The following is a 72,089-nucleotide window of genomic DNA, read 5'->3' as shown; positions in this document are numbered from 1 at the left end:
TCAGTTATAATAAACAACATCTCTATGCAATTACGGACTCAATACTTAACATATTAAACAGACGACAGGTCATCCATTTCTTAAAAAAATATGTTTGTTACCTTTCTATTATTTGATTGTAAATTATTGAACGTCCATTTATATGTTTTAGAAAACCTTTTTGTATATAATTTCACTACATATTAGTGATTCTTTGGTAAGAAATTTCTGAGCGTACATGAAAAACAATTAATCTAAAATGGCAATCGTTTTTGAGACTAATTATTAACAGTAATAATATGCGTAATACGGTCAGTGACTACATTTATCGATCCGATACATAGATATATATATGCTCTGTTTTAAGTTTTTCATCAAACTGTTTTAAGTGAATATTCCTTTGTCGTTCTGACAGTAAATTATGTGATATACTACAGAAAAGATCATCTGCAATTTGATACAATTCATCACACGTATGGCTATCTGGGAAAACACTATTTGTTTACATTAAGGGGTATTATATCGTACCGAAATGTACCAGTTTACATTTCTTTAATACATAAGAAAGGATAATCATTAATATTAACAGTCATATAACAAAGTACATAATTTTCAGATACAGATATACTTTAATTCTGAAAGAGAAACTGGCTATTATATTGTAAATACAATCCTGCTTCAAGTTATTCTAGGCCGTGGTATCGTCTATAAATAATTTAATGTTTTCATTTAGTTCTATCAAAACAGCCAATTTTGTAAACATAGCCACAACTGACTCTTGCTTTTTAAACCAAATCATTAACGACAAAACAAAAGCCTGTCGCTAAGTAACTTAAAAAGTTTCTACCTATGCGATTCGTCTTTTTAATTAAGCGTTTAATAATCTTTATCTAAATCCAAGTTACCAAAGTGTGTTCCGGTAATTAAATATACAACCAACATATGAAGCATGTGGTATCCAGCCAACTATTATTCAATACAGCAAACATTAATCAAGAATAACAATCCGCAGCTATTGAAGTCACTGATATGCGGGTCATCTAGACTAACTCATTAATGGAAATCTCCTCTACATATCGGAGGTTCCTGGCCAATTTGATCTTCCATTTATTTCAATGTCATCATTTTAAATATTTTTTGAAAAACCTATTACAATACTTTCGGGCTAACAATGTACGCACGCAGTTTGATATTTAAAATGGTCTACTCCGAAAAAAACTGAATTTTAATTATCATTTAAGACATTTTATATGTATGATTTAAGCACAGACGTTGAGCCTTTAAAGTTTAAACTGAAAAGGACGTTGTGCAGTTATTATTAATGTTTTCAAAGGTTTAACTTAAGTAGCTATCTTGAAGAACAAAAAAATACGCAAAAGGGCTCCTGCGTATTGAAATGTCAGAAACATTAAGCAGACGTTAGAAATGAAAATTATTTGCATACGACTCCGTTTAGGGATCATGTTTTTCAGCATTAATATTTCCCTCAGTCTTCATCAATACAGGACACCGACGGATTGTTTACTTTCAATTGCATTTCGTAAATGTTTTTTTATTCAAACAAGCCTTACCCAGTTTACTCCACGCGTTGTTTACTTGTCTTGTGGTACTTTATTTCGACCAGTCAGTTATATTTGCTTCTGCATTATTCCATAACAATGTATTAAATTATCTATTTTAAAGCGACAACCATTTTTTTCAATTGATAAATATTCTATAAGCCAATTTTATCTGACTCTGGTGAAGCTTTGTCTTAGTTGAGATGAATACGAATACAATCATATTTGAATAAATTATTCAACAATGTTTATTACGCTAATAATCGTAGTTTATGGTTTGATGGCAACTTATTATTCAATTGATTTTAAACGATGATTAATATCACCAACACAGTATTATGGTTTAACGACTTTTAGCAATTACGTAAGTCTAGTGAAAAACATCCTGCATAACGTCAACATTAGCACTTTTAAAACCCCACAGCTTAGATGAACACATTTGTCGGATTATAATACTCAAATGATAAGTAGGACAACTGTACTTGAATGTTAAAGGGACAAACCTATATAATTTATGTTGCAATCATCTAACTATTGGACTTGACCTTGACACTGTGACCACCAACACTTTCCCCATGTGTCATTATGATTGGTTTATAAATAGGTTATTGTCCCCGAAACAATGAATAAACTATAATAATTAAGTAATTGTTAGCTCAAAATATGAACTTATGAATTGTTAATGTAAAAGGGAAAGGCACTATTGTTTTCTGAGTGTTTTACTTAATAATCGAACTTGACCTTGTCATTTTTATCTAGCATTCAATTCAAATTCCCTCGTGATAAGGTAATAATAACAAAGTAATACATAAAATGTCACAGCTATTTTGTCGATCTAAGCTCAAATTATGTAGGAATTACTGTGCTGATCATCCCACGATACAGTTTGTCCACAAACAATGTTTTTTATCATGTTTGGGTAACCATTGACGCCACCATTTATGCCTAGAGTATTCATACCTAGATTTAGGCGATACTTAACATAAATTCACTCGCAGTTGAAACGTAGGACCATTTATTAGTTTTACACATCAAACAGCATAAGGATAATAATATATTATCGTATTTTATAAAAGACACAAACATTAAATTTATAAGCAGTTGTAATTTGTTGCACAACAATAATAATTTAAATTAAACGTTGCGTAAACATAAAGAAGATAAATGTTTCCGAATCCAGGAAAGTGCGTATTATTTGAAAGCCTTTGAGATATTAACTTCAAACTTCATACACAGACAGACCTCATTGAGGAGAAGTGCAGTACACAGGACCCATTACTCTGGATGCACTATTTCTTGGGTTATTGCACTTTGATTATTTTCTTACTTATGTTTTGTCTCGTTGAAACCGTTTTAATACATCCAAAAATATGGCAGTCTGTGGCTGCCATATTAGCTTAGTTGAGTGTTAGCTTATTGGTTTGATCAGGCTTCTGATTGACCGAGGTGTTTGTCGTCATTAAGGGACTTCATTCACATGGGAAGATCTCATAATGCAGCTCAATTAAATGTATGGTAAGCGGTAATTGAAATTGTCTCGCTAAATTTTATAATTAATCCCTAGGGTGCCGTTCTTTTATATAAACACATCAATGTAATAACATAAGTCCATTTGAAAATTAAGTGGATTCACAGTTTGTGATACAGGGTTTCATTCATTAGATAACCTGTTTGAAAAAAGATCACTTCTAAACAAAAATACAACAAAAATTTAGTAGCCAAAAATATGGTTTTGTGCAAAAAGAATTCAAAGCCATAGGACTACATTGAAACGATAACTGAAGTTAAAAAAGACAGTAACATGACGTTTTTTAAACCTAAACATGTGGCTAACACGTACGTGTATGTGAACTAAAACATGTGGCTAACACGTACGTGTATGTGAACCTAAACATGTGGATAACACGTACGTGTTTGTGAACCTAAACATGTGGCTAACACGTACGTGTTTGTGAACCTAAACATGTGGATAACATGTACGTGTTTGTGAACCTTAACATGTGGCTAACACGTACGTGTTTGTGAACCTAAACATGTGGATAACATGCGGCTAAACGCACGAGAAGAGAAAAATCATTTGCAGTAGTTTACATATAAGCTCACTCATTCATCACTTTTCTCGTGTTACCGTAAATGTCAATCTACACTTGAACAATGTTCAATCATTTATGGCCGCCTAAAACTGTTTTGTTATCGGTTTCAAAGGTGTTTGAGTAATAAAAATGAAATCTGTCATAGAATTTATTTAATACTATTATTAAGTGGTATCCTAATATTAAACATTATGTCATTTTGATTTGGTTTTCAAACTAGTAAACAATACTACCCTTGTGTGCCAAGATTATTTTATTTGGTCACTAAGGTTTATGTACTTATAAGTTTTAGACTCTTTTTTATAACACGCATAAACAATCCAGCCTGAATTTTACAGTAGCTGTCAAACAATACAATACATTATTTTTAACCAATGATACACTTATATGATGTGTCTGTGTCTGCAATAATTTGTCCATGGACTCGTTCAAACCGTCTGGAGGTTTTTTTATCCGGTCTCCGCTTTTTTACATAGCTGTGGTAACGTTTAGAAGACCTATGTTTGCGCTGAATTGCTATATACACGAGACATACTAGAATTATGATACTCGCGATGTCAGCTATTATTCCAACTTTGATCTAATAAATGAGTTTTTTGTGGTCGTGCATAAGTCGGTAATACTTCTCAACTTATGATAACGATCCGGATGGTATTTCGTCATGGAAGCGAATATCTGATCCCGTGTGGCTTACATCAGCTTCGTTCAAATCCATTTTTGAAGTCGCTACTTTGCAATTAAAAGCAATGAGTGTTGTTTTCCCGGTACGAATCTGTGAAACAGAACTCTTTCACGTCTCGATAAGAGTTCATATTGTTCGGGTAAACAAAGCATTATAATTGTGTATCAAGTTCGGTAAAATCGTCTGTGTACGATTAACCATCATTCTTCCTAGGCATGTTTTTATTTCCAGACTCAGATACAAATCATTTCAGTGTTAAAACCATGGTTTAAGACCACTGTTGTTTTGCATGCATTAAGTATTTCAAGAACGAATGCGTTAATTGTTGATCAATTATTTAAAACGTTTCAAAATGTCATATCGTTACTTTTAACAATCAATGAAACGAACATTGCCTACGCCAACATTGAGTGTTGAAATGTTAAATCATTGACAATGCAAACAGAACTGTTCCGGCTGTCCCTTGACGGTTTCTTCTAATTTTTACGGCCTCTATTTCTATATACGTGTTGAAGAAGATACTTCGAATTCAAAATTGCCATGGCTTTGGTTCAGTTATTTTGTATTTCATTATAATCACGTATGAAACACTGTAATAATCATCCATATCTTCAATAAGCGCATAACTGAGACTGTTGAAGTAGTTCCATCAGGAACAATCATCACCAGTTGTCAGGGTATCCTGGCGTATTTCATCGACTGTGAGCTCAATTGACATTTTCTGCTTAACCGATAAAGATTGTCACCCGTTGCGCTAACCGAAGCTGACTTATTGTTGATACACGTTGTCATAGAACAGTCAAAACTATGTGTTGAAAAGAACGTCTTTAGATAGAAAATCTGTTTTCACTACATCACATACTTAGTGGAAAACACAAACTAGTCCTTCAATGAATGCTAAATGATGGCGAACTGAAACTTGATGTTCAGATTGTCACTTAATGCCACATTTACGAACTTAAATGTTTAGCTTGGAATTCTTTGGAAACAATAAGACACGATTCCAGTTGCTAAATGTTTGATATTTGCAGTACCTCGATACCTGACAAGTAAAGTAAACAAGATAATCTAATGAATCATTGGTATGCATCCGATGTACGAATAGTAGTAATAACTAGATGCGCCTCATTTCATTTCATTTAGTATGTTAGAATATTATTTTTATATTTTCGCAAACAGAGTTTGCGTAGGCAGCAAGCATTTTACGTTTTAGTTCTGAATATAGATCAATGTAAAAGCAACAACATTTATTCAATTTTCTAGAATTAAGACAATGCATCTGTCGGGGATATCAACAAGTTATGTTCCGGCATGCCTTTATCTGGTAAACAGAAGGTTAAGCAGGATCCATAGTCACACAACATCATAAATATGAGATACGACCTTTAATAATGGTATGAGCATTATCAAGATGATTGAAAATTGAAACTAAAGGATATAACCAAGTCATAGATTCAGTCTTAAGACTATGTAAAGAGATCATGTTCAACGAGTATTAGTAGCCATTCTGAAAGAAGACGGTAATGGATTGCATTATTTCAATTGCATTGCACTGCATTATAAAATAAATAAACAATTATTTGAACTTAGACTACAAATGTTTTACTAGATAACATATTTTGTTTCATTCTGTTTCCTTTTTTTGGACTATTCTATCGTCATATAATTGTACGTTCCTTCTTTCGATTTATATAACTGCAAAGTTATCATTACTGGGTCTTAGCATTTCGGAAAAATAACGTTAATATTGTGCTTTCTATCATTTTAAACTGAATATTAAGTGTTTTCTTGGCTTTATACTTATCCACCTTGGAGGGTGATATCAGTACAGTTTTTGTGATTATAACTAAAGTAGAAGTAGTACCCTTCAATATCTTTGTCACTCGGTGTCAAAGAAAACAATAACCAAAGAGAAACATCCTGATTGAACGTTTGAACCTTCAATCTCTTAAATCCCTTCTCAAATGTCTGCGACAGGTTCAACTGAAAAAAAGGCGTGATCTCCAAAATCAATTGGTGGAAAAGTGCTATCGCTGACAATGACAGGTTTAATTAAAAAAAAATTTTTGCTTAATATTTTGATACATACTTCAACGTTATTTGCAGTGATTAATTTTGTGCATGTTCCACAGTGGAGCAATCCATAACAAATGACTGCTCCCGGGTTGTCATGGCAAAATGGTGTTACGATAAACACGCATGTTCATAAACAGGCATAAAAGTAAAATAAGTAAGTAGATATCATGTTGTATGGTCAGTAGTAGCTGAAATATTACATTGTGTTTATATTTCTTCACAGTTTAACCTGTGTGTCACTTTAATCACGCAGCTTCTTTGTGAAATACATTTGTCTTTTTACAAATAATGTTATGTGATGCATGTGGTAATAAGTATGATTTACAAGTTAATAAATGTGTTTTGGCTACTGGGCTTGTTCTTGTTATAAGCATTTCGCTTCAATCTGAACATCATTTTCAATCTGACAAGAACTTCTGTTCCCTAGTTATGAGCCTACACAATATATCTTCATTTTTGTCAGTTAATGTCCTCATGCAAATGAACACCAAGAAGGTTAACACTATGTTTTCTTTCGGTAAAATAGGTCTTGACGTCCAATCAGACTGCTAATGAGAATGAATAGGGTTCGATCCGCAAAGTATCACATTAATATAAACGTCCTGTTCCGTGCTGAATATAATCTCCGTCTAAGATGTAATTGCAAAAACATGATTGATCATCCGAGTTTTATTGATCCTTACAGATTATTGAATGAATGGTTTCATTATTCGTTTATTTTTTTAAAACGCATTCAATATTATCGGTAACAAGTATAATTTCGGATAGTGATGTGTTGGCCTTCAGTGTTTTATCTAGATTAGTGTAACTTGACAAAAAACTAGAGATAAGAAAACTGTATTGCAAATTGTTCCATGGAGATATGATATTGCGTTGCATCTGTACCTATTGGGTAATAAACAGGCGTTATTTGATTGATTGTTTAACCAATTAATCGTAGAAAATCGACTCAAAAACGTGCTAACGTGTATTACCTAGAAAATAATTATTAAAAACACACTTAACCGGTGTTTTCTGATAATAAAATGCAGAACGTTAATAAAGTAAATTGATTTAATGTGACTGAAGCGAATACGCTAAAGTTGATTCTATTACGCTGTCTAACATGATACATGTTCATGTTAACTGATAAATGTATTACTAATGCTCGTGGATATATTCTAAGCCTAAAGAGAACTATCGGCCAAAACACGTTAACAAAATAGATATGACAAAACTAATATAAAATTTACAGCTTTTCGCGTTCCCATTATTTCCATTAAACAATTATCTGACATTATATTAATAAAAGCAATTTTGAACATTTATGTGTATTTAGTCGGCCAAGTTTGACATTGATATAGCTGTCTTATGCAACAATGAGCATAAATTACCATGGAATAATGTTATTGTAATTATCGCCATGTTACGAATACACTTAAAGGGCGTCGAGGGTATATGTCACGCAGCATCGTCTAATTAGTGCGTCAGTACCATAGGCACGAACTAAATTCTCTGATCAAAATTGCATTAAATACAAGTAGATTATTCACATTAGAGAAGAGACTAAATATAAGACGTGCAATCGATGGAATATAGATAAAAGTGTAAAAGGATATTCGTGTTTGCTTCAATTATAAAATCATCTTAAAATTTTAAGTCTTTAAAGCTTTTTCGTAATACATTTTATACCAATTTAATGCGACCTAGCACATTTTAATTTGAAATAGAAGAAAAAGAAATAAAAAATCTTTAAGAAGTGTGCCATCATTCCGTCTACCAACGTCACCACATTCAATTAACTAAACCTGCAATAACATTATGTACCATCCTCCCAAAGACAACTAGCTAAGACGGTAAACCAGTATGATTGCTCAAATCCAATGACAATCTTTCAATCTTTTTAATGTTTAGCTCCAGGAAAAGTGTGAAGGATTACAAATCGATACATTATATCTGATACCGCTGCTTCATTTATGCTTCCTGTAAGACCTATTAATGATTCATTTAAGTGTTACTTGAATATTTGTTAAAGATGTTATTTAACACCCAAGTAAGATTTACCACAATTAATATCATTGTTTTAGTATACTAAAAAGGATGAATAAATGTCGAAGACAATGGATGCTATTAAGGCTACCGAGTTTAATTGGAAGGAGGTTGCAGAAAACACGGTATTTCTCTCTAATGAGATGATAGTAGATCGCATAAAATCTGTTAGCACTCTTATCTGCATACTTGCTGTACCTAAATCAAGACATTGAAAACGAACAACAAATAACATTTAATAATGACAAATATGAGACCCACAAAAAATCATGGATATTACTGGAAAATATCCTAATTCTCATCACGAAAAACTATGTTTTATCTTGTCAAATAAGACTTTGGCTTAACACCATATGCTACCTAAGCGTGTTATTCTTCAAAGATTCAATTATGGGCCTGAAATGAAATGCTGCAAACCCGCACTTGCACCGGCATACGCGTATTATTGGTTCTAATAATTGCCAGCAGTTCATAGTTTACATATACAGACATAGGTCCTGTTCGTATTATATGTTTTGGGCATGAAACTGAAAACGCGGTACAAATAAAACATAAGTTTAAAAAAAGGTTTACCAGTTGTTGTTTCTTATACCTATCAATTATAAATAAGCTGCCTTCAAATATCACCATAAAATCTGTTGGACAAATTTCCTATATTTCTGACCTAGTTAAACAAGTCAGTAGGTTATGCCGCTTTATCTGGTTAATTATTGTGTGCTTATACTTCAGATCGAATTTATATTACCCAAGGGATGATGATTTGGACCGGCACATATTTCCCTCTGTATTTATTGTTTACTGGGTTTTATTAAGGAAAAAATGGAACGATTTAGAATAGCAGCGACGGAAGTATGTTTCAATGTTTGATATCATTTCCAATTTATGTATGTCATATACACCAATTATGACAGATAATAAAGAAGGTATATGTGTAGGTAAGACATGACCGATCTGCGATGAATATGTCAAAAAATCGAACAGGCGAGTAATTGTCCTAGTATTGAATTGAACAAAGTGTTAACATTACCGTGGTAGCAATACCAGCGTAAAAATAATTTCGTGTGGTATAGCCAATTGATACATCGTTTTAAAGGATACGTCATTACAAACTCAAATATGCATATTGTTTTTTTAAATATCCATAAATTTATGATAGAACTAAGGCCCTTTCAATTTTATGCTAATGGTTGAAAATCTAGGACATAAAATATATACTATTAGATAATGATATTTTCCATACAATCGCATTGTTGAGTATTTCTATAAAATATTGGAGACTACAGGAATAAGACCAGTAGCTTACATATTTGAATTTAAAATATAATGATGACAGCATTTGCTAATGTAAATGAGTATGCGCTAATTGTATGTTATGATTGTTCAGTCTATCGCTTAAATGCAAAAAATGAAGAAACAAATGTGGTACAAAGTAAAAAGTTTTATTATGTCTGAAATTTATAACATATAACTAAAGCGCCATACATAATGATATTGGGCTTTTCCCAGTAGATTCGTATTCATCATTCAATTGCAATGCAGTGTATTAACAGAACAAATATATGATAATTGCATTGTTATCAATTTAACTCAATAAATGCATGTCTTCCTAGAAAGCATTGTTGTTTTAACACAGCAGCTATATTAACATTCTGCCAGAGAGTGTGAAAACGTAACAAAACACCAGGACGACAATCGTTCTGTTGATTTCAGCGTAATATGTCTGGACATCCCGTCAAGAGAAAAAGTATTGAAGTGATAAATAATGTTTTTCCGTCCGTTAACTTAAAATTGACAAATCGCTTACATTTAGCGCTGAATATGACTCATTGCAAAAGACCGATATACCTTTTTATGAAACATCACAGATGCTAATAAATTGTCTTAATCATTCCCTGAAATAATTTAGTATGATACATATGGTAATAGCACAGGAATCTGTCTTCTGGGCTTGTTCTTGTTTAAGAATATACTGTTTGCTCTTTCCTTAGATATAATTTCCATATTCAGTTTATCCTTCAAAGTAAGTTTTTTCCTTTTCGTTCCCGTCAACCTGTCTAGTATATTGTATCATAGCGGTAAGCTATTGTCTCTGTAGTTGTTAAGTACTACACAGGCCTTAATTGATCGATTCGTTCGCAAATGTATTCCCGGTAAATTGACTCATAAACAATTTATGCACCACGACGTGCAGTACATCAACAAAAATAGTTTAATGAGCTAGGACATACAATGAAACAGGTTCTTGAATTATGATGAAATACAGCTCATTAAATAAAATTCTTTTAAGTCACCGAAACGACATAACATGAGTCCAGAGCATAATAAATTGGGCACTATGCAAAGTAATGGTTCCCTTTCAACAATGCCAAGGCGATGTTGTCATTTTAAACACCTTTGAACTAATTTAACGTTAGACCATCAACAGGTTGAAAACAAACGTGACTTAAATTAAAATATTCACAGAATAAAAGACGGATATAAAGCTTTTCTGCAGCGATTTATGTAGATTACGCACGAACATGTTCTTCTTATACAGTCATATTCATTGCCTCAACATTCATACATGGACTTCCCCTATATGTCCTATTATGTTAATACACAGGGATTTCAATCATAACTTGGAAATGGTTTATATGCATATCCTTCAGTTTGTGCTATTTTTGTGCAATGTCAAGTATTTCACTAGACACAGAACAGATATAGACGTTTTAAAAGTACGTTTTAGTGTTTACAAAGCCTCTTATGCCAGCGAAAGCCCTATAGGGTTAATACATAATACAAATAAAACTCCAGCTTAATGTTCGTTCATTTTTATGCAAGCATATGAGACGAGCATACGGTTTTTATGACCGCCAGACAGTGACAGCCATTGGAATCATTTTAATATCGTATGGAAAAACAGGATAACTATCAACAGTATACTATAAGGAGTTGTCAGCGTCTGAACTATATTGGCGATTATCCCCATGCCAAGCATGCAATTAAACTTGAGGAAATAAGGCTATCAATATTTAGCCCAACAGATTGTTGGGGAAGGCGGAGCACCGTGCTTGTAGGAAAGTTAAGTAGGCAGGTGATTCCAGACGGGCGGAATAATGACACGTCCAGTGGGAATAGCCGAATAGTTGACTTTTTCGCCATTTTTAAAGGCATTCTTCTGCACGGAACACCTTCAACACCGATGGATTCAAACAATTGCACCTGGTTAAGCGGTGTATTTAGACAATATTATGTGCAGTTTTCCTAAATTTCCATGGTGTGTCAGCCGTCCGGACACCCAATTACGATACACCAATCAAGTGTGGCAAAATATTAACAGGTACATAACACAGTAGCGAAGAACATACTGTCATATAGATTTTTGGCTAAAATGGCTAGCAAATAAGTCGTTTCAGCATAAGACTAACGTAAACTGGTAAGATTCATCAGAGCTTACAAGTAAGTAAAAGAAGCGATGGACACAATGCAGTCAAACTTCACATTTACTTGTAAGAAGTTACTTGAATGGCATGTCTAGAATATTCACATATCATTATTCGAGCAAGGGAAATACTAAAAGATGTGGTTTTATAAACCTACGGTAACTGTTCTGCTTCCTAAAATGAAGAGCAAAATTGCTTTTCCTGTCTACAAAATGTCATCAAGTTTTTTTGATAGTAAATGTCTTTGTGCCAGCTTCAAAGAGAACATAATATATCTTCTGCTACCCTGAACAGTATTGTCATCGGAACATGTCCTTAAAATAATCGTATTTATTTTAGTAGGTCTAATTATTGATTTGTTGCAATAATACCATTCATAAATTTCTGAAGATAAGCCATGATTTTTTTTTTTAATTCTATTTCATTTGTATTTAGTTTATGTTTGATGCTTTGATTTTCTAATTTCTGTTACGTTTACCTTATATTAGATGAATCTGAGTTGGTAATGTGCATATATCAGGTTCATTTGAAACACAGCACAGTGTTTGAATGGTGTGGACACTTATTTCGGATCTAGAGGTTCTTGAACGCATTTCAGTGCTATTTGTTATAACGAGCGTGTACTGCTATACAAATATATCTTATTCGTCTTCAAGAATGTGGTTGCTTGTATTAGCACATTCGTATGGTAGTCAAACCATGTATATTATTATAGCACTAATCGAGCGTGGTTCCAATGGTTCAGTTCCAGGAAACATATTACATGGTATTCATAAAAATAAGCTTGAGTGGTGAACTATGAATCATACTCAGTCTGCCAGTTTTGACATTTGCATCAATGTCTTCTGCACCACCAAACATCAATAACCGCGGCAACATTTAATTATAAGTATACATTTGGGATTTATTTAATTATCCGAACGATGTTATTAATGATTTTACGGTATTTAAAAAATAATTATACATCACGTACCATTGCACTCAATAAATATGTCAGAAATATAGACACGTATTTTACAACAACAAATATTTCTGATTATCGTACATCTCATAACAAAAGAGAGCCCGGATGAATAAATGGACTGGGTTTGAAAATAGTCGTCTGCGTACAGTCAAACGCTTCATTTAATATTTGTTAAAAGGCATTTGTTGATTTCAGTATAAGATCGTACGTTATTTTGCCATCCGTTTTTTCAGAGATCTATTCGTATTTTATTTTATTTTTTCTAAATATTCTCTTTTTGCGTACCGCTGTGCTATGCGGTTTGAAGTTGGAGTACCCAACGCCGTCTTGAGTAGAAATAGTTCTATAATAATGTTCCTAAATGCTTATTATTTACTCGTGTTTAATTGTATACACATTAATCTTTAAACAATGATTCAATTGATTTATGAACGTACAAAACAAATTATATTTAACATTGCATAATGATAAATGACCGAATTTCACTCGTCGAAAATTATTTGCTTAATGAAATTTTAGACAGGTCAAAATAGTAAATAAAACAATTGTGGATTAGCAGAGGTAAGTGTTAAAGTCAGTTTGTTTCGATTACTATGATGGCATTCAATCATTCCAACTGTCAGATATCAGCTTGTAGGCGGTCTTGTTCCAGCGAAAGAGAAGACAGTTGAAGACAGTTGATATATTTCAGATTTTTATTGTGGGATATATTAGTTGATTAAGTGTGACTATTACAGTTAGTTCGTTCCACAATGTCAGTCAGGTTAAATAAAAGATAACATGACATCGAGTTGTTCGGGCGTTGGTTTCATTTGCAATGTCTTTGCCCGAAAGCAAATGTGATCATTTAGCTTAAAAAGAACGTTTGAACCACAGGATTTCAATATCCCTAATAAAGGTAATGTTACGTCTTTTCCTCAAAAACTATTTTTGTAATATATCCAATAATTCGCTGTGTCAAAAGTGAGGTCCTGTTATATTTAAAGGGAAATAACTGCAATTGATTTTAGTTTTATTTTTATTTTCAAGTATAGGACGGAGGAAAACGGAATTTTTGAAACACAACGAGGAATTGCCCTCCGGTATAGTTCGAATGGGAGATATGATCACTTGAGCTCACAAAAGTACAAAAATAAGAATTAAATCACAACATTAAAATATAAATATTTAAACAGAAATATGAAACATTATATTCATATATATAAAACATGGTTAATATGGTAATAGAACAATAAAGCTATAACACAACTGCATTCGAGATATTGTCAATTCGATTGTTACTAGAGAAATTGAATGTGTATATTAACAGAAATCAATGGAGAAATACACGTCCTGTGGAATGAGACCGACGTATGTCAATAATGTGATCAATTTTAAGGTGTAAATAAGTTTCTAAACGTTTTATGCATATCAAGTATAGAAAAACCAATAAAATGCAACAAGACAAACCATTTTTGAAAAGCGAAATACTTTAATATCAATATTGCCCGATGATATACTAATATAATGAAACATTGCCTTTACAAATATGCCTTTGGAACCTTTCCGCTTTATGGGTGTTCACATTGTTGTGGTAAAGTTTAGACGACCACCGTTTGCAATGACGTTGATCTGATACATGTGTTTCATGTTTTCGTGAATAAGTCTGTGACAAATCTCAACTTGTAATAAAGATCCGGGTTCACAAGCGTCATAGAAATGGCTTTCTTAGCCCATTTGTCTTCATCATCTTTCAACTCAAATTCAAAGGTGTTACATTCTACAAGAAAGCTTGCATTGTTGATACTTCTGTGTACTGTTTCAAAATTTAACTATTTTCAAATCCATTATCAAAGGTTTTCCTTTTCAGATGTTCCATCTTATTTTGATAACCTTATTCAATCAATGAAACAAACCTGGTTTATACCAGCACTGAGTGTTTAATGGAAAATCATTAACAGTATAAACAGAGATTTTCCTGCAATCCCTTGACAGTTTTCTTCTTACGTTCTACGAGGTCTGTTGTCTCGCTAGGCATTTCATGAGTTATTGCTAATTTCAAATTCACATGTTGTAGACACAATTTATTTCAATTAGCATGTGATCGTTGGATTATTTTTATCAGCACGAAACCAGGAATTCAAGATCTTACGTAATTGACCGATCCATTTCGCTTAGGGTCTGTTGTCTCACTAGGCATTTGATGAGTTATCGATAATTTTTCAAATTGACATGTTGTAGATTCAATTTCTTTCAATAGCCTTATAAGCATGTGGTCGTCAGATTATTTTTATCCAATGAATCCGAACGAAATCAGGAAAACATGGTGTAAGGCAATCGGCCTATCCACTGTGCATATTATTTCCTCTGACCAAATGTAATTCGTCTTTCTATCAGGGCAACTTTCTTACCATCTTCATTAACCATGTATTTAGTTCCCCGTCTTTCAACAAAATATTCTTTTAAGCAAAACACGTTTTACCCGTTGTGTTAACCGATGCTGACTCAATTTTTGAGGTTTGTTTTCATAGGATACTTAAAAAAAAAAAGTTGAAACATTATTTGAAAACAAGTGTTATTAAAGGTATTCTGTTTTAGACTACAGCGCCAACTCATTGGCAAATTGTAACCAACTTTTTATACTAATTGTTGGGAATGGAAATGACTTAATTAGATTGACACCAAATGCCATGTTTAAAAACAATAACAACAACAACAACGTATTCAGCCCTGAAATGTTATTGTCAATTATTTACGGATTTTTTTCCATATTTATATCTTTTGCTAATCTAATCTAACCTGTCGGTTTTATTAAATAAGAAAATCACAACACTATAATCAAAGTGAATAATAACAGAAACATGTATAATGTATACCGATTGTATTTAGGGATGATGATGAAAGAAGATTAATTCAATGAATAACCATTTCTGTGATAGAAAATTGAGTGTGTGTCCTCAAATGCACTGCACTGAATGAACAGAACAAAATAACCATATTTGCAATTTTATAATATCCAATCAATGAACAAATGTTTCACTGGACATCAATCCGTCTTTGTCTTTTATTTTGTTTGCAAATTCCTTTAAGTTCTGCATTATATCGTTTCTTTCTTTGTCTTCGTGCTAGTTTGCCATCAAAGGATATATCAGCATAGAATTGGCTACAATCAATCAGTAAAATAATACGACCCTCAGGGAGAGGCCAAGTAGATTCAATTCAACCAAAATCGCGTTTAGTGGCACAAGGTACAAATGCGGACATCCATTACAGAGGAGACACGACGCTGATCGTTTTTCCACTACTAAATATCATAAATTGAGTTGATCGTTCCTTTAAAAAATTTGTTTCGGTGTTCTTTCTTACCTCTTTTATTTCTTGTATATAATCAGATACGTTTATCTTCACTGAAACTATATGTGCAACAGTTAGTGTCCATCATAGATCATGCTGTTGTATTCTTCCTGCATAAAAAACGTAGTAATCAGTAATAACTTGATTCATTATTTCATAATTGAATTGATGATAAATTGAAACATTGAATATTTGAAGCACCTTCGTGGATAACAAATGTTAGAGACCCCCCCCCCCCAGCTTTTTGAGTAAGTCAAACAAAAAGCAGGCAGTTTCTTTTTATAATGCAATACTGCGTGTTAACATAGCAACAACTGTGTTGTAATATTTTGACGGTCTAAACGAGTTCTAAAGGTCGCAAACGTTGAGAACGGGTAATACTTGCACTCGAACTGTTGAACTCATGTAAAACCATTAACAACCTAAATAACATAATAAATTTCAACTTACATTACACAAAAATAAATATTGTAACTCACTAGCGTGATATCATACCTTTGCAGCATTCGATGATGCCTTTCCTTCTAAGCCCCTGAAATTTTCGCCGAGTATTATAATAAGATGTGACAGTTATAAAATCAAAGAATAAAACGAACGTTTGTCAATGGAATAATTTATATCACTTTTTATTCAGAAGAAATATAATAATATATCAAAAATACATATAATTAATAACATAAAATAAACATGTTATTCAATTTATGTATCTTTACTGATTAATAATACATTTTATCCATGAATTATTATAAATGGCATAATCTATGTCGTAAGTTTTCATTATAACCTATCAACTCCAGGTAAATGTCTGTATGCGGTATATCCACTCAAGCATACCAGATGATAAGGCCTAATATGGTTTTACCTGAACGAGACAATAGAAGCCTTATATCATATAAACACCATGTCCAAAAGTTTTCAATCATATCGAATGGAAAATATTAACATATGAAATCTTAGGGCAATTAACATGTCCAAAATGGCATAGGTAGAACAGGAACAAACACAGTAGCCACGAACATTATACGTGCATTGACTGATATTGAGGTGTATATCGCGTGCTTTTTCTTGCAGTCAATAAAACGGGTGATACACTAAAATCATATGGCTGTAAGAATTTAAAACGCTTTTTGCATCATATTTATATTCATTACGTCCAAAAACGCTATTGTTAGAAAAGGACATCGCTAACATTAATTCTTCTTTCTTTCAAGTGTTGTCCGTAAACATCAATGTGTATGGTAAAGCACTTAACAGCCTACTAACCAGTCAAAACGCTCCAGTATTTAATGCACTGTGATATTTCTTTGTGTCACCAAGCTGACACAAAGAAATGTTTAAAATTATGTTATCTTTGTTCTGACGGTTATTGGTAAAAGCAAAAATAAACCAGTAAGCCTCGTCGCAGCCCACAATTACGTATAGCTACGCAACGCAAACATAGAGACATCCCTTGTAAATAATTGGTCATGTGGCGTGCCGTACAATTTCAATAATAAAAAGGAAACAAGATCCATTTTCCCGGGACATGTTTTAAGATATTCGATTTTCATAGCTATCATAATACTTTTGCTTGATAATTGATATTAGAAATAGCTACAATTACAGCCACTGTTCCGATTCCTGTGATAAGGAAGACATTTATTTCCCTGCCTACACAATGAATAAATGCATGCGTGTGAATGGCTGTCTTTGTGTAAGCTTTGAAAATGATATACATATGTCTTCGGCTACATTGGTTAACATTAATTAACACGGTTCTTGAACATAACGGATTGTTTTCACGTTAACGAATTTATGAAAATTACATATAATTTTACATTAACGATGTTTTCACATTGTACTCATATGTTCTGATTTGTTCAAATAAAGTGTTTGCATCTTAGTCTTGTTGAATCGCCCAGGGAATTCCTGTTCCACTGACCAGTCCGAGTCTGTATCGCAAACCTTATTGTAAGGATTATTTATTGATGCATTTGTGCAAATTGTGGTCTGTTTTGTGTTGAATGGTTGAGTTTCTTGTTAAATGTCCATAAGACACTAGCTTTGTGAATTTTAATAGGGTCTACGTTACAGTTGTGGTTACTGAGCCTGTCCATTAAGTTCACATGGTATTTTTAAACACAATAACTCGTGGGCGTACATTGCAAGTCAAAAACAAAAATCCCACTAGAGGGAAAACAAATATCATAGCCAGTAAAACCAATATAATTTTGAGTGTTTCCAATTTCACCGAATATTTTACATGCTGTAAATATAACAAATGTTCAGAGATGAACGATTGTTTATGTAAAGTCTGCCAATTTGAACATTGACATACTCGTCTTTGGCAGCACAGAACAAAAATTACTATGGAAACGTATGGTGCAAGTAATAACTTTATGTATTCGATCACCATGTCATAAATATACTTTACAGTTTGTTGAAAAGAGGCATGCATCATGATTTAATTTCTCTCGATTAGTGCGTCAACAACATATTTAAATCCTAATTAAAAAATATACAGTATGTGATCGTGAATGCATTTAACACTAGTAGATTGTCCACATGAGATAATTAGCCAAGTTTACATGTAACAGTTGATTAAATACCACCAAAAGCTTAGAAAGATATTCGTGTTTGCTTTAATTTTAAATCACCTACTTTACAAGACAGCAGTGGAATCTAACAAGATGGAGCTCATTACCATATCCAAATGAGTTGTTTACAAAATGGCAATAAAGGACTAGTCAGTTAAACAACAGTTTTGGTAATTTTTAAAGCGTTTTCTATACTATATAGCTCATATTTGAATTTGAAACAAATAGCACAAGTTGTGTTCGTATTGAGTCCTGCAATGCATCCCCTCACATACCTTAACATATCCGAGAACCTAAATCAGAATTATGAGGATGTACATCCTCATAATGACAACTAGTAAATGTGTCTGAGGCAGCACTTCTGGAACATACACGTGTTACTTACTGTAAGCTTGTTAATAGGTACAAGGGTCTAAGCCACACATGTCGGTTTTGATAAATATAACTGATATTTTGGAAACAAAAACGTAAGACAAAAACGGCGCTCTTTATTATCAATGTAATGACGTGTATCGTAAGACTAATCTACATGTATTAGGTTGCTGATAAGGTTCGCCTTGCATTAAGTGTATTCCAAATCAATATAAATTTATTTACATTTAAATGAAAGTGATGTCCAGCCAATACTCTATTTATTTCATGTATGACTCAAAGAGTAATTAAAACAAATACGACGGTTTCATATTAAACCGGAGTTATCAACATTTTATAAAAAAATTTACACCTTACATAAGAAATGGAATATTTAAATGAGAATATAGAGCTATCTCATGCATAGATATTATACGTAAATGTTTGTACTTATTATAAATACGCACACGAATATGTGATGTCGTTTATTCGTTAACACAATTTCACACCTCAATAGTTTTACAGACAACAGTGGTAATCAATAAAGCATGATAACGATGACTTATTCCTTATTAATTATATATCAGAGTGGTTCATAATACTACGGTTAGGTGTTGCTACCTTTTAACATTAAGCCTGCAATTAAGTTTAAAGTCGTTTCCGAAATTTCACTTAAGATTTTTACTTGTACACGCTCTGATTTTGTTATATTCAGACATATTAGAAATTCTGAATTTGTAAAATGACTTAGTCCATATACAGTAGCACATACGTACACGTTCCCGTAGAATATTAATAATAATCAATCAAAAAGTACAAAAAAGAGGACAGCTTTGAATAAACTCACACTTAAATGCCTTCTATTCAATGTCAGTATTGTGTTCATGCGTTGAGGTAACTGAATAACTTATTGTTTACAGAGTGCACATACTACTGATCATCAAATGACAATTACCGTTCTTGTCAAACAAAATGCTCATTATCATTATTGCTAGATGAGATACTGATATGATGGATCTTTGACAATAAGTTGTCCGTGGAACCGATCAAAACGTCTTGTGGTTTATTATCCGGTCTCTGGTCGTTCACATAGCTGTGGTAATGTTAAGACGACCTTCGTTTGCACTGAATCGCTATATACACAAGACACACTAGAATTATAATACTCCCGATGACTGCAATTATTTCAACTTTGATCTCATAAATGAGTTTCTTGTTGTCGTGCATTAGTCTATGATATATTTCAACCTGTGATAACGATCCGGGTGGTATTTCGTCATTGGAACAAATATCCGATCCCGTGTGGCTAACGTCCGCTATATTCAAATCCATTTTCAAAGATGATGATTTGCAGTTTAAAGCAAAAGGTGTTGTTATTCCAGTTCATAGTTCAAAACAAAACTCGACAAGAGTTCTTTTTCAATGAGAAATCAAAACATCGAGTTCACGAATATGGTTTGTGTACCATCCATTTACATTCATTTTTCTGATTTATAAATATTTCAAGACATAGATAAAAGTAATTTTCTGATTTAAGCGTGGATTAACACTGCTTCGAATTCCCGATATTCTTTAAAGGAGAATACAGTTATGCCTAAAGTAATTCTCGAACAAATGCATTTAGTGTTTATAAATAATTCACTTTTCTATAATGTCTAATCTGAACATTAAGCAGTCAATAAAATAAAACAAATATTGTCAATGCCAACACTCAGTGTTGGATGACAAATTATTAATAATGCAAGCAGAGCTATTCCTGCTGTCCCTAAAAGTGTTTTTGATAATGTTTCACGTCCTCTTGTTCCATTGACGGGTTTCGTCTATCATTTCATGTCCTCTGACTACTCAGTAAACGCGTTTAATGGAGTATTGCCAATTCCAAATTGACAAATTGCAGTTTTAAATAAGCGAAAAATATTTTACCAGTTGCCATAACCGATGCTGACTTCATCGTCGAGGTATGTTTACATAAAACACGAATTTTAAAGGGGCTGTACTCCGTATCATGATATAGCGGGAATAAAAAACGATTTTTTTTAAACTGACATAAATTTGTATACAATGCATTGAAACTTACTAACTGAAGTACCACATAGTTTTCAATTAATTTATTTTCGCAGTTTTATTCGTTTTTTTTCCATTAAAGAAAATTACTAGGTATGTCTACCTAGTAGAATTCATTCCTTTTGCTCGGCTAGTGATTGGCTAGTCGATGGTATCACGTGATATTACCAAGTTAGGTATATAGCTTAAATAGTCCAACCGTTCAGGTTAAGCCTTCGTAGCACAGTGAATACAACACTGGACTGCATTTTGGCGACACCGGTTACAACCCGGTCTCCGTCTCGATTTCTTTGTGCAAATCTCGTGTATAGTCCCTTTAATATTTGAATTGGAACGCTTTGAAAACACCACACTCGTTTCTTTGCTCAAAATACCATATATTGAGTATCTTCGTCCGCTGCAAAAATAGAAAACGCGAGTCTCTTATGACGTTTGGGGTTATTTATAAGGGTTAAGGTACCTGTTGGGCACGGTCAGTAAAAACTAAGAGAGTTTAGAGAGGATTTAAATTGTGCTGAAACACACATTTGACCTTTAAAAACATTTTAAAATAGTAAACCCGGTAAATTTGTTTATTCATGTCGTCTGTCTTTCTCGAATATTCACACCGAATTTGCAACCAAAACTAGTATAAGCAATATCAGGATGATTCTATTGGTCAGATAATTAACTTCGAACTTTAAAACCATATGCTTTGAAAACATTTCTGTTACTAAGTTTAAAAATACAATTTTAGTCAGATGTTATATGTATATAAGCAATAAAATCGTCAAAACGTGTTGATGCAAATATATATTGGCTTAATATAGACAATTCGGCATTACATTGATACATGGTCAATAAGTAATCAACAAAGGCGATTTTATTATTTTTACATTCAATTTCAATTGAAAACGATTGATATTTTTAAGCCATTGTGTACAACTGGAAGTCCAGTCAGTACCGCTGTTTACCAATAACACTCGTTATTATTTGATTGTTCTCCGTATCGTTTTGAACATTTAATGATGCCCAAAAAAATGGTTTATGCTACCTTTGTTGTATATGAATGTTGAAGCACAAACCAAAACGGGTTAAGTTAATAATATCAAGTGGGTTTTAAAAATTGATATCAAATGTTACACAAAGTAAACTTCATTCAGAATCATAGAAATGCTTAAATCCTTTCAAGCTGAATACTGTGAGAAAATATATTACATATAATATTATGCAAAATTATAAAATAGAAATTCATAGGGTTTTCTGATTGTCATGAACATCATGCTCGTATGCATTGACTTTATTTTTATTTCTCCCCCATTCATGGGGCGACATATTGTTTTTGCCCTGTATGTCAGTCCGTCAGTCTGTCAGTCAGTCAGTCCGTCAGACCGTCTGTCTGTACGTCACACTTCGTTTCCGCTCAAAAAATATAGAACGGTTAGACCAAGAAATTTCATACCTGCTTCGCTGGTTGGTCATGACTAGTAGATGCCGCCTATTGATTTTGTGATCAGTAGGTCAAAGGTCAAAGTCGCGGTAAACTTGAGGTGAAAAAACGGTTTCCGCTCAATAACTAAAGATCCTTTGGGTCCAGGAACTTCATACTTGGTATGCTAGTTGTTCATGACTAGTAGATGCCCGCTATTGATTTTAAGATCAAAAGGTCAAAGGTCAATGTCGCAGTTACCTTCAGGTAAAAAACGTTATGTTGGCGGTGATCTTTAGCTTAAAAATGGTTTCTTCTCAATAACTAAAGAACGCTTGTACCCAGGAAATTCATACTTTGTGTGCTAGTTGGTCATGACTAGTAGATGGCTCCTAGATTTTGAGATCAGTAGGTCAAATGTCAAGGTCATTGTGACCTTGAGGTGAAGAAGCGGTTTCCGCTCACTAACTAAAGAACGCTTACACCTAAGAACTTCATACTTGGTATGCTTGTTGGTCATGACTAGTAGATGAACTCAATTGATGTTTAGAAAAGTAGGTCAAAGGTCAAGGTCATCATGACCTTGAGGTTAAGAAACGGTTTCTGCTCAATATCTAAAGAACGCTTGCACTCAGGAACTTCATACTTGGTATGTTAGTTTGTCATGTCTAGTAGATGAACCCTATGGTTTTTGAGGTCAGAAGGTCAAAAATCAATGTCGCCGAGAACTTGAGGTGAGGAAACGGTTACTGCTCAATAAATAAAGAATGCTTGCACCCAATAACTTCATACTTGGTATGCAAGTTGGTCATGACTAGTAGATCACCCCTGTTGATTGTGTGATCAGTCCGTCAGTCAGTCAGTCAGTCCGTCAGTCTGTACGTCACTCTTCGTTTCCCCTCAATAACTAAAGAACGCTTGCACCCAGGAATTTCATACTTGTTATGCTACTTGGTCATGACTAGAAGATGACCCCTATTGATTTTGAGATAAGTATGAAAACACATTCGTTGCTACACCAACAGATGCCCCTGACAATATTCTACCAGCAACATACAAGAAAGCTGCAAATGACTGCTATATTGGATAGATCAATATTTGTCAGGAACTCTGTGCCAAACATCTTTGAAACTAATAATGTTACTCCACATCAGTATAAAGCTGCTCACTGTGCCGTAGCCAAGAAATATTATGTCATTTACAAGATGAACATTAATGAATGTTGGGTTAACTCATATAACAGTCACCTTCTAAGAGCATGGAATGGTAACATGGATATTCAACCTGTCCTGGATGCTTAAAGCTGCATAATGTACATTGTCAGTTATATTTCTAAGGATAAAAGAGAACTTGGATATTTGCTTTGAAATGCACAGAAAGAAGCAAAGCAAGGACATCTTGAGTCTGTGCAGCAGCTCAGAAAATTAGGTAATACTTACCTTCATTTCCCTTCATTTCCCTTCATTTCCGAGAAGTAAGTATCATGGAGGCACTGTACAGGGTAACTGGAATGCATCTCAAGCAATCTTCTCGCCAAGAAGTCTTCATTCCAGTAGACAGATGTTCAGCAAAAATCACAAAACCACTGAAAGCCCTCAGATGAAAGCATTTGGATGACTAGTTTTATTAATCGCTATCTTGCCAGGCCCACTTCTTCTTGTTTTGAACAGATGTGCCTTGCAGAGTTCGCTCATGATTATAGGATAAAGGACAGAAGTAACAATAACAGAGATCATGAATCTGATCAAACAACAGACACAACTCAATCAAAAGTCTTGACATTGCAAAACAACTTGGAAACAATTGTCAAAAGAAATAAACCAGCTGTAATAAGAAACATGAACGTGAACAAGGACAAAAATGCTGAGGATTACTATCATAACCTCTTGAGAGTTTACTACCCTCACGGTTCCGAATAACTAAAACCTATCAACTGCGAAACATATGAAGAAATGTTTCATCAGCAATCTTCTATTGTCCTGCCTTTGGTATCACAGTTTGAAAAACTTACACATGGTCTTGATGAGGCTTGGAATTCACTACAAGAGCATGGTTACCCAGATGATGCTTGGGCAGATATAGCTCCAAATAGAGCGCCATTCAGACGTGAAGACAATGGAGAACTACAAAATGCACTTAGGCTTTTCAGAGACAATGCTGAAGAATTACCAGAAGAAGACGTACCAGACTTCTCTCCTAACCAGACAACTGGTACCATCACTTACCACAAGGACGCCCAACAAGTCATACCTTCAAATTATCACATCGAGCAAATGAAAAGTCTGAAAAATGTGAACCCTCGACAGGCTCAAATGTTCCACTTCATTAAAGCCTATTACCGTTTTCTTAACTGGAGTAGCAGGCACTTGGAAATATATCACAATTAAATGTATCTATCATGAAGTTAACAGAATCCTCACCAGACCGAGTGGAAATCCTGACTTGCCTGTTGCTTTATTACTCTCATATACAGGCACAGCAGCCTTCAACATAAATGGTCAGACAATTCATTCCGCCTTCTCCATCAATAGGAGGATGACTAAAGTATTACCAGTGAATTCTGCAAATACATTGCGATCAAACCTACAAGTCATCCAGCTCTTAATCATTGATGAGGTTTCGATGGTTCCACCAGACCATTTGAATCTTATTCATTGCAGACCGCAGCAAATAAAACAGCCATTCTCCTCATCGGCTTACTTTGGTAATGTTTCAATATTTGCTTTTGGTGAATTCTATTAGATTTCACCTGTAGCAAAGAAATCATTCCTTTCAAACAATACGTCTCTTACTGACCTCTGGAGTATGTTTTATATCTGGGAGCTGACTCATGATGTACGACAAAAAGGTGACCAAGACTTTACTGCTTTGCTGAATAGGTTAATAGTGCGAAAAAAGAAGGAACTTATTACCACAGAAGATCGAACTACCCAGAAGATATTCTTCATATTGTCCCTCTGCATAGGCATCTTAAGGAGCTTTAAAACATGTCACAAACAGAAACCATTCATGACTTAGAAGCAGCAGATATGTGTCACGACAGTAAAACACAAAATACTTTTTAACGAAATGAGCCACTTCAATCCAAGAACACAAATGTACCTGCAAGCATTCTTGTAGGGTTAGAGTTATGCTTACGATGAATATTGATGTAGATGATGGACTTACTAATGGTGCAATGAGGACTATAACATCTGATATCACGCAAAACACACCTCTAGGACTACCTGATGCAATTCGTTTTTTGTTTCAAGAAGAGTTGGACTTAATTCACGGAATCGTCTCAAACCTCCACAACATGTACATATCTCATCAACTGTTATAGTGCCTCAAACTGAAGTAATTCAGAGGAATCCCTTCCAGATTACAAGACATCAGTTTCCTTCAATGCTTCCATGGGCAGTAACAACACATAAAATACAAGGTGCTACTACTGACACGGTTGTTGACAGCAGTTCAATATGAAAAGTAACCATTTCCGAAAGTCTGGATGAATGCAGAAAATCAAGTGTGTACATTCAATTTCATTGCTCAGCATTAACAGGACAAATAAACCACTATAAGTAAAATGTTATCTGAATCTTTAGGGATTAATATAATAATTAGAAATGAAACGTTTCAGGACAAGTACAGGAGTAAAAATATTTAATATAACTCTGTTTGGAAGAACAAGACAAAGGCTAAAACAACACTGGAACACGATGTTATTGCGAATAAATATATATATATATATATATATATATATATATATATATATATATATATATATATATATATATATATATATATATATATGAATGTGTTAAACACATTTGTATTTGCTGCCAAACATTATTGGATCATACATACTAGATTGGCAACTGCAGGACCAGCTCAGCAGCATATAGTTTAACCCTAGTCATCTGTAAAAGATCAAGGCCTGTTGTTGTGTGATATTGCGTATCTATCGGAGGGTGTCTGTTAGGAATTCATCTCTAAACATGTTTTTCGTTAATGTTTTAGCTACTGAGCTGGTTATTTTAGTTTTCCTTATACCAACAGACACTCAACGAATGGTATGTCGTGTAGAGTTACTCATGTTCGCGTTGATCATTATCTAAGTCGTGTTTTCACTACACAAGAATTCATTGCCTGTCCTTTTCGTAACTATTTAATCATTAGACAGAAATTGTTTCTTGATCCTATTGTCGGGGTTATATTTTCTTGTTGTAAGCGTATTGATTATATTTTAATTATGTCAGCTATAATATTTACATAACGAATCATTAATACGGCCAATGCCCTGTTTTCTCCCAGCAAAATAAGAATCGACGTCCAATCAAATTTATAACGAGAGAGAATGTATTTAGACGGCAAAGGTTTGACATTGACAAATTTGTCCTATTGGACCCTGAATGTAATCCACGTAAAATATGTAATTGTAATTGGGTGATTAATCTTCCGAATGTTGATTAAACTTCACAGATTGATAAAGGTTTGTATTCGTGGCGTATGCATCTTCTTGGAGTAATGCACCTGTTATGAAAAATAATCAATACCAGCTTTAACGAATACGTCTTTGTAGTATGATACTAATAAGTCTTCTTTCTTTCTTTTTTTTATTCTGCATACATTTTTTTTCATTTTTAATTATTAAGTTTTGTAATCAATAATCTTGTTTAATCTGTTTTTCTTTTTAACGTGTTTATTCCAGATCGAGGTCATATTGCCTGTACACTAAATGTATGAAACCATTTTTTTCTGTAAGTCGTTGCATTGTTCTGCGGATTTTAATAAACATGCGTCTTTCAAAAGTGAACTCATGGTTATTTTACACATACTTCACTATTGCCTATTTGACGGACATTCAGTAGAGCAAAGAACTTCTGATTAAAGACACGAATAAAATATATTAGGCCTTTTTGTATGATTAACTACTGAGCAACTTTTTACTTTTTAATCTTAAATAGCTTTAAACTTACAAAAAACATTATTTTTGACCAAAACAATCAGCAAGAGACAAACTTGAATAAGGTCAGGACGACTCAAACGGTCAAGGCAGAAATCAGTGTCGTGTTTATCTAGCATTTATATGAAGTACATGTATCTTGTTTGTTTGAACTCGTTTGAAACACGTTTAGTTTTAAACAAGATGCAACTGAACAATACATTAGACGAGTTTGATAGTAGGATAATAGCATTTTATTCAGACTGTGTTATATTTCTGCAACCCACAACAATTCACCAGACACGTTCCACGTACCATGCTAGCATACACGACGAGTATACCTAGCATACGATTGAGGTATATCCTGTTAAAAAATATTATTGATTAGCAATCATATCCATTGGGATCTTTCCACATACGAAATGTAAGGGTGAAAAGCAATGTGTGCCTAATGCAATTGAAAAAAATAGGTAAAATCACACTAATCTGGAACAATATACAGTTGGAACGGATAATAAGATGTTTAGTATCATATCATAACTCCTCATGCCTAAATTTGCTTAGGAAGTGATGACAATGCTTTTCCCGATACACAACTAGTGACCTTGAAATTAAAATTGTGTAACAAACAAACTGCTTTTTTCTGTTGACTGTTGGTCAAACTTTCACCACAACACTTTGTCGAGTCGGCATAGTTTGTTGTCATGTTACGTTTTAGTCAGTAAACCTTTAGTTGAGTTAAAACTTATTTACGACGATTGGGAAATAAGTCATTACAACATAATATTAATCACTCTCGTTGTCACGATATTTTAGGCGAGTTGAGCATATGTATAACCCTTACCCAAGCGGAGGTTGATGATGGTAGACGTTATCTAATAGGCCTCATCGGATAAATATATATTAATGATCCACAAACATACAAATTACCAAGTAGTGTGAATAATGAAATATATACCATATCCACTTATATAATTATATGTTGTTATTTGGTTTTCATGGGTAGATCTTTAATCATTATTCTAGCATGGATAATGATAGAAGAAAAGGTTAATCTTTCAACTATAATGTTATTTACTATATTATATATTGTATACATTATTGTTATACTGTTAAGAATACAACTTACATTTATAACCAATAAAATTGCGGATATGAACCCATTACGTACTAGGCGATAATCAATATGCACTCCCTACGTCAGATTTTGAGTTGACAATGTGTCAGCCAATGAGGATGTATTTCAGGTCAGTTAGATGACCTGAAGTAGTATTTTAATGTTTTAGAATTGGTCGTTCTACCCATTTTCAATCATAATGATTTAACGTAAAGTCATTTTATCATCGATAAAAGTGCTCAACGATGTGTGATGATAGGTCTACTTATTTTGTCAGTGAATACTTGTTTCCTGAAACACGGAATCACAATTACCATTGTCAAATATAAATATAATTACTCCATTAGTTCGTTTGCCAAGTTAAGCTTGTTGAAAGGATGCATACATCATGACAATCATATTCAATTCAATGTTTCAGAAATATGGACACATAATTAATGTCTCAAAATATGTCTCGTATCATGAATATACAATCGAACGCCTAAACTACACGCTTCATTTCTATCTTCATTCTTTCTTTTTCAAGAATATCTGTTCTTTAATAACAACATCAATGTGATTTTCACAACATGCCTGTTGATGTCCGCGCAGTAAAACAAATGCATACCCCTATTCATAATTTCTCATTGTTTAATTTCTAGTAAATGCCACCTCAACGGAACATCGGAAGATCTCGAAATTGGACGAAAGCCTTTCAATGATGCAATTATGCCCTTTACTTTTGACATAATTCCCAGAAACTAAACCTGCTCTATCATAAATATATACAATCCTCAAATGGATATATCATTTGTTTTATACCTTTTAATTTTCCGTCTAAAATAATGCTTTTATATAAACTCAAACTATGTACTCTGGACGTAATTTCGGAATTTGTATCCCACAGTACCTTACTGTTTAAACGCAAATCTTCTTCATCAGAACCACACACACGTGTGTCCGTCGAGTTCAAATACATTATTTTCTTGCTATTTCTTTCAAGAGTACCTAATATAAGTGACATGAAAGAAATACGAAGTCAGTCGGTGGTTATATAGGATTATATCACTTCTCATCGCTTGCGTACATATTTATCAAACTTGACCTACGTATGCAACCAGACAGATCGATCGACTTACATAATACTTCGTAGTTATCCAGTATAAGAGTTTATAGTCCATTGAAATATCGTAATCTTCCTTATTGCTGAACCAATATCTAGCCCCAGGAAAGGACTGCTAATGATAGCGATTAAGAATCGATACAATCGGTATTATGCTCGTCTGATTATGAGACAAACCTTCGTGATATGGCCTAAAGTTAATCATATCAATTGTTCATTACATATTAATGTTTCTTATCAGCCTTTGATTATTGGTAAGCTGATTGTCTATGACGTATATTTTTAGAAACAGTTGAATAATTGCCTGATTCACAAATATCTATTAGACGATATTATGATAAATTTATTGACTCTAGAAGTTTTAATATGCTACGTAGTAAAATACGCAAACCTGAAGTGTGGACGTTTTTGCCATAAAATTATTACGTTTTTCTAACAAGTTTGTAAAACGAATCATAACACTATATTGTTTTATATTCAATTATTTTTGAAATTGCTTTTGGCAACTTTCTTACCAGGTACACAAATGTATTCTGATTATGCAGAGTAATTATGCTGTAGTTATTAGGCATGGGCTTGGCCCAAAAACAACCAACGATTTTCTTGGTGGCCAATATTGACTAACTGTTTCATTCCAAACTTTATGTCTGTTAGATATTCGTTACGAGAAATTGATATGCCGAGGTGCTGATAAGTGTGTTAAGCAATAAAGTTATTTATCCAATCAATGCCAGTCTTCCACAATTATGTATACACATTATTGCCTTAATCCAATCGAAAGCGGTTTTAGGCTGGCATCTTAGAAATACGTAACGACGATATGAGTGATTTTCTGGCATATTGACACATTGTCATTCTACTTATAATAACAGAGAAACAGCTAAAAGGGGCCTGTTAAAATAGTTTAGTACTCAAAATTATATAATCAAAGCTTTTATACAGATAATTCTGCTCAGTACAATTTCAACTTTATAAAAGTTGGGAAACGTTTGAATCGTCGAAAAGAAAGATTTTCTGATTCGGTTTTTAATTCGAAATACTAACCTCAACAAATGTGGGTTTATGCATGAATATTATTATCGACTTATTGCCTGTGATACCTTTGCTAGTTTATGCGGGTTGGGGCTTAATGACATAAAATCAGTGTTTAAAAGGTCTTGGTGTCGATTGAAAACTATAATCCGAGGACACGTGCAAAAAGCGGAAACGAAGGTTGCCGAGTTTACTGCCTACGCAGCTTGCCTGGTGATCGCATTTTACAATCTCTTTTTGAAAACATCTCTTCCCCTAGAAGTGTGTGTGTCCTTTTATTGGCCTTCATTCATATAAAAGCAAAAGCTAAATGTCCAAAATATAAGGCGACATTAACGAAATGACCAAAGAAATGGTAAAACCATTTCTGTTCTACACCTTTTATTGTAGGATGTATGCTAAAATAATTCGTAGCCAAACTGTTACTTTTTGACTTTTGTACTTGTTTCTTTAGTTCTTCATATAAATAATCATACACAGAGATCCTCTTTTTAGTGATTTCTGCGGACGTAGCGTTGTAAGAACTCAGCGGGGAAAAAGCTCATGGTTTGTATGTGTCCTTTTATTCGCGCCAACTTATTTGTCTAAATTTAAGTTGACAATAAAGAAATTGACCATTGAAATGGTATATTTGCAATCGTGGAGAAAAGTCAAAATTATATGGCAAGACGAAATCTGACGAATAAGTATTATAGTGTGAGACACGTTGGATACCAACAGCTAACTATGTATTCTGCAATGAAATAATGTCGAAATGAAAATTGTAATATTTTGCATTATTTACTATTCACAGACTAAAGAAGTTTGCTTATTAATTGCACTTCCGATTCTAATACGTACTTTTTGATAATTCCTAGCAAATAGTCATTTATGTTCAATTAATAAAAAAAAATGCGATCGATGAAATGATCATCTCGGTTTATAGGTGGTTAGCTGAATTTCATTTTTAACCGAAACAAATTAACTTAATTACACTTAATGAGTTTCATTATGCATTTCTATAAATTACATAATCTACGTAGTAAGTTAATATAATACATAAACAATTGAAACCCAACCGACTATTCGTATGCGGTATATCCAAGCCAATACGGTTGAAACTATTTTAATATCGTTTTGATAAGTTGCGCTGACTTTCATTCATAAACATTGGAAAATTTAAACATAAGAAACTCAAGACCGATTTAAAATAGAATGGATGATATTCCATCCGCGAAGTGGTGAATATAATCTAATAATTGGAAGAACAAGACAAAGGCTAAAACAACACTGGAACACGATGTTATTGCGAATAAATATATATATATATATATATATATATATATATATATATATATATATATATATATATATATATATATATATATATATATATATATATATATATATATATATATATATATATATATGAATGTGTTAAACACATTTGTATTTGCTGCCAAACATTATTGGATCATACATACTAGATTGGCAACTGCAGGACCAGCTCAGCAGCATATAGTTTAACCCTAGTCATCTGTAAAAGATCAAGGCCTGTTGTTGTGTGATATTGCGTATCTATCGGAGGGTGTCTGTTAGGAATTCATCTCTAAACATGTTTTTCGTTAATGTTTTAGCTACTGAGCTGGTTATTTTAGTTTTCCTTATACCAACAGACACTCAACGAATGGTATGTCGTGTAGAGTTACTCATGTTCGCGTTGATCATTATCTAAGTCGTGTTTTCACTACACAAGAATTCATTGCCTGTCCTTTTCGTAACTATTTAATCATTAGACAGAAATTGTTTCTTGATCCTATTGTCGGGGTTATATTTTCTTGTTGTAAGCGTATTGATTATATTTTAATTATGTCAGCTATAATATTTACATAACGAATCATTAATACGGCCAATGCCCTGTTTTCTCCCAGCAAAATAAGAATCGACGTCCAATCAAATTTATAACGAGAGAGAATGTATTTAGACGGCAAAGGTTTGACATTGACAAATTTGTCCTATTGGACCCTGAATGTAATCCACGTAAAATATGTAATTGTAATTGGGTGATTAATCTTCCGAATGTTGATTAAACTTCACAGATTGATAAAGGTTTGTATTCGTGGCGTATGCATCTTCTTGGAGTAATGCACCTGTTATGAAAAATAATCAATACCAGCTTTAACGAATACGTCTTTGTAGTATGATACTAATAAGTCTTCTTTCTTTCTTTTTTTTATTCTGCATACATTTTTTTTCATTTTTAATTATTAAGTTTTGTAATCAATAATCTTGTTTAATCTGTTTTTCTTTTTAACGTGTTTATTCCAGATCGAGGTCATATTGCCTGTACACTAAATGTATGAAACCATTTTTTTCTGTAAGTCGTTGCATTGTTCTGCGGATTTTAATAAACATGCGTCTTTCAAAAGTGAACTCATGGTTATTTTACACATACTTCACTATTGCCTATTTGACGGACATTCAGTAGAGCAAAGAACTTCTGATTAAAGACACGAATAAAATATATTAGGCCTTTTTGTATGATTAACTACTGAGCAACTTTTTACTTTTTAATCTTAAATAGCTTTAAACTTACAAAAAACATTATTTTTGACCAAAACAATCAGCAAGAGACAAACTTGAATAAGGTCAGGACGACTCAAACGGTCAAGGCAGAAATCAGTGTCGTGTTTATCTAGCATTTATATGAAGTACATGTATCTTGTTTGTTTGAACTCGTTTGAAACACGTTTAGTTTTAAACAAGATGCAACTGAACAATACATTAGACGAGTTTGATAGTAGGATAATAGCATTTTATTCAGACTGTGTTATATTTCTGCAACCCACAACAATTCACCAGACACGTTCCACGTACCATGCTAGCATACACGACGAGTATACCTAGCATACGATTGAGGTATATCCTGTTAAAAAATATTATTGATTAGCAATCATATCCATTGGGATCTTTCCACATACGAAATGTAAGGGTGAAAAGCAATGTGTGCCTAATGCAATTGAAAAAAATAGGTAAAATCACACTAATCTGGAACAATATACAGTTGGAACGGATAATAAGATGTTTAGTATCATATCATAACTCCTCATGCCTAAATTTGCTTAGGAAGTGATGACAATGCTTTTCCCGATACACAACTAGTGACCTTGAAATTAAAATTGTGTAACAAACAAACTGCTTTTTTCTGTTGACTGTTGGTCAAACTTTCACCACAACACTTTGTCGAGTCGGCATAGTTTGTTGTCATGTTACGTTTTAGTCAGTAAACCTTTAGTTGAGTTAAAACTTATTTACGACGATTGGGAAATAAGTCATTACAACATAATATTAATCACTCTCGTTGTCACGATATTTTAGGCGAGTTGAGCATATGTATAACCCTTACCCAAGCGGAGGTTGATGATGGTAGACGTTATCTAATAGGCCTCATCGGATAAATATATATTAATGATCCACAAACATACAAATTACCAAGTAGTGTGAATAATGAAATATATACCATATCCACTTATATAATTATATGTTGTTATTTGGTTTTCATGGGTAGATCTTTAATCATTATTCTAGCATGGACAATGATAGAAGAAAAGGTTAATCTTTCAACTATAATGTTATTTACTATATTATATATTGTATACATTATTGTTATACTGTTAAGAATACAACTTACATTTATAACCAATAAAATTGCGGATATGAACCCATTACGTACTAGGCGATAATCAATATGCACTCCCTACGTCAGATTTTGAGTTGACAATGTGTCAGCCAATGAGGATGTATTTCAGGTCAGTTAGATGACCTGAAGTAGTATTTTAATGTTTTAGAATTGGTCGTTCTACCCATTTTCAATCATAATGATTTAACGTAAAGTCATTTTATCATCGATAAAAGTGCTCAACGATGTGTGATGATAGGTCTACTTATTTTGTCAGTGAATACTTGTTTCCTGAAACACGGAATCACAATTACCATTGTCAAATATAAATATAATTACTCCATTAGTTCGTTTGCCAAGTTAAGCTTGTTGAAAGGATGCATACATCATGACAATCATATTCAATTCAATGTTTCAGAAATATGGACACATAATTAATGTCTCAAAATATGTCTCGTATCATGAATATACAATCGAACGCCTAAACTACACGCTTCATTTCTATCTTCATTCTTTCTTTTTCAAGAATATCTGTTCTTTAATAACAACATCAATGTGATTTTCACAACATGCCTGTTGATGTCCGCGCAGTAAAACAAATGCATACCCCTATTCATAATTTCTCATTGTTTAATTTCTAGTAAATGCCACCTCAACGGAACATCGGAAGATCTCGAAATTGGACGAAAGCCTTTCAATGATGCAATTATGCCCTTTACTTTTGACATAATTCCCAGAAACTAAACCTGCTCTATCATAAATATATACAATCCTCAAATGGATATATCATTTGTTTTATACCTTTTAATTTTCCGTCTAAAATAATGCTTTTATATAAACTCAAACTATGTACTCTGGACGTAATTTCGGAATTTGTATCCCACAGTACCTTACTGTTTAAACGCAAATCTTCTTCATCAGAACCACACACACGTGTGTCCGTCGAGTTCAAATACATTATTTTCTTGCTATTTCTTTCAAGAGTACCTAATATAAGTGACATGAAAGAAATACGAAGTCAGTCGGTGGTTATATAGGATTATATCACTTCTCATCGCTTGCGTACATATTTATCAAACTTGACCTACGTATGCAACCAGACAGATCGATCGACTTACATAATACTTCGTAGTTATCCAGTATAAGAGTTTATAGTCCATTGAAATATCGTAATCTTCCTTATTGCTGAACCAATATCTAGCCCCAGGAAAGGACTGCTAATGATAGCGATTAAGAATCGATACAATCGGTATTATGCTCGTCTGATTATGAGACAAACCTTCGTGATATGGCCTAAAGTTAATCATATCAATTGTTCATTACATATTAATGTTTCTTATCAGCCTTTGATTATTGGTAAGCTGATTGTCTATGACGTATATTTTTAGAAACAGTTGAATAATTGCCTGATTCACAAATATCTATTAGACGATATTATGATAAATTTATTGACTCTAGAAGTTTTAATATGCTACGTAGTAAAATACGCAAACCTGAAGTGTGGACGTTTTTGCCATAAAATTATTACGTTTTTCTAACAAGTTTGTAAAACGAATCATAACACTATATTGTTTTATATTCAATTATTTTTGAAATTGCTTTTGGCAACTTTCTTACCAGGTACACAAATGTATTCTGATTATGCAGAGTAATTATGCTGTAGTTATTAGGCATGGGTTTGGCCCAAAAACAACCAACGATTTTCTTGGTGGCCAATATTGACTAACTGTTTCATTCCAAACTTTATGTCTGTTAGATATTCGTTACGAGAAATTGATATGCCGAGGTGCTGATAAGTGTGTTAAGCAATAAAGTTATTTATCCAATCAATGCCAGTCTTCCACAATTATGTATACACATTATTGCCTTAATCCAATCGAAAGCGGTTTTAGGCTGGCATCTTAGAAATACGTAACGACGATATGAGTGATTTTCTGGCATATTGACACATTGTCATTCTACTTATAATAACAGAGAAACAGCTAAAAGGGGCCTGTTAAAATAGTTTAGTACTCAAAATTATATAATCAAAGCTTTTATACAGATAATTCTGCTCAGTACAATTTCAACTTTATAAAAGTTGGGAAACGTTTGAATCGTCGAAAAGAAAGATTTTCTGATTCGGTTTTTAATTCGAAATACTAACCTCAACAAATGTGGGTTTATGCATGAATATTATTATCGACTTATTGCCTGTGATACCTTTGCTAGTTTATGCGGGTTGGGGCTTAATGACATAAAATCAGTGTTTAAAAGGTCTTGGTGTCGATTGAAAACTATAATCCGAGGACACGTGCAAAAAGCGGAAACGAAGGTTGCCGAGTTTACTGCCTACGCAGCTTGCCTGGTGATCGCATTTTACAATCTGTTTTTGAAAACACCTCTTCCCCTAGAAGTTAGCACAAGTTGTTTGCTGTGTGTGTGTACTTTTATTGGCGTTTATTCATATAAAAGCAAAAGCTAATTGGCCAAAATATAAGGCGACATTAACAAAATGACCAAAGAAATGGTAAAACCATTTCTGTTCTACACCTTTTATTGTAGGATGTATGCTAAAATAATTCGTAGCCAAACTGTTACTTTTTGACTTTTGTACTTGTTTCTTTAGTTCTTCATATAAATAATCATACACAGAGATCCTCTTTTTAGTGATTTCTGCGGACGTAGCGTTGTAAGAACTCAGCGGGGAAAAAGCTCATGGTTTGTATGTGTCCTTTTATTCGCGCCAACTTATTTGTCTAAATTTAAGTTGACAATAAAGAAATTGACCATTGAAATGGTATATTTGCAATCGTGGAGAAAAGTCAAAATTATATGGCAAGACGAAATCTGACGAATAAGTATTATAGTGTGAGACACGTTGGATACCAACAGCTAACTATGTATTCTGCAATGAAATAATGTCGAAATGAAAATTGTAATATTTTGCATTATTTACTATTCACAGACTAAAGAAGTTTGCTTATTAATTGCACTTCCGATTCTAATACGTACTTTTTGATAATTCCTAGCAAATAGTCATTTATGTTCAATTAATAAAAAAATTGCGATCGATAAAATGATCATCTCGGTTTATAGGTGGTTAGCTGTATTTTATTTTTAACCGAAACAAATTAACTTAATTACCCTGAATGAGTTTCATTAATGCATTACTTTAAATTACATAATCTACGTAGTAAATTAATATAATACATAAACAATTGAAACCCAACCGACTATTCGTATGCGGTATATCCAAGCCAATACGGTTGAAACTATTTTAATATCGTTTTGAAAAGTTGCGCTGACTTTCATTCATTAACATTGGAAAATTTAAACATAAGAAACTCAAAACCGATTTAAAATAGAATTGATGATATTCCATCCGCGAAGTGGTGAATATAATCTCCGTACAAGATGTAATTGCAAATTGATCTTCCGAGTTATATTGAACTTCACTTGTTGTTGGAAGATGGTTTGATTTAGCCGTAAAAACTTCAGTGTTCAAAAACAATCAATATTTTCGGTAACAGGTATTAAAAAAGTTTAGTAATGGCGAACTAAAATATCCCGTTTTGATAGCTCACAAATGCTAATAGCATCAATTTGAGCATTTGGTATGGAACTCTTCGGAGATAAAGCCAAACCCATCGTTTGCTCAAAATATGTCATTTTCAGTGCTTAATGTGTAATATATTTTATATGTACACACCAAGAATAGTGGAAGAAACAAGGCATCTCCTGATGTTTCTTATTTGCGAAGATAGATTTATATAATAACTTAATGTCTTTGTATTTTAACCAAGATTCTCACTGCACAAAACATTTTAATCAGATATTAGGTTAAAGACGCTCTTTTGAGATTTAAAACCATAAAAGTAACATGATTATAGTATAATATATCGTATATGAATAAACATCGAGTGTCTGAGCTCAGGCATTGGTTGAAAATCAAGGACAAAATGTAATATATACTTTTAGACAATGCTATTTTTAAAACAATAACATTGTTGAGTTAATCAAAAAAGTATTGGAGACTGCAGGAATGACAGCATTTGTTTATGTAAATGAGTACGCGCTTATTGTATGTTTTGTCTGTTCAGTCACCCGCTTACATACAATACAGGAGACATAAATGTGATACAAACTAAAGAGTTTTATTATGTCTGAAATATATAACAGATAACTAAAGCACCACATATATTGATTTTGGGATCTTTCCAGTTTTCTTATTCATTTTTCAATTGCAATGCACTTCATCAACAGAACAAAGATATAATATTTGCATTGTTATCAATAGAATAATAAGTTCCTTTCTTTGTGAGATAAGATTGCATTTTTTATCTTTTTAACCCGTTAGTTGTTGTTTTTTTTCTGCCAGTGAGTGTGAAAACGTAACAATATTTATGCGAAAACACTAAGACGACAATCGTTCTGTTGCTTTTCTCGACGACATCCCGTCAAGTGAAAAAGTATTGAAGTGAAAAAATAATGTTTTATGTCCGTTGACAAATCGTTTCTTCTTATGGCTGAATATGACTTATTACAATAAACCGATATACCGTTTGATGAATCATCACAGATGCTAATAAATGATCTTAATAATTCCCTGAACCATATGGTAATAACATAGGCTTCTGGGCTTGTTCTTGTTCAAGTATATACAGTTTGGTCTGTATTCATATCAAAATTCCATATTCACTTCTTCCTGAAAAGTCCCTTTTCCCTTTTCGTTCCGGCCAACCTGTCTAGTATATTTTATCATAGCGGTAAGCTATCGTCTCTGTAGTTGTTATGTAATAAACAGGTTTTTATTGATCGATTCGTTCGCAAATGTATTCCCGGAAAATTGCTTCATAAACAATTTTACGCACCACGACGTGCAGTACATCAACAAAAAACAGTTAATAGTGAAGACATCAAATTTAATGTTTCTTTTTTATGCTGAAGTACATTCTTATGGTATTGTTTTTAAGTCACCGAGACGACATAATATGAGATCCTGTTAATTTAGACACTATTCAAAGTAATTGGTCACTTTCAATAATGCCAAGGCGATGTTGGCATTTTAAACACCATTGAACTAATTAAACGTTAGATAAACCATATGCAGGATGGATGAAAACAAACATGACATAAATTAAAAGATTCACAGCATAAAAGACGGATATAAAGCTTCTGTAGCGACTTTTGTAGGTTACGCACAAACATGCTCTCCTTATACAGTCATATTCGTTGTTTCGATATTCGTACAAGAAATTCCCCTATATTTTCTGTCATGTTAATACAAAGGCATTTCAATCATAACTTGGAAGTAGTTTATATGCATTATCCTTCAGTTTGTGCTATTTGTGTGCGATATCAAGTATTTGACCAGACACAGACCAGATAGAGACTTTTTTCAGTACGTTTAACTGTTTACAAAGCCTCTTATGACAGCGAAAGCCCTATAGGGTTAATACAGATGAACAAATAATAAATCCAGTCAAATGTTCGTTCATTTGAATGCAAGCCTACGAGTCGACCATGCCAATATGGCCTACAGACAGTGACAACTATTGGAATCATTTAAATATCGTATGGAAAAAAAAACGATGACGATCAACCGTTTACTATTAGGATTTATCAGCGTCTAAATTATATTGGCGATTATCCCCATGCCAATCATGCAATAAAACGTAAGCAAATAAGGCTATCAATGTTTTGCCCAACGGGTGGTAGGGAGAGGAGGGGCAGCGTGATTTTAGGAAAGTTTAGTAGGCAGGGGGTTCCAGGCGGGCGGAAAATTGACACTTGCGGCGAGAATAGCCGACTTGTTGATTTTTTCGTCATTTTTAAAGGCATTCTTCTGCACGGAACACCTTCAACACCAATGGATTTAAACAATTGCTCCTGCTCACGCGTTGTATGTAGACAATATAATGTGCAGTTTGCCCAAATATCCATGCTGTGTCAGCCGTCTTGACCCTAAATTTCGATACACCCATGTATGGTAACATGTTAATAGGTGCATAATACAGTAGCGAAGAACATACAGTCATATAGATTTTCGGCCAAACAGGCTAGCTAATACGTCGTTTAAGCATACGACTAACGTTTACTGGTAAGATTCATAAGAGCTTACAAGTAAGTAAATGAAGCGATGGACTCAATGCAGTCAGACTTCACATATACTTGTTAGAAGACACTTGAATTGCATGTCTAGAATATTTCTTCATTATTCGAGCAAGGGGAAATACTATAAGAAGTGGTTTAAACCTACGGCAACTCTTCTGCTTCCTATAATGAAGAGCCAAATTGCTTTGTCTGTCTACAAAATGTCATCAAGTTCATTGATAGTGAATGTCTCTGTACCAGCTTTGAAGAGGACATTATGTATCTTCTGCTACCCTGAACATGTCCTTAAAATAATCTTATGTATTTAAGTAGTTCTAATTATTGATTTGTTGCAATAATACCATTCATGAATTTCTGGCGATAAGCCATTATTTGTTTTTAATTCCTATTTCATTTGTATTTATTTAATGTTTGGTTATTTGATTTTCTAATTAATGTTATATTTACCTTAGATTGGATAAGTTTGCAATAAAAAGATATTGTATTCGTCTTCAAGAAGGTGGTTGCTTATACTGGCACATACATATGGTAGTCAAACGATGTATATTTCTTTACCACTAATCTAGCGTGGTTCCAATGGTTCAGTTTCAGGAAATATAGTACATGGTATTCATAAAAATAAGCTTGAGTGGTGAACTATGAGTAATGCTCAGTCTGCAATTTTGACATTTGCATCAATATCGTCTGCGGCAAAAAACATCAATTGCAACGGCAATATATGTAAATATAATTATACGATTGCTTATATTGAATTATCCGAACGCTATTATTAATGAGTTTACAGTTTTTAAAAAGAATAATACATCACGAGTCATAGCCTTCAATAAGGTTGTCGGAAATATAGACACGTAATTTTACAACAACAAAAGTTTCTTTTCATCGTACATCTCGTAACAAAAGAGAGCCTGGATGAGTTAATGAACTGGTTTTCAAAATAGTCGCCTGCGTACAGTCAAATGATTCATATAATATTTGTTAAAAGGCGTTCGTTGTTTTCAGTATAAGATCGTATGCTGTTTTGCCATCTGTGTTTTCAGAGATCTTTGGGGCTATGTGCATACATATTGTGGAAAAATAGTTCTCTAAGAATTTCCTTTAAGGCTTATTATTTGTTCGTGTCTCATTTTATTAACTTAATCTTTAAATTTTTATTAAACTCACATATGAACCGGATAATAACATTTAATGTAAAAACAATATAAATTAAATTTTAGACAGGTCAAAATTGTAAAGAAAACAAGTCTGGATTAGCATAAGTTATTATTAAAGTCAGATTTGCAAGTTTGTATAAATTACTATCATGGTCTTAAATCACTCCCACTGTCAGATATCAGCCTGATTCGATAGTAGGCGGGTGTTCCACCAGAAGAATATTACAAGGCTTTGTTGTTGACAGTTAATGTATTTCAGATTTTTGTGGTGAAATATTTTAGTTGAAGTGTGACTAATGTTTTTTTTACACTAATAAAACTCAATAATGTACCGAAAAGCATGGAGGATAATCAGATTTATGAAACACAAGGAGGACTTTCACTCCGGTTTGATATCAAATGGGAGTAATGATCACTTGAGCCTATTGGGGGTACAAAAAGGAGTTAAAGCACAAAATAAAAAAATACATTTTAAAACAGAAATATGCAATATTATATTCATATATGTAAAACATGTTTATTAAGTTTTAATTGAAAAATGTAGCAATAATATAAACACAACTGTATGCAAGATTTTTTCATTTCGATTGATGTTTGATAAATTGAATGTGTATAAACAGTAAAACATAGCTGAATGTGTACAGGTAACATTAAAATATGTTGTGTATACAATGTGTACAACAAAATAAAAACAACAACAATAAAATACAACAAGACAAACTACCAATGAGAAGAGAAATACTATTTTATCTTTATTGCCCGATACTAATGAGACATTGTCTTCACAGATACGTCTGTTGAACCGTTCATAGCGTTCATAGCGTAATTTAATGATTATCCTGACTACTGTTGTTCATATAGCTGTGGTAAAGTTTAGCCGACCTTCGTTTTAACTAACGTTTATTTATTACATAAGTGTCTTGTTTCCGTGCATACGCCGGGGAAACATCACACATTGTACTAAAAATCCGGGTGCTATAGCGTCCTGGCCTCACCTTTATTCAAATCAAATTTCTAGGTGTTACATTCCACATAAAATCAAGAATTGTTGAGTCTTCTGTGTGATATTTCAAAATATGACTTTTTTCAAATGAATTATCAAAGTTGTAACTTTCCACCTGAAGGCCAGGATTGATGATACTCCTCTTTGATGTTCAAAATAGAACACTTTTATTTTGAGAAAGAGGTATTTTGTTAATGATTAAACCAGAAAAGATATTATCTTACAAATTCATGATGCTGTTTGTGGAGATATAGTTACATAGTTTAGATGCATAAATAGTCACAGAAAGATACAAATAGCATTCTGAATTTAAGCCGTGGGTTTCCATTTTAGGATATTATTCGATGTGTTTATCAACATCGAGTTTCAAGTAACTCCAGATTGATCGATTTGATTCGTTATCACTAATTCAATGTTTTCAGATTGTTCCGTCTTATTTTAATAATCCATATTCAATCAATAAAACAAACCTGGCGTATGTCAGCATTGAGTGTTTGATGTAAAATCATTATCAATAAAAACAGAGATTTTCCTGCAGTCACTAAACGGATTTCGTCTAACGTTTTACGGGGTCGTTTGTCTTACTAGGCGTAGATGGGTTCTTGCTTATTTCAAATTCACATGCTGTAAAAACAATTTAGTTCAATAAGCATGTGATCGTCAGATTATTTTTATCCAACGAATCCGAACGAACCAGGACAATATTGTGTTAGGCAATCGACCTATCCAGGCCCAGGACATTTAGTTCAACCATGATCGCGTTTAATGACACAAGGTACAAATACGAACATCCTTTACAGGACTTTATATCATAAATTGCGTTGATCGTCCGTTAAGAGAACTTTTTTCCGGTTTTAATTCATTCAATATGTTTCACTCGGTAAACAGTTTGGTTGTTTATATTACAATATATTCAAACTTTGAAAAAAATGAAGCTCTTTCATATCGGGTTTTTTCTTTGCTATTACATCAAGTGTTTAATCTTAATTTAGATAAGTGTATTTTCACGGTAAAGTCTGTAAGTGTCCATTTTATCAAAGAGTCATGCTGTTGCATTATTTCTGCATAAAAAACGTAGGAATCAGTAACAACTTGATGCATTATTTCATAATTGAATTGATGAATATTTGAAGCACCTATCATTTGTAACTGTTGTCCAGTAGAGAAAACAACAACTTAATGAGTAAGTCATACAAAAAACTGGCAGTTCTTTTTATACTGAAATACCGAGTGTTAACATAGCAACAACTGTGTTGTAATTTTCGACGGTATAAACGAGTGTTCAAGGTCGAAAACATTGAGAACGGTTAATGCGTCCGCTCGAACTGTCTAACACATGTTAGAGCGTTAAACCTAAATACCATTGTAAATTTCAAATTTACATCAGACAAAAAATATATTTCATACATTTTCAGGAATCGATGATGCCTTTCCTTCAAGACCCCTGCTTTTTTTGCCGAGTATTGTAATTAGGTGTTGAAATAGTAATAGAACCCAAGAATAAAACGAACGTTTGTAAATTGAATAATTTATATTTCTTTTTATTCAGAAGAAATTGTCATTAGAATAGATAAAAAACCGATATAATTAATAACATAAAATAAACATGTTATTCAATTTGTGTATCTTTACTGATTAATAATACATTTTATTAATGAACTATTATACATGACATAATCTATGTCGTAAGTTTCATTATAACCCATCAAATCCTGTCTGAATACGGTATATCCATTCAAGCATACCAGATGGGAAGGCCTATATGGTTTTACCTGAACAACATGTCGAACAGTCGCATTTGTTATCAATTATATCGAATGGAAAATATTAACATATGAAATGTTAGGGCAATAAACATGTCAAAAATGCAATAGGTAGAACAGAAACAAACACAGTAGCCTAGAACATTATTCGTGCATTGATATTGAGTTGTATATCACGTAAAATTTCTTGGCTGTAAGGATTTGAAACGCTTTTTGTATCATATTTATATTCATTACGTCCAAAAACTCTATTGTAAGCAAAGGACATCGCTAACGTTAATTCTTCTTACGTTCAAGTGTTGTCCTTAAAATGCACTTTTACTCCCAAATAAGACTTACCACAATTAAAACTATTGTTCAAATAGTCCTTAATGGATGAATAAATGTCGACAACAATGGTCCTTATGAAGGATACTGAATTCAATTTAAAATAAATGTGCATAAAATACCTTAGAAGATTATAATAGATCACAGCAAATCCTTTAGCATTCACCAATCATTTAATATTTTTGCGCTTTCTGCTGTTAGATAGACGGTTTCAATCCTGTTTTCAGTAAAATAATATTTTTCATAATTGCATTATTTAGTAAGTTGTAAAAGGTTTATCACTCAAAATGTATGTTTGTTATACATGTATATATATTGATTTTGAATAAGAGGGTCACTTTAAATATAAATTTGTATGATTAAGGACGAGACAGCCTACTGACCAGTCAAAGTGGCAGAAAATGCTCTAGCAGTTAATTCACTGTGATTTTTCTTTGTGTCACCATCATACTTTTGCTTGATAATTGATATTAGAAATAGCTACAATTACAGCCACTGTTCCGATTCCTGTGATGAAGAAGATATTTATGCCCCTGCCTACACAATGAATAAATGAATGCATGTCTTTGTGTCAGCTTTGACAGTGATATATATTTCTTCGGCTACATCAATTTTACATTAACGTTGTTTTCACATTGTAGTCATATGTTCTGATTTGTTTAAATAAAGTGTTTGCATCAACGTTTTGTTGAATCATCCAGAGAATTCCTGTTCCATTGACCGGTTCGAGACTGTATCGCAAACCTTATTGTAAGGATAATTTATTGATGCATTTGTGGTCTGTTTTGTGTTGAATGGTTGGGTTTCTGGTTAAATGTTCGTAAGACACTAGTCTTGTGAATTTTAATAGGGTCTACGTTACAGTTGTGGTTACTGGGCCTGTCCATTAAGTTCACATGGTATTTTTAAACACAATAACTCTTCGGCGTACATTGCAAGTCAAAAACAGAAATCCCACTAGAGGAAAAACCAATCTTATAGGGAGTAAAACCAAAATAACTTTGAGTATTTCCAATTTCACCGAATATATTACATGCATAAATAAAACAAATGTTAAGAAATAAACGATTATTTATGTAAAGTCTGCCAATTCGAACATTGACATAACCGTCTTCGGCAGCACAGAACAAAAATTGCTATGGAAACGTATGGTGCAATTAATAACTTTATGTATTCGATCACCATGTTATAAATATACTTTACAGTGATGATGTCATTTCTCTCCATTAGTGCGTCAACAACATATTTTAATCCTAATTAAGATAATACAGTATGTGGTCGTGAATGCATTTAATATTAGTAGATTGTCAACATGAGATAAATAGCTAAATTTACATGCTTCAATTGATAAACTACCACCAAAAGTTTATAAAGATATTCGTGTTTGCTTTAATTTTAAATCACCTACTTTAAAAGACAGCAGTGGAATCTAACAAGATGGAGCTTATTACAATTTCCAAATGAGATGTTTTCAAAATGGCAATAAAGGACCAGTCAGGTAAACAAAAGTTTTGGTAAAAGTTCCTAAAGCGATTTCTATATTATATGTAATAAATGTTGCCTAGCACATATTTGAATTTGAAACAAATAGCACAAATGCTGTTCGTATTGAGTCCTGCAATGTATCCCCTCGCATACCTTAACATATCCGAGAACTTAAACCAGAATTATGAGAATGTTCAATAATGACAACTAGTAAATGTGTCTGAGGCAGCTCTTCTGGCACATACAGGTGCTACTTACTGTACGTGTGTTAACAGAGACAAGGGTCTAAGCCACACATGTCCGTTTTGATAAATATAACTGATTTGTTTGGAAACAAAAACGTAAGACAAAAACTCTTTAGTATCAATGTAATGATGTGCATCGTAAAACTAATCTACATGTACTAGGTTCCTAATAAGGAATGCCATGCATTAAATGCATTCCAAATCAATACAACAATATTTACATTCAAAGTAAGTGATGTCAAACCAATTCCCTATTTATTTCATGTATGACTCAAATAATAATTTAAACAAATACGACAGTTTTATATTAATCCGGAGTTATGAACATTTTGTAAAAGACTTTACACCTTACATTAGAAATGGAATATTTGAACGAGAATATGGAGCTATCTCATGCATAGATATAATACATAAATGTTCTTACCTATCATAAATACGCACACGAATATGTGCTGTCGTTAATTCGATTGCAGTCAAAATGCTGCATTTCATATTTTTATTAAAATGTTTAATTACACAATTTCACACCTCAAAAGTGTTTAAAATACTTTTTAACATTAAGCCTGCAATAAAGTTTTAGAGTCGTTCAAGAAATTTCACTTAAGAAGTTCACTTGTACACGCTCGGATGATCAAATTGTTTTCTTTTTATATTCAGACATATAAAACATTCTGAATTTGTAAAATTACGTAGTCCATAAACAGTAGCATATACGTACACCTTCCCGTAGTATATTGATGATAATAAATCAAAAAGTACAAAAAGAGGACAACAAAAAAACTTTAAAACAGCTTTGAATAAACTCACACTTAAATGCATTTTACTCAATGTCGGTATAATTGTGTTCATGCTTTGAGGTAGCTGAATCCCTTATTGTATACAGAGTGCACATACTACTAAAACAAATCATTAAATGACATTTACCGTTCTTATCAAACAAAATGATCATTATCATTCTTGTTTGATGAGATACTGATATGATGGATCTTTAACTTTAATAAGTTATCCGTGGATTCGTTCAAACCGTCTTGTAGTTTATTATCCGGTCTCTGGTTGTTCACATAGCTGTGGTAAAGTTTAGACGACCTTCGTTTGCACTGAATCGCTATATCGTCATGGAAACGAATATCCAATCCGTGTGGCTAACGTCCGCTATATTCAAATCCATTTTTAAAGATGATGATTTGCAGTTTAAAGCAAAAAGTGTTGTTATTCCAGTTTTATAGTTCAAATCAAAACTCACCATGGGTTCTTTTCCAATGAGAATTCAAAACATTGAGTTCATGAATATTGTTTGTGTACCATTTACATTTTTCTTATTTATAAATATTTCAAGACATAGATAAAAGTAATTTTCTAATGTAAGCGTGGATTGAAACTGCTTCGAATTCCCGACATTCTTTAAAGGGGAATTCAGTTATGCCTCAAGTAATTCTCGAACTTATGCATTTAGTGTTTATAAATAATTCACTATTTCTAAAACGTCCCATCTGAACATAAACCATTCAATTAAAGAAATATTGTCAATGCAAGCACTGAAAGTTGGATGTTAAGTTAATAATAATGCAAGCAAAGCTATTTCTGATGTCCCTTGAAGGTTTTCTAATAATGTTTCACGTCCTCTTGTTCCTTGACGGGTTCCGTCTAGCATTTCACGTCCTCTGTATCCTCAGTAAGCGCGTTTAATGAGGTTTTGCCAATTCCAAATTGACACAGCGTAGGATTAGATAACGTCCTTACTAAACACCTAATGAAGCATTTGATATTCGGATAACTTTCATTGCACGTATAAGAAAATAATAAAAGTGTTGTCTAATCTTTTGCCCTACTTCGATTTGTATTTCCTGAAACTGTTAAAGTAACTTATCTTTCCATCAGAGCAAATTATCCCTTCTATCGGAGTTTCTAGCCAAATGAATTGACGATGCTTTCAATTCTTATAAGCAGTAAATATTTTACCAGCTGCCATAACCGATGCTGACTTCAACGTTAAAGCATGTTATCATAAAACATTATTTTTAATATTTTGATTGGAACGCTTTGGAAACACAACAATCGTCTTTTTGCTAAAAATATTATATATTGTGTATCTTTGATAACTGCAAAAAGAACAGAATCGATTCTTTTATAATGTAATGAGTAATTTATAAGGGTTTGAGTACCTGTTGGGGTAACCCCTTGGGCATGGACAGTAAAAACTAAATAAGAACTCACAGGGCTTTTAAATTGGTGCTGAACCTCACAGTTTACTTTAGAAATACATTTTGAAATAGTGAAACCGGTAAGTTTGTTTATTCATGTCGTCTGTCTTTCTCTTATATTCAAAGGGCGCATCGTCGCCATTATAACTAGTATTAGTACCATCAAGATAATTTCATTGGTCAGATAATTGACTATTAACTTTAAAACCATATGCAATGAAAACATTTCTGTTACTAAGTTAACAAAATACAATTCCTGACACTAGGATAATAGCATTCTTTTCCGTCTGTGTTATTTTTCTGCAACCTGAAGCGATTCACAAGATACGAATAACCTGTTGAAAATACACTAGCTATCATATCCATTGGGATCTTTCCATATAAGACATGTTATGACGAAGAACATTGTGTGCCTAATGCAATTGAAACAACAGGTAATGTTACTCTAGCCTAGAACATTATACAGTTGGGACGGATGATAAAATGTTTAACAATTATGTTTGTACGCCAAGAGTCCATTTGCTTACAAAGTGATGACAATGCTTTTCTCGATACACTGCAAGTGACCTTGAAATAAAATGTGTTAAGAACAAACTGATTTTGTTCAATAACTTAGGTTCAAATTACACAAAACACATGTAAATTTGGCATTTTTTGTTATCAAGCTAAGTGTGGAATAGATATCCTTTTAGTTTCGTTTAAACTTATTTATTTTACAAAGATTGGAAAATAAGTCATAACGACATTAACTTCGAGTCATCTAACAATAGATGAAAGCACTCGACGATGGATGATGCTAGGTCGTCTGCTAATGTTGACATTGACTACCTGTTTCCTGATTAACAGAATGGCAGTTACAATGATCTAATATAACTATAATTGCTCAATTAATTCCATGGTCATGTTCCAAATGCACTCTACAGATTGTTGATATGAGGCATACATCGTGTACAATCGTATTCCATTCAATGTGTCAAATAAATGGGCACATATTTAATGTCTCAACAGCTGTCTCATCATGAATATACAGTCGAACGCTTTCATATCCAACTTCATTCTCTCCTTTTCAGAATTATGCATTCTGTAATGTCAACCTTAATGTGAATTTTACGATATGCCTGTTGATGACCACGTAGTTAAATGCATTACTTGAACTCTATAACTTCTCGTTGTTTAATTTGTACTGAATGCCACCTAAAACATTCGAAGTTCTAGAAATTGGACGAAAGTTCTTATTGATGCAATAATGCCCTTTACGTACGATATAATTCCCAGCACGATAACCTGCATTATCACCATTATTCAATCTTCAAGTGTAAATAGCATTTGGTTTATACCTGCTATTTTTTCCGCCTAAATTATTGCGTTTACTTTTCAAATTCAAACTAGTTGCGTTCGGGCAATATTTCGGAATCCGTATCAGACAGAAGCTTAGTGTGCAAACTCATCTTCTTCTGCAATACCAAACACACTTTTGTTGGTCGAGATTTAATGCATTCGTACAGAAAATAATTGTGATGTTTTGTAAAGAGTCCTTTATAGAAATAAAATTAAATAAATACAGCTTTAAAACCCTTTGTTGTAAGGGATTGTACCACCTTTCGTAGCTTGAGTACATAATTATCAAACTTGACCTACGGATGCAACCAGACAGATCAATCGACTTACATAATACTTCGTATTTATCCAGTATAAGAGTTCATAATCCATGGAAATATCTCCATCTTTCCATTTTCCTTACCGCTAAACCAGTGTTAATCCGCAAGAAAGGGGTGTTCATGATTGCGATTGATAATCGATACATTTGGTAATATACTCTTGCTTGATTATGAGACAAAGTTTCACGAGAAGGCTTACCTTAATCATATCAGTTATTTATTCCATATTTAGTTCCTGATCAGCCTTTGATTATTGGTTAGTTGAATGTCTTTGATGAATCCGTAGTTAAATACGCGAACGTGCAATTTGGATTTGTTTGCTTTCAAATTGTTATGTATTTCTAACAAAATTTAAAGTTTGTCAACAACTCATAGCGTTTTATTGAAGATGATTTTTAAGATATATATATGTATAAGACTAAGTTTAAGTCGAGCTTAATATATTTTCAAAAAACGAATCTCATCTTTGAAAGCGTATCTAGTGACAGCTGAATCAGTTTAAACATTTAAAGGAAAGATCAACATATTAAACTCGGCAATGTCTCCAGTTTCCTTTTAATTGTGCTATCAATTAGCACACGGAAAGAAATGTTGGAAATGATGGATACGTTCTGTTAGAGCACATCCTTGATTTGACTACATTACAATGTGTGATGTGCAGCATTTATGTTCGTTTCTCATTGGCGAACAGTTACTCTTTTTGAAATTCCTTTAGGCAACACAAATATACCCTAATTATGCAGAATAGCTATGCTGTGGTAATTAAGCATGGGTTTGGCCCCAAATCATCAAAAGACCAACAATGTTCTTGGTGGCTAATATTGACTAACATTTTATACCAAACCTTATATCTTTTGATATTCGTGTCGAAAATTGACCTGCCGAGGTGCTGATATGTGTGTTAAGCAATAGAGTAATTTATCCAATCAATGCCACTCTTTCACAAATTTGTATAAACATTATTGCCTTAATCCCGTAATAGCCGTTTTAAGCTGACATCTAATAAATAAGTTCCTTTTTTCGATTTAATATATAATTGCAAAGTTATCATTACTGGATTTAAGCATTTCGGAATAATAATGTAGATTTTGTGTTATCTATGATTTTCATCTTAATATTTAGTGTTTTCTTGGCTTTGTACTCTACCGCCATAGAGAGAGATATCAGTACAGATGTTTGCATTCTTCAATCTCTTTGTCACTTATTGTAATAAAAGTAAACAAAGAGGAACGTCCATATTTATGTACGTTAGGACCTTCAATCTCTCAAATCTCTCCTCAAAGATCTGCGACTGGTTAAACTGAAAACAAATGGTGGCAAAGCGCTTTCGCTGACAATGCCAGGTTTAATTGATACAAAAAACAACAAATTTGATATATAATTCAACGTTATCGTCAGTGATTAGCCCTGAAGCTTGAAACAGACCCTTCATTTTGTTTAACCCTTTAAGCGCCAAATTTGTCACAGAAAATTCCAGCCAGTGCCAAGTTTATTTTGCGCTTTCTCAGAATTTAACGATAATCTATTGTAAACTGGCACATGCTCCTTACTTTTAGAGATATCTCGTTCAAATTTGGACATAACCATATATACAAAATCAATAATTTTTCTGAAGTACTGCAGATACTTTTAAATGATATAAATATGCATAATAAATAATTTTGATCATTTAATAAATCGCTTATTCACAAAGCAGTGTGTGTGTGTCATGCTTTTTACAATCACACAGTCTGACACAATCGTGTTTTATTTATATTAATATCTACAAGTTAAACACAATTCTATCTGCAACGTGTTTGAAGTTTTTTTTTAAATGTAAAGCTCGTGGCTTGGCACCAAGCAATATGGTATGTCACATTATTTACATTTAAAGTTGGTATGTTTCCCTTTCAAGCCAGAAAAAAGTTATTAAACTTCAAACGAAACAGTCGGGTTTGTATTTGGTATCTTCGTACAGTCCGATGAAATGCTTTTCCGGGAGCCAAGTTGGAATTTCAAAAGATAGCCGTCCTTTTCGTTTTATTTTCTGTTCATATTCATCCAGTAATCCTTCGACGATCTTTACCCTAATTACCTCTGGGGATATCTTCTCTCTCGCATCTTTACAGTAGACAATGTAAACGTTGTAACTCTACCCAACCTGTGGTAGATTGTGTTATACCACTTGCTTCTTTTGTGAGGACATGCATAATTCCCTGACATTTGATCAAGTATATCCACACCTCCCAAATTGCTGGTTATAGACCTCTGCAACTACAGGCTTTTCCTCATGCCGATGCCCTTGGTCAGCAGCTCACTGGAGAATTCGCTATGTCACTGTGTTATTTGTTTCTGTAGTCGACAAGAAATGGACGCGTTTGGGTAATGCCAGGCTCAGGCTACCATAATGGCATAACGTTCAAGGTATAACAGGGAGCTACTGAGGGTCGGTGTTTTTATTATCATTTTGATCCATTAACTAGCTCATAGAATTTGTTGCCTATTTAGAAACGTAAGATTGAGTAAGTTGTTTTTCATTGCTGTAAGATATAAGCTATATTTTCATCCTGCAGCCAATTGTATAAACAGATTCACCCAGGGTAATATTTTACCGGCGGTAATTTTTCTGGTAAATTGGCGGTAAGCAATTGTATAAAACAAAATTCAGATTTTACCAAGCTATTTACCGTGGTAATATTTACCCTCCTCCAAGAGGTGGGTAAATTGATTTACCGTCTCAGTTACCAGATTCAAGATGGCCGACCAGACATAAACAAACGCTCGATTCACAACTCATTTTGTCGATTTTAAAGACAAATTGAAACTTCGTGAATAGAAAACTATTCCATTACATCCATATCAATAGAAGACAGGAATACAGAGGTACGAAATTGGTAATAACCACTGTCTGGACAAATTAATGCATTAAAAATATTCCAACGAACACATTTCATGTACAAAAACAGTGACACAAGAAATCTGAAGTTTAAGAATGTATTTACCTTGTTTTGCGTTTAAATAATTCCAAAGTCTTTCAAAATTCAATGCAATGGTTCGAGACCAACACTTGATTGCAGGTCTCGACCTTACTTTTTTGAATTGTATCCCACTTTGCACATATTTTGAGTATATTGCACATAAATATTTACAATCAAATTGAACCGCCTGTAAACATTGACAATAAATGACAGCTATGACGTCATTTTCTATGAAAAATACCCTCAGTCTATAGTCTATTTCTACAGTTTTCTTTTATATAGAGGCACACAACCAAATACAGTAGAGTGCATTGATAATATAAAAGTTTACCGTATATTTGATAAAAACAACAGCTGTGGTATGACAACATACCCAAGTATAATTTTTTGAGTTTGTTAAAATGTATATAAATTATACTGTTACATATACAGTTCTGTGATTAACACATTTATGTTCAATTATTTCATCAGCGGAAGCCAGCAGAGCCAGTGTGATGTTAGAACATATAACAGAAACATGATTAAAGACACCAAGAGCAGTGAGGTAATAATAAGATGTTGTTGTTTTTTCTCCTGTAAATTATCAGTATACTGTCATTTGAGTGAAAACAAAATATTAATAACTGGTTTGTTTATTGTGAAAGCCATCATTTCTTACCGACGCTCTTGTTAACTTATCTTTCAAATTTAAAGAAACATTGGCCTCTAGGGAACGCCGTCACCCCCCCCCCCCCCCATTTCCATATCCGCGCCAAATATTCATGAATCAGCCATAAAGCTAATTTTCACAGACAACATAATTATAATTTTAATTACAAAATAATTTTACTTTTCTTCAGATTACCACCAGTGGAGGACCAAGGTTATATGACAAATGTACCGCCAGGAAAACATTAAAAATGAACTTCATGGAGCCGCTAGTGTATTATATGCTGTTTAACATTGCTGATTCTGGTTATTGGTATCTACATAAGAATTGACTTTGATTTTGAATTTAAAACCATTTATAGTTTTATGAAAATAGAAAATAAATGTTACACTCCTTGTATATTGACTTTATGCTCCTGAAAAATGGAAATATGGTGGCTATATGAGTAAGTTCTTCTAACACTTAAATTTGTCATCAACAATAAGACAGCTTAGTTTTTAAATAGTTAAAAAATATAATTAAATAGTGCTGACAATAACTGAAGAGATCATGTTTCATTCTATTTTAAACAGAAACAATGATGACATAAATAAGCAGACACTAAAAATAATTTCATTATGTTAATTATACATGATTGCACTTTTAGTGCCAAGTTGAGGTTAATGCAAGCCTAAGGGTAGGAACATAATTATACAAACATATATATATGTTTCAAACAAGATCAAAGAAAAAGATTCAAGATCATTTGGTCATTAATAATAAACATAACTGATACATTATACAAATGTCGCATATAGTTTAATAATCTTATGAATTTGAAAGTGGTTGGATGCAGCATTTAATAAATGGAATTCTTCAAGAATTGACATTTCACATAGGAGATATAGAAAAGATCAAGTACACTGATAATATGTGTCTGTATTGCACTAAAAAATCAGTGGTGTTTGTTTACATATTTTCTTAATTTCAGCAATATTTCAGTTTAAAATATAACAATGAACCCCCAAGTTTAATTAACAAATACATGGAATACTGAAACAATGGTACATATTATATTAAAGATATGAATTATTGATCACTTTAATGAGAATCAATTCTATAAAACATTTCTATAACAAGTTGAAACTGACTATAAATTCCTTAGGTGTCAGCGTGAGAAAAACGGACGATGCCATTAAATTTTATTCAAAGATATTTTTGTATTTTGTGTAAGCAAGTATAATTGCTTGTCAGTTAATTTCAGTTATTCAGATATATTGTGTCATTATGACTTGCATATCATTGCAATAATGTTCGCATTTTCCTGCGGTATTCGTTGACCGTTTTGTATGAAGTAAAAGGTAACACCCCTGAATTCAGAATAAACCTACTCCTTGAAGTGTTGCATGTGTTTTATTGATTAGCCACGGAGTAGCTTATGAATACTTTGTACTGTTTTGTTGAATATTTCCCATGTAAAATTTTGGACCGATTTAATGAATTTTGTCATTAAACCTGCCTTTTAGATTATTATTTTTTATAAAAATGGAATGTGGACTTTCATTTTTTTTATAAAAAAGATACCTCCAATCTGACAGCTATGCGGGAAAATGACATCACTCTATTGCATTATGGGACATTTTGGTAAAATTTACTCTGGTAAATTTACCGCCTTGGTAATTTCTTTTATACAACGTATTTACCGCCATGGTAATATTACCACGGAATTTACCGGTGGTTTTACTTACCGAGGTAAATATTTACCATTGTTTATGCAATTGGCTGCTGGTGGATTTGGTCTAAACGAAACGAATCATCAAGTCGACTAAACAGTATGTTTTCATAGGCAATATGTGATCTTCTGGGTTTTGATTTAACTTCACATACTGCTGAATGTTTGTATAATGGTATTTTATAAGCTCTGATGGTTATCCATTTTGACATGCCTTAAAAGAAATGAAAGGGGAGAAACATATTTCAATTTTTCAAAACATGTAGGAAAAAGGAAATAATTAAAATATACACAATGATAGTGATATAAGTAAAATTATAAAAATCGGTTTTAAATTACTTTTGAATAATTCAATTTTAAAAGTTCTCACTATTAGGTATGTTAAGCCCCTTTGTTTCCATTATAAATTATTGAGAGAAAAAAAACATTTAAAGACATGTAAAAAAGAGCTTAAAGATATCCATAAATACATTGTTTCAATCACTTTGAATCTTTTAAAACAACTGAATTGTTTTCTTACCGGAAAATATCCATTTCCAATATTCACCAGGAAAATGGTTCTTTAACACCCATTGAACTCAGTCAACTGCCATTTTTAATTGTTAGCTAATGCAATAAAATTTGAGTATCCAATGTTATCAAATTTGATTGAATTGAGCGAATTGTGATACAAGAATAGAACAATGATATGCTCTGTTCACACAACGTGAAATTGGAGGAAGTGCTATGTTTTTAAATTTAATCATTGATTAATTAAAATGTAATTTTGTTCATGTTCCGTAGTGGAGCAATCCTCTACATGAGAATGCTCCCGGGTTGTCATGGCAAAATGGTGTTATGATAAACACTCATTTTCATTATTAGGAAAAATCTGAATAATTTCTATGTAAATATAATGTTTTATGGTCAGAAGTAGCTGAAATATTTCATTGTGTTTATATTGTTCCACAATTTAACATTTGTCTCACCATTAACAAGCACGCAGCTGCTTTTTGAAATACATTTGTCTTTTTACAAATACAATGTAATGTAATATAATACATGTGGTTATTAGCATGAATTACAAGTTAATAAATGTTTTTAGGGAACTGGGATTGTTTTTGTATTGAGCATTTCGCAAATAGATATTCAATATAGTTTTCAATCAGCTAAGAACTTCTATTCTCTAGTTATGAGCCTTTTCAATACGTCATCGTTTTGTCAGTTAATGTCTGAAAGCCAATGAACACCAAGAAGGTTAACACTATGTTTTCGTTCGGTAAAATAGGTCTTGACGTTCAATTATGACATTGAAATAACCGTCCCGTTCAGCGCTGAATATAATCTCCGTGTAAGATGCAATTGCAAATACATGATTGATCTTCCGAGTTTGGTTGAACTTTACAGATTGTTGACTGAATTATTTCATTAAGTCTTAACTTCATTTTTCAAAAACATTTTATTTATTAGGATTAGGACAAGTATTATTTCGTAATATGATTGCCTTCCGTGTATATTCTAGATTAGTTTATCTTGACAAAAAACTGGAGATAAGAAACCTTTATTTCAAATTATTCCATGGAGATAATATATGCACTAATTGAGTAATAAACAGGCATTATTTGATTGATTGGTTCGCGAATAAATCCATGATCAATTGACTCGAAGACATTTTAACTTGTATGTTCTAGAACCTTAATTATTAAAGACAAACAATTAACAGGTGTTTTTTCTGATACTAAAATACTAAGCGTTAATTAAGTTTATTTTGATTTAATGTGACTGACATAATATGTGATCATGATTAAAACACAAATACTCAAAATAATAGTTCCCTTAGAACGACCCTAATGAGACTCAAACAAAAAACCGCTTTCGATATTATTGCAATAAGTGTCACATATATCTACAATTAATTCAAAGTTATTTGGCTTGAGAAGTAATTGTTGTTCAAACTCTTTTGAAGTATTAAGTAAACGTAAACTTTGAACAGAATGACAACGTGATACATATAAGAGAATATCATACAATAAGACGGATGTTAAGTCTTTCAGCTCCGATATTATGAAGGCAACAACTTACACAAGCCGGTTCTGAACATCTTATATTAAATCAACTGCCTTTATTTTTCCTGTCATGTAGAACACACGGACTTCAATTACCGACACACAATGGTATAGCAGCATTATACTACGGTTTGTGTTCTTTTTCTATAAGGTCAAGCATTGCACTATAAACATATCACGTTCAGAATAAACATTGTTCTGTTAAAATATTATGATTTCATAAAAGGTTTGATGGCAATGATGTTCCTCTCAGGTTTTATGAGATACTCCAGTCAAGTGTTGTAAACCTGTTAGCAATTATATCTGACGAGAATGCCTATACCAGACAATGACATGGTATCATATAGGTTGATCTCAATTGTGCATTAGTTTGCGTCCCCTGTGTATACAAGTCTCGCATACAGACACGCATCGAATGGGTAAAACACAAACAGCTGCATATCAGAGCCACCTATGACGTACTGGCGTCTAGTTTTGTGGCACCGATAAGGATCATATGCTCAGGACAAACAGGTCAACATATAAGACATTTCTGGTGTATGTGTTACCCTTAATCCATCGGTGGATGCAAACGTAAACAAGTCGGCTTCATCGGAGATGACCAATGAGTATTAAAAGCCACCGACAACGTTCAGACAGACATCACCTCTTAAAGATAAAAAGAGCATATTGGTAGGATATAGCATGACAATAACTCAAAAAGCCACCACTTGTAGGAACACTTTTGATATGCATGTATCGGTTCTTTTATCATACATCCAACATGAGAAATGATATAAACAATGGTAAAACTTCTGGCAAAATAGCTATTATTTTGACTTTTATTGAGAATGTATTTTAAACTAATTGTGGTTTAGCGCTGGTATTTTTTTTGTCTTACTCCCGACATATTTTGTATCCATAGCAACTGACCTAACCTTACCCGGAGCAAGTGTTAATATTGGTAAAACGTCGTTATTTTATATCACTTTAAGTCTATAATTCAGAACCACTTTCCTTTTTCTGTCCACCGAATTTTAACACATTTCTTGATAGAGAACGGTTTTATATGTGTCAACTTTGGCAATGACATATATGTCTTCTGATAGAGTGAACATTAATTCCATCGGAACATGTATTTGTAAAGATACAGTCTTATTTTGTTTAACATATCGTTCCAAAAATGTATTTAAAGATTTTCCTGATATAATCTCTAAGTGTTCCTCAACGATATTTCATTTTCATTCAATTATATAGATTATCTCTCGTAAAAATTGTGAATGATGTAAGTTTCATCTTAAATAATAATATATTTAAGTGTATTTTTAATTGAACTGTCTGCGGTGAAATGCTCTTAGATATAACAGTTGTGTTTTTATCATTTGAAAACTGCCAAATAAATGAGATGATAATAGGTATTTATGTTTAAAACAAACATCTCCTATACCAAAAAAATGTACTCGATTCTTGAACGTAGACAGTTATATATTTATCATGTTTGTGTACCGGATGAATACGTAAGTGTTGATACTATTACGCTGTCTTACATATAACTGATCAAAGTATTACAACTGCTCGGGGATAAATGCTCTGCATTATGTCAACTATTGGCCAAAACACGTCAACAAAATAGAGATGTTAAATTAACATCACATTTACAGCTTTTCGAATTCCCATTATTTCCATTTAACAAATATCTAACATTATATAAACAAAAGTAAGTTTGAACAATAAGGTGTGTTTAGTCTGCCAACTTTGGCATTGATGTGGCTGTCTTATGCAACAGTAAACATCAATAGCCACCGGAAAATGTTATTGTAATTATCGTCATGTTACGAATACACTTGAAAGACGTCGAAGGTATATGTCACGCAACATTGTCTAATTAGTGCGTCACTACCATAGGGACGAAAGACATTTTTTGATCAAAATTGCATTAAAAACAAGTAGAGTATTCACATTAGATGGTAGACTATAAAACGTACAATCAATGGAATATCGCTTAATGGGTAAAAAGGATATTCGTGTTTGCTTCAAATCTAAAATCATCTTAGAAAATTAAGTATTTCGTTAATCCAGTATAAATGCTCCAATTCAATGAAAATATCTCAGTCTAATGTTTAGCGACAGGAAAAGTGTGGAGGATTACAAATCGATTCATTATATCTGATACCGCTGCTTCATTCGTGAGATCGCTTCATGTAAGACCTATCAATGATTAATTCAAGTGTTACTTGAATATTTGTTTAAGATGTTCTCTTACACCCAAGTAAGATTTACCACAATTAATATCATTGTTTAATATCCCAAAAAGGATGAATAAATGGGGAAGACAATTGTTTTTGTTAGGATACCAAATTTAATTTGAAAGGAAGGTGCAGAAAACACGGTTATTCTCACAAATGAGACGATAGTTGATCGCATTAAATTTGTTGGCACTCTTCTCCGCATACTTCCTGTACCTAGATCTTAAAATTGAAAAAGAACAACAAATAACATAATAATAACAATAAAAAATATGAGACCTACAAACAAACATGGATATTACTGGAATTTATCCTAATTCCAATCACGAAAAACTATGTTATATCTTGTCAAATCAAGAAAAAGTAAGACTTTGCTTAACACCATAGGCTACCGAAACGTGTTACTCTTCAAGCATTCAAACACTTGGGCCTGAAATGAAATGTTGCAAACACGCTCTTGCACCGGCATACGCGAATTATTGGTTAGTCATTAATAGATTACAGATAGAGAGACAGGCCCTGTTTGTATTGTATGTTTTTGGCACGAAACTGAAAAGGTGGTACAAATAACACAATCATAAGTTTAAACACGGTTTAACAGTTGTTGTTTCTTATACATATCAATTATAAATTAGCTGCCTTCAAATCGCACCATATATTCTGGTGGAGCAATTTCCTATATTTCTGACCTAATTAAAAAAGTTATGTCTCTTTCTCTGGTTATATATTCTGTGCTAATACTTTAGATCAGATTTATATTACCCAAGGGACGAACGTTTGGACCAGCACATGTTTCCCTCAGTATATATTGTTTACTAGGTTTTATTAAGACAAACTTGGACAATTTAGAATAGCAGCGACGGAAGAACATGTTTCGATTTTTGATTACATTTCCAATTTATGAATGTTCTATACACCAATTATGACAGATAATAAAGAAGGTATATGTGTAGGTTAGACATGAACGATCTGCCATGATTATGTCAAAAACTCGAACCCATGGTAGCAATTACAGCGTAAAATATATTTTCATGTGGTATAGTCAAGTGATATATCATTTTACAGGTATCGTCATTACATGTAATATATACTTTTAGATAATGATATTTTCAATACAATCACATTGCTGTGTTATTCTATAAAATTTGGAGACTACAGGAACAAGACCAGTAGCTTACATATTTAAATATTTTGAATAAAATGATGACAGCATTTGTTAATGTAAATGAATATGCGCTACTTGTATGTTTTGATTGTTCAGTCTATCACTTAATGCAATAAAGGAGACACAAATGTGATCCAAACTTAAGAGTTTTATTATGTCTGAAATTTATAACAGATAACCAAAGCACCACACATATTGATATTTGGCTTTTCCCAGTAGATTCGGTTTTATTATTCAATTGAGTGTGTTGTGTTTACAACAAGAAATAACAACAGCATTACGGTTTATTACTAGTACTTGAGCAGTCATTGAGAACTAAACTACTGTGATAGCATGCAGTATGAAGAAGTACATAGGCGTGGTTTATCAGCAAGAAGAGTAGATATTGGCTGAAATTAATAACACAACAGTTCTTCCCTTAATATCAATAAAATATTTCCATATTATTTTAAACTGTTGATGTTTTTCATCATAAATTTTTTATTTTAATAGTGCGATCATTGATAAACAATACACATATTGTAAAGACATTAAATTAATTTATCTTTATACCTGATAAAATCACAAATAACAACTATTAATTGGCAAAACTTTTCCAGCGTCATTTAATTAAGCACATTAATTTACAATGCCCTTTGGCGGGTACTCTCTAATTGTACATAATCTTTCCGGCGGGTGGATAACGGCACGATAACGGCTTTTGGGGTGATGTTAAGTTCCTCAACAATGCATACGTCTTCTCCCCCAACAGAGTTAATAAAGCGGCAACCTTTTTCTCGTCCTCAATACTATTTACTACAAAGTACATCTCTAAACGTTCCTTATACGAAATCCATAATTCACTATCACTGTTGAATGCGTTTAAAGTTCCAATTCAACCTGAGTTCGCCATCTTAATTATTATCCAGAATTTCACGCACATATGGATAAAATTCCCGAAAAAATAATAAGTTTTAGTTAACATCCACGTCGCCAGTATGTTGTGTTCACAACAAGAAATAACAACAGTTTACGGTTAATTACTAGAACTCGAGAACAGTCATTGAGAACTAAACTACTGTGATAGCATGCAGAATGTAGAAGTACATAGGCGTGGCTTATCAGCAAGAGGTGTCGCTACTGGCTTAAGTTAAATACACAACCCAATGCACTGTATTAACAGAACAAATATATCACAATTGCATTGTTATCAAATTTACTCAATAAAGGCATGCCCTCCTAAATAACATTGTCTACTTGCCTTTAATTATGTTTGCTTCAGCTTTCCTAGAATATGAAGTTCCTTTTTATAAAAGATAATATTGCATTTCTTGCTGTTTTAACACACCAGCTATATTTTCATTCTGCCAGAGAGGGCGAAAACGTAACAAAACACCAAGACAACAATCGTTCTGTTGATTTCAGCGTTATATGTCTCAACATCCCTTAAAGTGAGAAAGATCAGAAGTAAATTTACATTGTGTTAGGGTTACGCTTGGGCATGATCAGTAAAAACTAAGTAAGAACTCACAGGTGGGTTAAATTGGTGCTGAACCTCACAGTTTACTTTAAAAAAAAACATTCTGAAATAGTGAAACCCGTAAGTTTGTTTATTCATGTCCTCTGTCTTTCTCTTATATTCAAAGGTGCACCATTGGTCAGATAATTTAATGACTATTTATTTTAAAACCATATGCTATCTGTTACTAAGTTTAAAAAAATAAATTTTTATTCGGATTAAGGCAAAATAATCGTCGAAACATGTTGATGTAGTTAGATATTGGCCTAATGTAGACAATTCGGCATTACACTGATACATGGTCAATGAGTTATCAACAAATGCGATCATATCATTTTTACATTCAGTTTCAATTGAAAATTGTTATTTCCAAATCATTGTGTACAACTGAAATCTGTACCGCTGTTTACCAAAAATACTCGTTATTATTCGATTGCTCTCCGTACAGTTTTGAACATTTAATGACTGCCCAATAAAATGGTTTATACTACCTTTTTTGTATACGAGTTTTAAGCACGAACTAAAACGGGTTAAGTTAATAATATAAAGTAAGTCCTTCACATTGATATCAAACGTTCTACAACGCTAACTTCATCAGAAATTATAGAAATGCTTGAATCCGTTCAAGCTGAATACTGTGAGCAAATATTATCAATATAATAATCTTTTTAATTGCAAAATTAAAACAATAGAAATACCAAAATGTATGTACATGTTAAAACAGTTTAATATGAAAAGTAACCATTTCCTAAAATCTGGATAAATGCAGAAAATCAAGTGTGTACTTTAAATTTCATTGCTCAGCATTAACAGGACAAATAAATCATTAATGTATTGTTATTATTTACCGCACTGAACAAATGCCTCCTTGGATATAGTTTACTTGTCTTTATTTGTGTTTGCGTTCCGTAAAGCCCTTGAAATATTATGTTCCTCCGTTGATAAATTAGATTGCATGTTATCAATATTGGATCTGGATCTTAGGGATTAATATAGTTATACGAAATGAAAAATTAAGGACAAGCACAGTAGTTTATTATTTAATATAACCCTGTTTAAAAGTACAAGGCAAAGGCTCAAACAACACTGGAACACGATGTTATTGTATATATATATATATGTTACCTAGGTTTCATATTCACATTTTATTAAGTTAATCCCTTAAGGAAAAGAGCAGGTTTATTTAACATGTGAACTCAAGTGTGACTGAGTGGTCAGTTGGGTTATATATGTATTGTGCTGTCCACTGTCTTCATGGGTATGTGTTTACAAGAACTGGTTTTTCAACTTATGTATTTTTATTAATAGACACTTACATTTTTGCATATTTCCCGCTCTTATTTTCACAAATCACTTTCGAGTCAGGTTTTGAGGTGTCAACATCTCAAAAGATAACTTTTCCATATTTTATTCCACTGCCCGGTAAGTTGTTACTTTACAGTACTTTGTTTTATTGGAGATGTATTGTAATTGCATTTGAATTTATCTCGTGCTTGATGTATTAGATAATTATTTATATTATCTGTATTGTGTAATTTATTACCTTTCCGGTATTAAGAAGTTAATTGGATTATTTTGTATATTTTAGGATTTTGTCAAAGTCAAACCTTTGGAGTTTAAATAAAGTGTAAACCTGAAACCGTAATCTTCCTTATAAATACTAAGAGACGGGGCACGGGTCACATATAGATATGTTAATGTTAAACACCTGTGTATTTGCTGCCAAAAAGTATTGGAAAATACATACTAGACTGGCAATTACAGAACCAAGCCCTGAAGCACAATGCTAAACCATATTCATCTGTAAAAGATAAAGACCTGTTGTTGTGTGCTAATGTGTATGTATGAGAGAGTGTCTGTTAGGAATACAACTCAAAACATGTTTTTCGTTAATGAGCTGCTGAGCTTGTTTTTTTAGTCTTTCTTATACCAACGGACGCTCAACGAAGTGTATGTCATGTTGAGTTGCTCGTGTTCTTATTGATCATCATATATAGCTCGTGTTTTCACTACACAATAATTCATTGCACGTCCTTAGCGTAACTATTTAATAATTAGACAGAAAATGTTTCTTGTTCCTGTTGTCGGGATTATTATCATTGCTATAAGCGTATTAATTACATTCTAATAGGGTCAGATATAATCTTTACGTAACGAATCATTAGTACGGCCAATACCCAGTTTTCTCCCAGCAAAAAAAAGAATCGACGTTCAGTCAAATCTATAACGAGAAATAATGAATAGATCGCAAAGGTTTGACATTGACATATCTGTCCTATTCGATCCTGAATGTAATCCCCGTAAAATATGTAATTATAATTGGGTGATTTTTTTTCCGAATGCTGATGAAACTTCACATATTGACAAATGTTTGTCTTCGTGACCTTTGCATTTTCTTGGTGAAATGCAGCTGTCTATGAAATTATTCAATAGTTTGTCAGTTTAACCAACACTTCCTTGTAGTCTAATGATATTAATAATAATCTTTTCTAAAGAATTTGATTCTGTTAACAATATATTATTTATCCCGTATGATCAATTTTTAAATGCTATTTCATCTGGGTTTCTTCATTACGCATTTATTCTTTATAGAAATGAACTTGCTTGTAAATTAGATAAATGAAACCTTTCTGGTCGTTGCATTGTTCTGCAGTTTTTAATAAACAGGCGTCTTTCAATGTTGAATTCATGGTTATTTTCACATACTTCATTATTGCCTATTTGACAGACATGCAGTAGAGCGAAGAAATCTATGATTAAAGACAGGATTAAAATATAACATACAGTTTTTGTATGATATACTACCGAGCTTTTTCTAAGTTTTAATAGCTTTAAACATTATTTTTGAGCAATACAATACACACTGGACAAATCTTGAATAAGGTCAGGACGACTCATACGGCCAAAACAGAAATCTGTATCGTGTGTATCTAGCATGTTTTCAAACTTATATGAAGTATCTTGTTTATTTAAAGCACTTAGAGGTTATGCAAATGATGAAACATACTTGAGTATATAAAACTAAGCAATACATGATACGGATTTAAAGTGTTTCGGCTTTGATTTGATGAAGGCAACGCATGCATATGTCAAGCATCCTGCATTTTATCGAGTGCGTGTTTATTGTAAACCGTGTTACCAAAGGGGAATGTCAATAATAAACTGATAGTAGGACAACCGTATTTTATTCAGACTGTGTTATTTTTCTGCAACCTGAAGACATTCACCAGATACGTATCACGTACCACGCTAGCATACCAGACGTGTATACCTAGTATACGGATTGAAGTATATCCTGTTGGAAATACACTAGCAATAATGTCTATTTAGATCTTTTCACATAATAATTGTAAGGACGATGAACAATGTGTGCCTAATACATTTGAAACAACAGGTACTTTCACACTATCCTAAAACATTATACATCTTACGGGAAAAGTCCATTTGCCTAGAAAGTGATGTCAATGTTTTTCTCGATACACTACACGTTATGTTGAAATTATAACGTGAAAAGCACAAACTGTATTTTGTTAAAATACTATAGGTCGAACTGACACCAAAACACTTCGTAAAATCGGCATATATTTTCATGTTAAGTTTTAGTCTGTTAACTTTAAGTTTAGTTTTAACTTATTTATTTTACAACGATTGGGAACTTCGTAAAAAAATCTTATCAATGAATTTTGATGGCATGATTTTCGCGAGTTAAGCCTAATTATATAATCTTTATCCAAACGGTTCTTGTTGATATCAGACGTAATATACTTAAACCAGATAAATATTTATGATAATCCACAACCTTACAGAATACCAAGTACTATGAATAATGAAATAAAATGTCCACTTTTATCATCATATGTGTTAATTTGGTTTTCATGTGTAGAGATTTTATCATAATTCTAGCATATGAAATGATAAAAAAGGTTAATCTTTCAGCCACTATGTTACAAACTATAAAATGCATTGTAAACATACTTGTTACACTGATTTGAATACAAAATATCTGTACAGCCAATGAAACTGCAGATAGGCAATCACCAAGTACTAGGCGATAACCGATACACACTTCCTCTGTCAGATTTTGCGTTGACAATATGTCAGGCAATGAGGATGTATTCTAGGTCAGTTAGCCTGAAGTAAAACCTTAATATTTAAGAATTGCTCGTTCGCTAAGCCTTCTCTACCCATTCTTATTCATAAATATCTAACTTCAAGTCATTTAATTATTGATAAAAGTGACTACCTGTTTCCTAAAACGCGGAAACACAGTTATAATGGTCAAATATAAATCTAATCACTCCATTAATTCGATCCAAGTAACGAATGCAATCTCCAGATCGTTATCATGCACAATCGTCTTACATTCAATGTATCATAAAAATGGACACATAAGTAATGTAACAACAGCTGTCTTGTATCATGAATTTACAGTCGAACGCTTAAAATACATGCTTCATTTATAACTTTATGCTCTTTTTCAAGAATATTCGTTCTTTAATAGCAACATCAATGTGTTTTTCACAACATGTCAATTAATGACCACGCAGTGAAACAGTTGCATTACTTGAATTCTTTATAACTTTTCATTGTACAATTTCTACTAAATGCTACCTAGAACAATGGAAGTTCTTCAAATTGGAAGAAAGTTCTTCACTGATGCAATAATGCTCTTTACTTAAAACAAAATGTAAATGGCATTAAAGAAATACAACGTCAGTCGGTGGTTATATAGGTGTATCACTTCTAATCGCTTGCTTACATATTCATCAAACTTGACCTACGGATGCAACCAGACAGATCGATCGACTTACATAATACTTCGTATTTATCAAGTATAAGAGTTTAAAGTCCATGGAAATATCGTATATTCCCATCGTCCTTATTGCTGAACCAGTATTTAGCCCCAGGAAAGGACTGTTCATGATAGCGATTAAGAATCGATACATTCGGTATTATATTCGTGCTTGATGATAAGACAAACCTTCGTGAGCTGGCTTACAGTTGATCATATCAATTGATTATTACATATTATTGTTTCTTATCAGCCTTTGAGTATTGGTTAGTTGCGTGTCTATGACGAATACTTATAAAAACTGTGGAGTAATTGCTTGATTAACAAATAACTATAACACGATATGTTGAGATTTGTATTGGCTATAATAGTTTTAATATGCAACGTAGCAAAATACGCGAACTTGAAGTTTGGACGGTTTTGCCATAAAATTGTTACGTATTTCTAACAAATCTTAAAGCGTGTAAACGAAAAATAGCGTTATAATTTATTTGATATTCACTTCTTTTTGAAATCGCTTTTGGCAACATTTTTTTACCAGGAACACAAATGTATTCTTATTATGCAGAGTAACTATGCTGTACTAATTAAGCATGGGTTTGGCCCCAAATCAATCAACGATGTTCTTTGTGGCCAACATTGATTCACTTTTTGTATTCCAAACCTTATGTCTGTTAGATATTCGTGTCGAAATGTTGACATGCCGAGGTGCTAAAGAAGTGTGTTAAGCCATAGAGTTATTTACCCAATCAATGCCAGTCTTTCACAATTATGTATACACATGATGTCCTTAATCCAATCAACAGCGGTTTAAAGCTGACATCTTATAAATACTTAATGATGAGAGGAGTGATTTTCTGGCATATTGACACATTGTTAATCTACTTATAGAAACAGGGAAACGGCTAAAAAGGACATGTCAAAAACGTTTAATTACTGAAAATTATATAATGAAAGCTTTTATACTGATTAGTCAAATTTCAACTTTATAAAAGTTGAGAAACGTTTGAATCGTCTAAAGAAAGATTATCTCATTCGGTTTTCAATTCGAAATACTAACCTCAACGATTGTGGATTTATTATCGACTAATTGTCAGTGAGGACATAAAATCAGTGTTTAAAACGTTTTGGTGTCGATTGGAAACTATAATCCGATGCCACGTGCGAAATGCGGAAACGAAGGTTGCCGAGTTTGCTGCCTACGCAGCATGCCTGGTGATTGCATTTTACAATCTCTACTTGATATGTATCATTTATACTTTTTGAGTTGATATTTTGTTAAACTAAACACATGAGGACGAATATTTTTTGTATCATTCACTGTTTTATATATGATTAATTGATCATATTGCTTCGAAATATGTACATTAAGACCGTTTAAAGTTATACAATAAAACATCATAAATTGACGCGTAGTTTTTTGAGACACATCGGCAATGTGGATGGATAATTGGTGTCTCAATACATGTCGCATGAACGGAAACAATTTCTGTTCTACACCATAATAACTAATGGGATATATTGGTTTCAAAGTAGGATGTATGCTAAGACATTCGGTACCAGTAAAACTCGTGCGGACTTATCTTTGAAAACATCTCTTCCCCAAGAAATTAGCACGAGGTATGTGCTGCGTGAATGTGCTTTTATTCGCGTCTACTCATATAAGAGCAAACGCCAATTGCTCAAACTTTAAGGCATAAAACATTAAACATGTTTCGACTGATAATAAGGTGAGTTTTACTGTGCAAGGGAAAATAGAAATTTATAATTACCAGGACGAAATGGAAGTGAATATCATTTCTTGTAGTCTTGATACACTGGTATCATTAGGCTGTTATTATTTAATTATATGCCATTAGTAATATTCTTCCGTAATATTTTGTATCATATTGATGTTCAAAACGTCTAAAACGTCAATTGTAAAAATGGAAGTCACTAAAGTCTACTTTGAAAATGTTTTGTTACATTTACATTATATGTCTTGAAATTCATACATTGTTTTGTATGTATTGCAGGTTGATATTTTTTTCTTTTGAATGTGTAATTTTTAATGTGAAAAGAACAACACGTTTGTCGGTCGAGTTCAAATACATTCTGTTTTTGCTTTTTCTTTCAAAAGTACTGAACATAAATGAAATCAAAGAAATACAAAGTCAGTCGGTGGTTATATAGGATTATATTACTTCTCATCGCTTGCGAACTTGACCTACTGATGCAACCAGACAGATCGATCGACTTACATTATATTTCGTATGTATCAAGTATAAGAGTTTATAATCCATGGGAAATATCGTCATCTTCCCATCTTCCTTATTGCTGAACCATTATTTAGCCCCAGGATAAGACTGCTAATGATAGCGATTAAGATCGATACAATCGGTATTAACTCGTGCTTGATTATGAGACAAATCTTCGTGAGATGGCTTACAATTGAACATTTCAATTGTTTATTTCACGTTAACGTTTCTTATCAGCCTTTAATTATTGGTTAGTTGAATGTCTATGACGAATGCTTTTGAAAAACAGTGGAATAATTGCTTGATTAATAAGTAACTATTGCACGATATGTTGAGATGTGTATTGGCTGTAATAGTTTTAAAATGCTACGTAGTTAAATACGCGAACGTGAAATTTGGATTTGTTAGGCCTTAAAATTGTTAACAAAACTTAAAGTTTGTAAACAACTTATAGCGTTTTATTGAATATGATTTTCAAGGTAATCATGTATAAATATTTTTAAAAAGACTAAGTTTAGTCGTGCTTAATATATTTTCAAAAAACGAATCTCATCTTCGAAATATTAACAGCATGCGGTACAAATTCCATGAAATTCATACAATCCTTGATGAAAACTTTCAGATCTGTTCGTAATTGCTGAAATTAAACTGGATGAGAATTTCAACAACAACCTCTTCACTGCAGACGGATATTAGTTAGAAAGACGAGATCGCAACTGCCATGGTGGAGGACTGATGGCCTTCACCCGTGCTGATCTCATTACATTACATTTAATCAGAGTAAGATACAATGCTATGAAACTTACAAATGTCTGTATGGTATCTCACCAGTGTTCAAAACCTTGTAACTTTTAAGACATTTTAGTCTGAGATACGAAAACTTTGTAGACGTTCCATCAGTAAGTACAACTAAATATAGAAATATCAGAAAAACCGCTTTGATGCCAGTTAGGTATGGAACAGCCTCCCAAACGAAATAATGTGCTCTCAAAACTACCTGAAATTTAGTAGTCTGATCCGTATCTGGACAGGTCCCTCTTGTAAATGTTCAATGTGTAAAAATACCTTTTTGCTTTAAAAAATAGAAGAAATTGAGAACAATAAGATGCTTCACTGAAATTTCTTTTATCCTTTGTCATAATGGGAATGGAGTTTTTTTTTCAGTGGGATGGCTTACACACACTGGACAAGATATAGCATTTAAATACCAGAAACGATTTCAGCGGACTTCTTAATAAAAATTAAATTACATGGGTTTATATCTAATTATGATAGTCAAATTTATATAACATCTGTGGATCACATACACTACTTGTGTTTTTCTTTCGGCAAGTAATTTGTTTAGGTGTTACGACTTTACTTTTTCAATTACCATTCTTTTACATTGATAGGTGCAATATCAAAATAACATGATAACATTCATACCTCCTCTAAGAAATACTTTCCAAAGATTTTTCCTATCAAGTTAGATTAATTGTAAATCCTTTACGAACTACACATCGATGTACAAAGCTGTTATTCTCTTATATATTTTGCTACTTACAATTTTGCTATTTCAATGTATATGATTACCCTTTAAATTATACTTTTGAAACAACTAATCATTTGTATTCATATACAATTCTCATTCGATAGAACCTTTTGATTAGTTTTTTTTTCTCGATAAAGCCGGTGTCGTAATTTTTAAAAAGATAAAAGGAATTATGATTAAAGTTTATTATATCGTTTATGAATCAACATCGACTATCTGAACTCTGGCATTGGTTAAAAATCTAGGACAAAATGTACAGAACAGAACAGAACAGAAAATTTATTTAGATACAAGCATATATATAGGGCTTATGATCATCAAAACAATCAAAATAGCATAGCATAAATGTAATATATACTATAAGATAATGATATATTCAATGCAATCACATTGTTGAGTTATTCTATTAATTTCGGAAACTACAGGAACAAGACCAGTAGCTTACTTATTTAAATTTGTAAATATAATGATGACACCATTTGTTAACGTCAAGGAGTATGCGATAATTGTATGGTTTGCTTGTTAAGTCTATCGCTTACATGCGATAAGGGAGATACAAGTGTTTTATTATTGTCTGAAGTGCTTAACAGATAAATATAGCGTCACAAATACAGATTTTGTGCTCCCATTAGTTTCTTCTTTATTATTCAATTGCAATGATCTGCATAAACGGAACTAAAATATCATATTTGCATTATTATCAATTTAATTTAATACAACCGCGTCGTCCTAGATAGCATTGTCTATTTTGGATTAATTTTGTTTTTAATTTTGTTCTGCCAGAGATTGTGAAAATATAAAAAAAATGCCAAGACGTCAAACGTTCTGTTGCTTTTAGCGTAATGTGTCCAGCTAGTAATTCTTCAACGACCCTTTTCCGGATTACTTCATCTTCACAGTAGACAATGTAACCGTTGCAACGTCACCCAACCTGTGGTAGATTGTGTTATAGCACTTGCTGCTTTTGTCAGAATATGCA

Source organism: Mya arenaria, chromosome 1 (assembly GCF_026914265.1).
Source record: "Mya arenaria isolate MELC-2E11 chromosome 1, ASM2691426v1".
Taxonomy (NCBI): domain Eukaryota; kingdom Metazoa; phylum Mollusca; class Bivalvia; order Myida; family Myidae; genus Mya; species Mya arenaria.
The sequence above is the reverse complement of the archived record's forward strand: the minus strand, read 5'-3'. Positions refer to the sequence as shown.